Genomic DNA, 72,089 nt, shown 5'->3' on the forward strand with positions numbered 1-72,089 from the left:
GAAGGCGAGGGTGGGAAAAGGTGGTGACTCCTTTTCTCAACTTGAGTGGAATCACAAGAGCTTGAGAGGGTGCAGATGTACCATGGTGAAGAGTTGAGAGAAGATATGAAGCAGAGGAGGATGGAAGGAGGGAGGGAGATGAGGAGGGAGGGAGAGGGAAGGAGAGGGAGGTAGGGGGACTGTGCTAAGCACATAGAGAAAGTGTGAATAATGAGAAATACTCAGACAAATAATGGACAAATGTCCTCTTGGGAAACATCATGTCCAGGCTGACACGGGACATAGTTCTCTGTTCTGTAATTGTTCATTCTGAAACTTTTAATAAGACTCTTAAATACAACAGCTTTGTACTGATGGTCACTTGAAAGCACGGCGAAAGTTTACGTTAGAGTTCTTATTTGGCTTTTGGCTGGAAAAAATGCTTCTGACTAACTTATGCAGCCAGACCAGATGATTTATTACTGGATAAGCTAGTGACACAAAGACGCAGGCTCAGAAGACACTCTCCCTCTGCAGCCACTGTGCTAGACTGCCTCATGTTCTTCCTCTTCAGATGGATGGAGCATGCTCCTGTAGAGATCCTGGACCTCTTCTTTGGCAGGCATCACTAACACATCCTTGGGAAAATCCTGGTGGGCCTCAGAAGCTGCTCCTTGGACCCTTAGGGCTCCTGATCCACCATGATAGGGTAGAGGTGACGTGAGAACCTCACCTCTGCTAAAGGGTCAATGGAAATGCAACACATGGGATTATTACAGTCCTCATCCAAAGCAGTTAGGCATCTTGTGCCCTGGGGATGGAGGAATGTCTGTTACCATTACCTTCAAGGCAGCCACTATGGATCTTGTTGAGCCACTATGGATCATTTAGAGGCTACTTTTTCTCTGTGGGGTGCTGAAGTCTTGCAGAGAAGGGTCACTGACTCCTGGGTGCACCACCAAAGAGTGGCTAACATGGGGCGGGGGTGTCCCACCGAGTGCTGCTTTTCTCCTGATGCTGGCCTCCTTTGTTGAGTCTGAGGCCTCATCCCAGTCTGAGGGCTCTTCTTTGCTTTTGAGGGTCTATTCTCCCAGGTCAGAAAGGCAAATGAGCCCATCCTTTGTTTTCAATCAGGCTAGAGTGGTGGAGAATTATGGGGCTGCCAGACTCAGCCAGGCTGCGTAGAGACACATCAGATATACCTACAGGCAAAGTAGAGCCCAGGGGGTTGTTGCCTTGATCATCCTACTGTGGCATTAGCTAATTTTCTCTTCCTCCATAGTGTTCCTAGTTACAGCTGAACGTCTTTCCCTAGGCTTCTCCTTGGCAACCCCCACAGAGTGCCTTTCTCTCAGAGCAAAAGGGTGGGGGTGGGGTGGGTGGGGAGGGGGAGGAGTAAGAATCATTCAGAATGAGGCCTAGGCTTGGGTTTCTGTCTTGACTCATTCCTTCCTCACAGGGTGAGCGTGGGTAAGTCACAGACTTCCTTGAATTATAAAGGGAGGGTACTACCCCTGCTGGGATTTGGGGAAGATTAGCAACTGTCACCTCTGCTGCTCCTTTTTTTTTTTTTTTAATTTTTAATTTTTGTCAATGTGACCCAAACTGGAGTCATGGCGGTGAGGTGGGGTGAGGCAACTCAACTGAGGGAAGACTTCCATTAGATTGACCTGTGGGTGAATGTGTGAGGCATTCCCTTAATTAATGATTGATGTTCGAAGGCCTAGTCCATTGTGGGTGGTGCCATCTTTGGGTAGGTGGTCAGAGCTGGATATGAGAACAGGCTGAGCGAGCCATAGAAAGCAAGCCGGAAAGCGTGGTTCCTGCCTTAAGTTCCTGCCCTGACTTCCGTTCACGATGGAGGACAGGCTGTAAGCTGACGCCCTTTAGGTCATGGTGTTCCTCACAGCAGCAGAAACAGACCAGTGCAGAACTCTGTTCTCTGAGGGACTGGGGGTGCCAGCCCCTCCCCAGGGGAGGGTGCCTTCCTTGCTCCTCTCCTTGCTGCTGCCTTCTGAGTGGTGCCGAGGTGGAGCGGGGGCGTTAGGCTTTGTGTGTGTTGAAGGGAGACTCCCTACCTGGGGGTGCTTCAACTCGGCCCTCCCTCATCTGTTCCAGAAGGGTAGGCTCCCAACTTTCTTTCAGCAGAACTCAAAACCCATATAAATCAGGATCAGAGCACCTGCAGGCTAAGGAAATGCTGTTCCGAGTGCTTTTATTTGCCAGTGTTCAGGGGCCAGGGATTGGCTTGTAGTCTCTCCTTAGTGCTTCAGGAGGGTTTGCAGCTGAGGGGAAACAGGGTTGCTCTGACCTTCTGGATGACATGGGGTGGGGGCAAGGATTCCCCTCCTGGGCACCTTTGCCCAACCAGTACCCACACCCACGGGAGGCACTCCCTCTTGTTCAGTGTGCAGAGGAGCAGCTGCCGGTGGTGGGCGGGTGGTTGAGGGGCAGTGGGCAACAGCTTTCTCACGTTCTCCGTCGACACCCCAGAAATCACCCTCAGCAGCTGGGAGACTCTGTGTTCCTTCCCCCTCCCCCCACCCCTCTCCCAGCATCTTTTTGGTTCCCTTTCCGAGCTTGCTTCTTGTTGCTTGTGTCAGCACTGAGTGGCAGGTGTGCTAACTCCAGAGACGGAGCTGTGCCTGCTACAGCTCTGGAAAGACAGTGTCTACCAGAAGAGAGTCAGGAGTTAGGTGGGCGCAGAGAGCTGATGCGAAGGATGCTGAGGACAGGTGGGAGGCACAGGGTGCTGTGCAGCCATGCTTGGTGTAACCCAGTGGCTGGCTCCATGCTGTGGTGGGGTGGAGGGGGAAGATCCCTAAAGTCACTGAGAAAGCGGGGGCCTTGCTTCCCTCCTCCCCACTCCTCTTTTGCTTCCTTCCATCTCTCCCTCTCTTTCCTTTTACTCCTCCCTCTTCTCACCATCACAAAGGAGTTAGGAGCTTGTGCAGTCTCCCCGGCTGGAGGTAGCTGCAGGGACTCAGACAAGGACCTGGTTTCTGACAACTGTTCATCAGTTGTCATGTGGATGGAAAGTCTGAGGCTAGTTGAGAGGAAAGTCAGGGCTCCTTGGTTGAGAGCCTGGCTATGCATACACTGGTCAGAAAGCTCTGGAAGTGAAGAGGATTGCCTGGGCCATGGTGGAGAGGGCACCCTGAGTAGGAGGTACAGAGATGGGAGGATTGGAAAGGATTTGGTTGTCTGAAGGGAGAGCACCTTTAGGATGTTCTCATTGCAGCCCTTACCGTGAAGGCATGCTGTATGCGGGACTCCACGGTGACCTGATTTATCAATCAACAGATGCCCCTTAAGCCCTAGTGCTGGGTAGCTATTTCCTCTGTATTCAGCCTTTCCGGAGTTGGGGAGGGGTTCCCAAGACTCAAGAAATAGAGAGATGTTTCCAAGGCGTAGGAAGCTCAGGAAATCACGAGATTCACAGGGCTCCTTGCAGGGATAGAAAAACAGTAAACACCTGCTGGCAGAGGAGACTGGGGTGGGCCCCCCTCCTGCAGGAAAATTGGCAGGGAGCTTAAGGGATGCAGCTTGCGGAGCTGTCACTCATGTGGGGTGGGCTTTCCCATGAGGCTGCTGCCTGAGAGTTACTTATGCTCCTTCTGCAAGCAGCATCAAGCCAGTGAGCTGGACCGGAATTGTTCTTATGCTCTGGCATGGGTACCCTATCTTGAGCGAATCGATGTTTGTTCATCTCTTCCTGGGAAAAAGTTACACAATACCCCACCATATATGCCAATCACTGGGAGTTCAGTGGAGAATAGACAGTCAGGCTGAGATGCAGGCTCCTGATCCAATGGAGAAGGCAGACAGTGAACACTATAAGGGACAAACCTGGGGCCATGTCTCTGCTCCTTGCTGTGTCATATGATCTGTAACTGTCCAGCATTCTTGGCTCCCAGAGTTGATTGTGCTTGGGGGGGGGTACCTGTTTGGGGAACAGAACTGTGAAGTAGCTAGCCTATAGATGTGATCTGGGAAGGGTGGTGTGGAGATGCTGAGCGACTGTCTAAGGTCACAGCCATTAAAGGTGTACAGTGAACCCACAAGTCTAAGGCATAGGCAGTCTGAGCGTTCCATCCACACATTCTGGAAGTCCACACAGGACCTCGGGGTAAGAGAAATGCAGTTACCTCTCCCTAAAAAAATGGGGTTGTACAAATCTGGCCACTCACTTATGGGGTTCAGGGCAGTAGAGAAGTCTTCAGAGAGGTGAGAAGTCATATAGGAGGCTCTTGGGAACTCTTCTAGACTGTCTGGTTAAGGGAGGACAGAAGAGTGAAGAAGAGGGAGGAGGGGCGGAGAGGGAATGGTTGGAAGAAGGAGAAGAAGAGAGAATGAGAGGAAGGGAAGAGGAGAAAGAGGGAGATACATGGGTGGGTGGGAGAGAGAGAAAGGAGGAGGGAGGGGAGGAAGATGGAGGATGGAGGGGAAGAGGAGGGGGAGGAGGAGGAGGAGGGGAAAAGGAAGAAGGGGAGGAGGGAGGAGAAAACAGAGGAGAGGAAGAAGCACGAAGAGGAGAAGTGAAGAGTAGGAGAACTCTCTAACTGCATCCTCCCTGCCAAATCTGGACTCTGGCTCCTTTCCCCCTGAATCCCCAGCACCAAGGCCCCTGGACTCCTGTGTGAACCCCCTGAGCTGCCATCTATGTCATCTTTGGGACTGACCTCTTGAGGTACTTTCTTTCAGGAACTCTTGGTGTTTCGGACCCAAGTCTGAGAAACTCTGCGGGCTCCTTCTCTTGCTTCTTTCTTTCCTTCCACTTTGGCTCAATTCATTAAGATGGTGAACTGTGCTCTTCTGAGGTCTGTGGCGCCTGGGCATAACTTTATTCCCTCCATAAGAATAAGGATCCTAGGAACCAAGAATAGTTTATCAGTGGAGATAGCACCTTCAGTCATCACACAGGCTGGCCACACGATGGCGCCATGGGACCATCAAGCCCATGGCCCGCCTCTCCTAGGTGCCCTGCTTACCCTGGTGGCATTTCTGTCTTGTAAGTGGTCCACTGGAACCAAGCGTGTTCTGCCTTGTTTGGTCACTGTCACCTTCTCATTTCCATCCATGAGTGCACACCCTCATACACAAGCACATATACACACATACACCCACCACACACACAACACACAGATGCAACCACATAGTCACATACCACACGAAGATCACACACTCTAAACAGACTACAATATACACAGTCTACATACAGACCACACACACACACGTAGCCACAAACACATGCACCACACACATCAGACTGCATGCATACAGACGCATACATAACGTACCATACAGACCACACATACACAATTGCACACACTACATAGCATATTATACATACCACCCCAGCACCCCAGAGGGACTTGGGAGAGAATTTAGAGGGCTCCCTATTTTCTCAATCTCCTTCCCTACCTGCTCCACTCACTCCACCTCTCCCCCCTCTTTCCCCTTCCCCCTCATCTCTGCTCTTCCTCTCCTTCCTCATTTAATGTATCTGGGCAGTGACTTGCACCCTGATCTGCCTGGGCAGATAGACCTTGTTTGCCCACATGGGGTCCCATATAGGTCTCTCCTCCTGGAAGCTCTCAGCCAGAGGTGACACAGGAAAAGGTTGCCTCAGGCTCCAGGCCCCTGAGAAGGAACAAGAGCTCAGAGCTCTAGCCAAACATGATGCTGACCACTGACCAGCTGACCAGCGTGCCTAGTGGTGCCCCTTTCAGACATGGTTTGGAAGCTCATGGTGCCACCAGCAGGGCCAGGAAAGAATGACTCCATGTGGCACTGACTGGGAGAAGTGACCAGAGCGAATTTCAGGAGTGCTCAGAGATCTGTGGCGAGTTAGCGTTATAACAACTGTGGCGGATGAATGACACAGGGAAGGGCCATCCTGCCAAGTACTTAATACTTAGGGCCATCCTGCCAAGTACTTAATACCTAGTCGCTGTGCTGGGTCCTCTGCACAGGTTCTGTGTTTTACTTTGATTACCTGGTAGAGCAGGTAGGGGGTGGGGTTCATAAGCCAGGGCTGGAGGCAGACTCTGTTTTAAGGCAACAAAGCCCAGCATACAGGCAAGCTAGGCCCATTTGATTTTTAGGGCTGGAGAGGAAACCCCACCAGTTTACTCCCGGTTACACGGGGGCCATTGTTGCAGTCTTTTTCATTTCTCAGCCATTGTTTTCCTGTTGGGAGGATTGTCCCGCAGCTGACGTCGGAGCCTGATTTAATGAAGCAATAACCAGGGAAATGACTTCCAATTGATTATTAAGCATTTGTTTATTAGTGCGCGGTATCTCTGACCCCAGTAGCTGTTAAGTAGTCATTAAATATCAAGGAAGATGGTTCTGTTTATATATTTTGTTTATTTACCGTCATGAAAACATCATTGCATCAATTAAATGTCGATTAGGGGGCCTGTGATTTGAATTAGATTATATACACAGCGTCAAATCATTTTCATGTTTCCGAGATATAATCTGTTTTTGTTTTGATATTTGGTAAGACTCCCTCTGAGTGTTAGGGGCTGAGGCTGCCTGAGGTGATGCTGGGCTTCAGCGCCCTTCCCCATTGCATGTTCCTTTCTGACTTTGCAGCCTGGGACAGCATGAAGGTGGATCTGTTCAAAGTGGTCATTTGTGGAGGGGTTGGCTAGTTTGCCGCTGTCATTTTTAGTTTAATTATTATTATTATTTTTTGCTCCTTCCTGCCTCCCTTCCTACTTCCCTCTCCTCCCTCTCTTTCTTTCTGTGTTTGTGTGAGCATGCATATGTGACTGCATATTTGTGTGTGTGTGTAAGTAAGCCCCTAGTTGATAATAGGTATCTTTCTTAATTGCTTTCTACTTTATTTATTGAAACAGGGTTTCTGGAGAAACCTGGTGCTAGTTGAGCTATGCAGTTTGCCCCAGGGATCCCACCTCTGCTTTCTAAGGACTGGGATATAGGAGGCTGCCATTGTCAGTCTTAAACATGGGTGATGGAAATCCAAACCCGGGTCCTCACGCTTGCAGGTAAACACTTCAGCCACTGAACTACAGTCTCTTTAGCCCTAAGATTGTTTCTTAAAAACAAACAAACAAACAAACAAACAAACAAACAAACAACAACAGACTCCAGCAGTCATCACAAACCCTTCGGTGTTTCTCTCCAAAGCTGTAGAACTGAGTTGCAGACATGAAACTAAAGTCTAAAGCCAGAGACGTTGACATCGGCAATGTGTCTTCTCCTATCATAGCTGGGAACGGTATTGACACACAAATTCTTCTACCTTAAACAATGGTTCAAAAGAAAGTTCAGAGGGTACCAATTTGAGAAAACAAACAAAAATACTTAGGAGAAACACCTGTACATATTTTAAAACTTAGTTTGGAGCAATGAACACAAATTCTGCATTATTTACCATGTACATGATTTTTTGCCATATGTGTATGTGGTGAGATGTTCAGTGAGCTTCCTGGCCATTTGTGTCTTTTGTGTGAAGCACAGGAGGGCCACACCCAATGCTCTGTCCAGGCAAGGCAAGCTGGGACCTCTGAGCCAAGAGCCCAGCTCTTCCTCTTTGCCCTTCATGGAAGAGGAGAAGGGACCACCATGAGGGATCCTGCCTGAGTTGGGCCCATCAGACTGAGAAGAGAGCATCCTGCCTCCAGGTTCCTCCTCCTGTTGTATATCTGTGGGTGGTGGGTGCAGGGTCTGCCCCGGGAACAGGGAGACCTGGTGTTTTGGGGGTGGGTCTCACGCCCAGGCTATCCCAGAGAGAGGCTGAGGAGGCCCACTGTGGATGCTGGGTGGGATAAGCCCTTTTAAGGATTACACACAGGATAGAGGGGGAATGGGGACAGGGGCAAGCCAGCATCTGGTTCCTTCCGCTCATCAGTCACTTCAGGGTAGGGGCAGTCCTCTGACTCAGGCCAGGGCTTATGCAGAGATAGAGAGAAGACAGAAAGGGTGAACGGAGAAGGTAGTGAAGGGAGCCAGCTGTTAGTTTAGGTCAGTCATTTGTTTGTGGAAACATCTCCGGACATCCATCTCCTCTTACTTGATTGTTTTTTTTTTTTGTTTTGTTTTTTGTTTTGTTTGTTGTTGGAAGAGTAACTGAACTTTTCTGTCCAGTGGCATCTTCATGAATGAATCCAAAGTGGACAAAAGCCAAAGTATTTGGTGGCAAAGACACCATGCTTGTCCCTTGTCCCTTGCTTATCCAGCTGGTGTTGCCATTGCAGGAACCATCTTGCTCCATGTACACACTTGGAACCTACTACGTTAGGATCTGGCCAACCCCACCCTCAAAAAACCAGTCCCCAGCTGGCCAGAGCAGACACTGGGAATAGGACTGTCTCAAAAATCTGAGGCTCGCCGGTGGGTGTTCAGGTTCCACACGCCTGAATTTCATCTAAGAATGAGCTTTAGACAAGACCCCTATGTAATTCTGTGCCACAGGCAAGCCAGGATTAGGTTAGGTTGCTGAGAAGCCCAGGGATTGACAGCTAAGGAAGCGCTCTGGACTGGTTATGTTGGTATTGCTGTGGTACAATGTCCCACACAAAGAACTTAAAGGAGGGATGGTTTTTCTTGGCTCATGGTTTCAGAAGGGTCCATCCATGGCAGCTTGGCTCCATGTTCTTGGGCAGAACATCGTGATGGCAGGGATTTTCTGGGGAAAAGGCTGCTTACCTCATGATGGACATGAAACAGAGAGAGAAAAGAAGATGGCCCAACCACTAGTCACTTTCTTCTATCAATTATGTCTCATGTCCTAAGAGATCAGAACAACGCTATCAGCTGGGGACCAAGTGTTTAACACATGAGCCAGTGTGGATGTTTCTTACTAAAATCCTATCAGCTTGCTCTCAGAGCTGGTCCAGTACCTGGGTGAGATGAAGGAGGATGCTTCCTGGCTCTCACTGACTGTCTTGCCCTCAGCAGCAGCCATTGGCCATGCTTTGGTATGAGTGCATCGTTTAAAGGGACTCAGTGACGCCCATTCATACTGCTCTGCACTCACACCCCACATCTCCAGAACCTTTCATCGTCTAGCAACCATCGTTCTGTTTCCTCTCCCTGTGAAGTTGACCTCTGTAAGCATCTCCTATGAGTGGACTCACATAGTGTTTAGACTGCAGTGTCTCAGCACGATGTTCTAAAGGCTCGTCCGTGTTGTAGTATGTGGCAGAGTTTCCTTTACAGGCTGTGTAGTGTTCAGTGGCATGCACATGTATATTTTGTGGTTTGTCTGTGCATTTGTCTGTTAATGGACATCTAGCTTGCGTCTAGATTTTGACTATTGGGAGTGATGCTATAGTGAATGTACGTGACTCTCTGAGATTCCGCTCCCCATTCTTTTGGGTGCATGCCTAGATGAAGAACTGCTGGATCATATGATGATCCTATTTTTAATTTTTTGAGGAGCTTGTTTTCCACAGGGCTGCACCAACGTCCTTGCCAAGACTTATTTAGTTGTTGATAGTACCCATGAATGTGAGGTGATGTTGATACATTTTAAATAAAGACACTATCAGCTTTGCTGTATAAAAATGATTCCAAAAGCTCTGGGTCAACACAGTCACCATCTGCTTAGCTTCCCGGTTCTCTGGGTTGGCAATGTGGGCTGAGCACAGCTGAGTGGTTTCTTCCGGCCTTGGCCAGGCTCTGGGTGTCTAAGGCTGCCTCTGGGCTGGCTTATCTGGGATTCCTCCAGCCTGGATGGCTTATTGGTATTTTCTGTCACCCATCTCTCATCCCATAGGCTGTCTCAGCTTGTTCCCAGGAGGGCTGGGCGGAGCTCCAGAAGGACGAGCTGAAGCTCGCTCAGAGGCAGAACACCAGGACTTCCTCTAGATGTTGTCTGTCAAAGTGTCCTGGGAGGACAAGCCAGACAATCCAGAGAAAGTGGGGGAATTCTCACCACGTCTTGGGCAGGTCCCCATAGGATTGTGAGTGTGGGATAGTCATTAGCAACAGCAACAGCAACAGCAGCAGCAACAACAACAACAACAACAACAACAACAACAACAACAACAGCAACAACAACAGCAGCAGCAGCAACAACAGCAGCAGCAACAGCAGCAACAACAACAGCAGCAACTACTACTTCTTCTTATGATTATTTTGCAAACTCTCTAGAATATTGTTTCATCAAGTTTTCAAAGAAGACAGCAGTTTGCTCGGCTGGGCTCCTCCCACTCGTGAGTCTCAGAGGTGGCGATTCACACCTGCAAAATGAGCCTATTCTGAGAACTGTAGAATCAAGGCCATCAGCATGACCTCACCTTGAAACTCCCCCCACCCCCTGACATCCATGAATAGTTCCAGAGAAGTGATTCTTTCATGCATGAGCCATAGAAGCTCAGGCTTTAAGTCCCCAGTCATGTGTCACACACGGCAGACTGAAGGCTGGTTCTGTTCATGGATTCTTATCCTGTCATCATGCGTTTGGTTATCTGTACCTTTTAAAAGAGGCCATTACTGACTCTCTCCCAAAGCCACAATGGCCAAGGAGCCCCCCCCCCCCCCCCCAATAGGGCTCCACGGTCTGTTCAGACTCAGAAAGCAAAAGCCAACTGGGAACTAACGGCTTCCACAGCTTAGCACTTTTCTATCTGGAGAGATACAGAGTTTGGTTAGATCTAAACAGACAGAGCTGCTGCTGGAAGTACATGGGAGGAAGATATGCAAGCTGTCTCCCGAGATGGTGAGTCAGCTCTGGTGGCCCAGCTTGGAGAAAGTTTGCTATTTTATTATTTTGATTCTAGTTAAAATAATGCTACATAACAGAGCACATCGAAGCTGTGGTCAGTGGCTAGAAGCATCATGCTTCTTTCCCTCCGTGTCTTGGGGTGGCTGGGGACTCAGCTGACCTTGGCTGGGCCATTGTGTGATTCCAGTAAAATGGACTTGGACTATGCTTTAGTCAGCTTTACCTGACAACTCGACACAATTTAGAGTCACCTGAGAAGGGGATCTCAATTGAGGGTTTGCCTAGATCAGACTGGATTATGAGCATATCTGTAGGGCATTGTCTTGATTGTTAACTGATGTAGGAGGGTCCAGTCCACTTTGGGCGTCACAATCCCTAGGCAAGTGGCCTGTATAGGAAAGTTAGCTGAGCGTGAGCCAGAGAGTGAAACAGGAAGCAGAATTGCTCCATAGTCTCTCCGTCAAGTTCCTGCTTGAATTCTTGGCCTGGCCTTAGTGATGAACTGTGACCTGTGAGCTGGAATAAACTTTTCGCTCCCTTATGTTACCTTTGGTATCAGTGTTTTTTTTCTTTTTTCTTTTTTCTTTTTTTCTTTTTTATCATAGTAACCAAGAAAACTAGAACATCCCAGCTCTGCTCCACAAAACTACAATGCCTGAAGTATTTACCATTGGCTCTTCACTGAAATAAGGTGCTGGTATGTTGTGTATTGTGATCTTAGGACAGAATTAAGAGTAGGGTAAGAGGACCCAGGTTTTACAAGTATGCCTTTGGGGTGCGGTGGAGGAGGCAGTCTCTCACCCAGAACTAGAGGATGAGTCTGAGGAGCGAGGCAGAGGCAAGGGGAGAGATGACTGACAGAAAAACATGAACAGAGATGGCATGGGGCTTCTGACATGTTCTGCCTGGAACCTCGGGTGAGGTGGAAGCTAAGGGAAGAGGCTGTGGGATAGTGCTGGCTGCAGGCTGGGGTTACTGCCTCTCAGGAAGCTGATATTTATAGCAGTGGCATGTGCTATGCCGGCTGCTAAGGGCCTGAAAGCATTTCCTTCTCAATTCCTCTTAGGCCTAGACTCTATCTACATTTTACAGGTTTGAAGCTATATGTAGCTGCAAGGAGCTGACATGAACAGAGGTGGAGATGTTCTAGAAGGAGATTCAAGCATACCTGCCACCCACCGTGGGTACTGGTTAGAACATCGGAGTGTACCAGGACTAACCTTATGCTCTCTATGGTATGTGTTTCGGGCATGTCTCAGTCCCAGATGTTCCTGTGGCCACACTAGCTGTCACCTGCTCTGACAGCTCCAGCTTCTTCCTCTTCACCGCTTGTCTGTCTCCACTTGTAATAAAGCCATCAGTGCGTTCTGAAACGCAACTCTTACAAATCTCCACAAAACACAGTAGGGCAGCTATGCTCACATGCTTATCGTGATGCAAGAACATCATTTATCCCTTTAGCACATGACACAAACTCTCTAAGAGGTCACACAGCCACAGAATCCTGCTCAACACAAGCTCAGCATCCTGTTTCTTTTCTTTCATCCAGGGAAAGAATCCAGCATCTCCACGACTTTCCACACAAACCTAACCACAGTCTTCTGTCGGCCAACATTTTCCCAACTTTGCCTTTAACCTGGACTTCAAGGCAATTCAACAAATGTTCATTGAGAATGCACAGAGTTTCAAAGTGCAGGATGAATCCACAGTCTGGGTGCCCTGAGGAGCTCAGATGGAGATGAGTAAGATTGCTGACTTCAGCATCCCTTGGATAGGCAGTGCAGAGTGGGCAGACTCCAGGTGAACTGGACTAGGTCTTTCCTACCTGAGATGGGGCCACACCCGAGTGTGGCTATGTAGCTAAGACCTTAGCATCTCAGACTATTGGAATGGCTGAAGCTTGAGGCAAGAAATAAAGTCAGGATTTTGTCAAGCTACGATCAGAGAACATGGTTTGAGAAATGGGTATAGTGTCAGGTCTCCGAAGTGTTCTAGAAGGGCAGTGCATTCTTGGACTCTGGCTACCCATGGTCTCTAGGAACAGTTGAGAAAACAAGCTGTCTACCAAAGAATTAAACTCTCAGAGGCTCAGTCCTCAAAGCAAGAATGGATGAGGGAACCTGAGGCAGAAGTTCCTGACTCTGGCAAGATGGTATGGATATATTGGGACTTTTGGGATTCACCAGGTTTTGAAAAGACCACTGTCGGAAACTTGTGGCTGAGTAGTTTCCTTCCTTCCTTCCTTCCTTCCTTCCTTCCTTCCTTCCTTCCTTCCTTCCTTCCTTCCTTCCTTCCTTCCTTCCTTCCTTCCTTCCTTCCAAGATTGATCTATTGTATGTATATGAGTGCTCTATCTGTATGTATACCTGCATGCCAGAAGAGGGCATCAGATCCCATTACAGATGGTTGTGAGCTATCATGTGATTGCTAGAAATTGAACTCAACCCCTGGAAGTACAGACAGTGCTTTTAACCACCCAGCTACCTCTCCAGCCCCATAGCTGAGTTTTCTGGTCTATCTCACACCAACTGGTGCTAGCCAGATTCCTAGTCAGGACTAGGCACAGGAGTCACTTAGTGTGACAGGTTTATTCTCTTGGAAAAGTACCTAGTCCTGCAGCCTAGCTACAGAGCTGTCTCTCTGCAAGGGCTGGCAGTCACACACTGTTCCCAAAAGGGATACCTCGTGCCTGAGAAAGCTTGCCTTTCCATGGAGATTTCTAGAGTTTACTAAATAGATGTGTGTGTGTGTGTGTGTGTGTGTGTGTGTGTGTGTGAGAGAGAGAGAGAGAGAAAACACGTATGCATTCCAGCCCCTACCCTGTGAATAGCACACACATAACACATAACACTGCTTCATCAGGATCAGTTTGCAAACTTATTTCTTTAGGATGAAGAGAGAAGAAAATTATTATTAACATATCAATGGCTCCTCCATGCTGAGAAGGAGATTACCAGGAGCACACACAGGCACCCAGGGAGGGACAGACTGCATCTTAACCATGCCCCGTCCCCATCCGTGTGTCTCTTTCTTCCTCGCCCCACCCCCACTTCCTTTTATTTTATTTTATTTTTTTTTCATTCCTCTAAGCTTATTTCTCTTGAAATTTCCACCTTGTGGCTGTGTACTGCTGACTTCACATTTGCTGCAGTGTGAACTCCACATCTGTGAACGGATGACAGGAAAGATTAATGGCCCTGCTCCCTTCTCCTTGACTGTGGGCCCAGCTAATGAATAAATAAATAAATAAACAAACAGAGCTCCAATCCCCTAAATAGAGACCCAGAGCCGGGGAGAAAACCGCGTTTTGCTGAATCCATTCTTTGAGGAAAAACCCAACCTCTAATGATCTCTGATTTACATAGTCGGCAGTTTTTCACTAAACATTTTTACAAAGACACAAAAGTTTGGGGTGGAGGGATTACCCCCATGCTTGTGCCAGACAGAGGCAGGGGGTTCTGACAAGGCCTGACAGTGACTGGTACAGAGCTGGGCCGGTCGTGAGTGAACAGATTTCCCACCCACACTGTCTTAGGCCAGGGACCCTTGTGCAGTTTGTCGGTGAAAGGGACAGTCCTCTGTGGTCTGAGTGGTCTTTCTTGGGAGCAAGGGTTGCTGATCATCTGCCAGTTTTAAAGGTCTTCAGCTATGAGCAGAGGGAACTAATTCCTTCCTGTAGTCCTTCTCATCCCCAGTTCCTGTGTAAGAGAATCTCAGACTTGAGCATCTTCAAATTGAACGCGTGTACAGACGAGCAGGTCATTTCACTAGGGTCAGGATTCTCTGTCAGGAGGTTCCTGATGGGGCTGTGTTCATCAGTAGCAACAAGTTCCCGGGTGAAGTGAGTGGTTCAGGGTCCATGCTTAGAACCGGGAGCTGGGCCAGCCACTGTAGCTTCAGTGCCAAACCCGCCTCTGGGACTCCTGTGTGAAGCTCCCTACCAGCTCCAGCCAATGACATGGTATGGATCTGCTTGTGCCACGTCCCTCAGCCTAACATGACATGAGCATGCTTTCCAGATCAGGCTCAGAGAGTCTGCACATACTGAATGCGTTTAGAAGTCACCTTTCACCTACTTACCTCACCTTTAACCAAGCCCACTTTTCGGATTGGAAGATGCTTTAGTGGCGTGGCCTGATAGAGGAGCAGAAAATCCAGTCAGCAAAATGTCTTCAGGCCCAAGGTAGGCTGCCAAAGTCTGGGGTTCAAAGAAGTATCTTCCGGAGGCACCTCATAACGTGTGCTTCTCTGTAGAACCAGGACCTTGAAGTCCAGAAGGCATAGATACCACTTGTCAATCTGAGCCTTCCTGCCCCTGGTAGGCAGCTCACTTTACTCTCATTGACAAGGAAACAGGGGTGAGGCCAATCCAGCAGAAACTGGAATAGGGAGTTCTCGGTGCTGGACAGCTCCCTGTGTCGGTGGACCCTCTGGCTCAGGCAGATTTGGCCCAAGGAAGCCAAGCAATGTTCAGGTGGGCAGACTTGAATTTGGCCATTTGGTGGTGAAGGAGTATGTACGTCAGGGACTGAAGCCCTGGCTGTCTGCCCTTTCTCATCACCCAGGCAAGATGGCAGACTCCTTCTTATGTTTGCTTCCTAGGTGTAAGTCAGCCTTTGAAAACCCAGAGCCAAGCTGGCTGATTCGGTACAGCTCACCTTACTCCCTGGGTCATCCTTAAAGCTCCCGAGTATTCTATAGACCCCACTCACTTGCCAGAGCCTCTCGTTACTCACCTATAAAATAGGGACTGACTACAACACCTCCCTTACAGAATGGGGGGTGATGAGCAACAGCATCCAGGCCAGGCTCATCACCATCATAAAGACTTCGTACCCTGACCTGCGGTCGCCTTTGAGTAGCCTCGCCTTCCCTGGGGCCCTGCTATGTTTCATCTGATCATTTGATTTGATTACCTCCTGGTTGTTCCAACACTGGGCTCCCTGGGGCTTTAGTGTCTACTGTCTCTGTACCTTATGTTGACCTTTGTTAAGGAAAGCAAGGCCTTGACCTTGAAGTCACCCAGAGGAGCACCCAGAGGTCCCTGCTTCGTACAGCTCTGGGGGTTGGTGCAGTGATGGAGCCAACTCAGACCATGCTTTCTAAGGCTGATGTTGCTCCTGGCGTGCCATGACCCATAGACATCCATCGCTATGCAAGGAGATAGCAGACATCCCTCTGCAAGCATGTGAGATATTGCCAGAGAGAATTTCTGCTGCTTTTTCTGGGAAGGCAGAAGTACACATCATTTATACCTCAGGGAAAGACCCTTTGCAGTGCTTGGTGAATGTATCAGCATCTGGTGGCTGCTGCAACAAAAGGCCACAGATAAGCTATCTTCTGACTGTTCTGGAAGGTTGAAGTTCAAAGCCAGTGTCACTGGGGCTCCATACAGAGACCTGATGGGACAATCTGTGGGTTGGTTACCTCTCTTTCTGTCCCCTGTTGCTAGCTGCCTGTGTTATTTGAAGTTGCATCTCTCTGACCCTTGCATTCATGACCGTAATGTCTTCCTTCTACTTGTATCAAAATTTCTTCTCACAATGGTATTGGTGAGAGAGAATTTTCAGGTCTATTTAGATATCTCAGGAGGATCCTCACATAGAAAACGTCTTTGATCTTGGCTTCAGTGTCTTTTTATAGAGGATGAGGCTCTGGTGGCCATTTCTGGAGGGAAGCTTTGTCCATCTCAGTATAAAAGTAACTAGAGGATAATCCCCAGGATGGCTGGAGAAGAAACACTCCCAGTTGCCTTGACCCAGTGGGTAAAAAGTTAATGTTCATCTCTGTTGTGTGACTTTTCCTGGGGAGACATTACCCCAGGTAGAGAGGGTGCCCACACCCCAAGGGAAGGATTCTATTACCATACACATATTGGTGAAGTAGTAGTTTATCATGGTTATTTACACTATTATGGGCAACTTGAAGGCAGCCACACCCCTGAATCCCACCTCAGCTAATTGTTTCCCATCTCTATCTCTTATCTATCTATCTATCTATCTATCTATCTATCTATCTATCTATCTATCTATCTATCTATCAATCATCTCTCTCCCTCTCTCTCTCTCCCTCTCCCTCTCCCTCTCTCTCTCTCTCAGAGAGACTTGTGAACCCCTTGAGTCTCCCTCCTTTAAGGAGGGAGTGTTAGTAAGTTCTCAGAGGGTCTCATGTGGGCCATTAACACTATTCTATTCCAAGATGGTGAAGGCCATGCCAAACCCCAAGGAACAGCGCAGTTCTCCTGCATGAACTTCTAAAGGGCCCTCGACAGATCCAGTGTCATTTGTCTATAGCAGCGAACTCTTTAGCAGCCCACTTCACACCAACATTTTCCTATTCTTGCCTGACCTTGCAGTCTAACCACCGATTCCTGGGATCCTCTCCTAAGTTAACTACATGGCTTCTAATTCTTCTCTCAGGGCTTGCTTCTGGGGGCCCCCGTGTGAGAAAGCCACCTAGCACCAACTGTCTTCATCATATCACTATCCTTCAAGTTCTGAACTCTAGGTGTGTGCTCTAGACACCTATGTGGATCTGTGGAGGCAGTGTGTTGTGTCAGCAACCAGACCTTCAGGAGATACACCTTCCCCTGAACCAGTGAGTCCCATAGCCCCTCAAAGCAGATATGTAATATAAATATAGAAATACAACCTGCTGAGTCTATTTAGCCTTGCTCCTATGTGTATGTGTGTAAGGCTGGGATTGGATAACCAACTAGGGGGTCCTTCCTGGGGAAGACCGAGTCTTTTTCTTGAGGCACTCATTAATTTTCTGTAGCTTTTTGTGAGATTCCAACTGGTGTTGTCACCGTGCAAGTCTTGTTTGGGCAGCCATATTGTTGATATGTCACAGGTACAACCTCTTTGTCATATGTAGAAGACATAATCTTGTACCAGTGTCCTGATCCTCTGGCTCTTAGAATCTTCCCTCTTCTGTGATGTTCCTCGAGCTTTATATACGGAGCTTGCATTGTAGCTAAATCACCCCACAGCAAGTTTTTCTCTATATTGTTTTGGGAGTCTCTTGGACTCCTCTGGCCAACAACTTGAAGGGAGATTTAGCATATCTGGGTTTTCTTTGCATGCACTTGGGTTTTTATTAGAGAGCCCATGTCTCTTGAGGGGAGCATTATTATCCCAAGTGGTGTAGCTTTATTTAAACCACACACACACACACACACACACACACACACACACACACACACACACATACACACACACACACACACACCTGTATACATATGATTATGTATTATTTTAGGTAAACATAAACTAGTATAATTCCTTATGGCTTTCATAAACATCCTTAGTATTATTTACTCCTGTTCCTCTATATTGTCCTTCCTCCTCTTCCTCAGTGTAAGCCCTTCTCTCTCTCTTTCTACCCCTCCCCCATCATAGCACCTGTGTCTTACCATTCTCCTATCCAGAGCTTTTTTATTTTATTTATTTTTATTTACATGTTTATTTACATGTGTGTCTGTTCCTGCGTATACATGTCTGTGTGTGCAGGTGAGTAGACTGAGAGGGTATAAGATCCCCTGGAGCTGGAGTTATAAGCAGTTGTATGAGCTGTCTGATGTGAGTGTTGGGAACCAAATTCAGGTCTTCTATCAGAGCAGAAAAAGCCTTTAAAGTGCCAAGCCATTTCTCCAGCTTCCTCTTTTTAGATTATGTATATTAGAGATCCGCCCAAGCCAGACCTCTAAGCAAGCCTGTAAGAGCTCCCTCAGAGCTGTCACTCCTCAGCAAGCAGTAGGTTGTTCTGCCCTGGCCTCCCCTTCCTCCTCTGCTGCTCCACATGGCTTGACTACTTGACTACTTGCTCTCCAACCTTTTGGATCCTCAGCGCAGCACCAACCGACTTTCTCCAATATGTCTGCCCATGATGGTGAGATGCCATTTCCTTTGCCTGGAACAAACAGATTTATGCACATATAAATTTTCAACCATTTGTGGAGGCCCAAGGGCAAAGTTGCTGGCTTTTCCTTGTGTCTCCCATTGAACCTTCTGTCCACCACAGGACAGACAACTATGCAAAGTGTGCATTATCTGTAGACGCCATACATTTATTGGCATCTGTCCTTTGGCTTCTAGAGAAGATCTACTTAGAATTCCCACTTTATATCTAAAGTTTGTCCTAAGCCCTCCCAACCTTTCTGCCCCCTCCTTTTAGGACTTATAGGTTAAGTGACACCCTTGCTTGAACTGTAAGCACTCCAGTGTCTGATGAACTCTTGGGGACTAACATGAAACTCAGCCACTTCTCTAAGCCTCCTGATCATCCCATCATGTGTAAATATGTTGAGAGTAGAATTCAAGAGAGGATCAGGGAAATATCTCCTTCAGTTGCCACCGAGTCTCTCTATCCCCAGGGCTTCATCCTGTATCATTAGCATTCTCTTCCATTTCTCTTTAGCTTTCCCTTTCCTCTCTTCCTCTTCTTCAACTCCATACTCTCCTTCTTCTCAGCACTAAAGACTGTCTTCCAGGTCATATACAGAGAATTCCTGCTATTTCTCCTTTCTGAGCATGTGGCATATGGTGGCATGTCTACCAAGACAATCGCTGAAGTCTGCTCACCTGTCACTTCTGGTTTCTTGTCTATCACCATCAAGGCCCTAGAAATCACTAGAGGACAAGATGGATGGAACGACTCCCTGTCTGTGTTGCGGGGACAGCTATGAGGAAAGTCTCCAGCTTCTTAGTACATGTCACTTGTTCCTTCTCTCTTTTCTTCATATCGACCAGTCACTCATTCTTGCCACTGTAGAGCCCCAGCTGCTGAGGACTAGGGAAGTCTCTAGAACCTGTGGCTGTTCCTCACTGAGAGCTGGCTATCAGGGAGGCAGATCAGAAAACTAAGAGGAAAGGGTGTTTGGGAGCAGAAAGATGTCCATGGCTCACTGTAACATTGGGTTGGGGAAGTCTTGCCAGATGAAGCTCGCCTAGCAGCTACCAGTCCATAACACGTAGGAGCTCATCTTCTCACCTCCTGTCCTAGTCTGAGTCTGTTGCTGTGATAAAATACTGACCCAAAGCAACTTGGGGAGGAAAGGGTTTACATAGCTTTCTGTTGGAGGTTTGGTCTAGTGCTGCTATGTATTCAGTTTCTAAGTGTAGGCTCTCCTAATTTGGTTGCAGTCCCTTTGAGGAAAACATTCTCACATACACTAAATGTATGTCATGTAAACTTTGCTTAACAATCTTCTCATACTGGTTAAATAAAAATGGCTGACAGCCAGTTACTGGGGAGAATAGAAGTAGGCAGGGCTTCTGTTATAGGGCTGGGGGTCACAGGTAGGGACCACGAGGAGGAGAAAGAAGATAGAGAGAGCTGGAGGTTACCATTAGATGGGACGGATCAGAAGCATGTGGCAGAGAGAAGTGTCCCCTGAGGACAGACTGAAGAACAAAAGCAGCCTGGGCCAGACTCCAACAGCAAGTAACTTGGGGAGTGCAGTTCGGAAACAGCTAGTATAGCGGAGACAATAGTTTTCAGGGGCAATTTCAGCCTAGTAATTGTGCTAAAGCTGATTAAATAAACAGATAGGCCTCTGTCTTGATTATTGGGGGTTGGTTGGGTTATATTAAGAACTAATAGAGTTATTAAAAACCTTACAACTACAGCTTTCATCTTCCAATCACAGACACCACCAAGGGAAGCCCAGGCAGGAATTCGGGCAGGAGCAGAGGGAAGAGCACTGCTTTCTGGCTTCCTTTCTCCCTGCCTTGCTCAGCTACTTTTCTTAGACACATCCAAAGCTCACCTGCTCAGGTGTGGTACTGCCCACAGTGGACTGGGCCCTCCCACATCAACTGTCAATCAGGATAACGTCTCACGGGCCAATCTGATGGAGACCATTCACAACTGAGATTCTCTCTTCTCAGATATGTATAGGTTTGTGTCAAGTCGACGAAAACCAACCAGCACATCCCCTCCACTTGTCACATGTGACTTTTCCCCATGGTCACACTTTTAATCTTCCTCTCCAGCATCTTTGTCCTAGGTCAGGTGGCCAGTGCTTATGTTTCTGTTTTGGAGATGGGGATACTGAAGTGTAATGATCTCAAGGCAGAGGGATATAAACGCCAACAGCTCTACACCATATGTTTTAGAAAAGCTGCAGTAAGGTACAAGGCAGTGGCTGGCCCGGGTACCTGAGAGAAGGATGGTGCACCATGCTGACCATTGCTGTGTGAGTGCATCAAAACCTGTGTATTCCAGGTATCATTACAACAGAGGACAGAGCCCAGCTCTTTCCACTCCTGTGGTCTTTCCAGCACACCACACAGCTCACTTGATGTCTAGCCATATCAGAGGAAGGTTGAGGGAGTTGCCTCAGGTGAGATTAGGAGACTATCTGTTTTCTTACCTAAAACTCCCCCATCACAAAGAGGTCCTCCCCCATTACTTTTGAAGACTATACCTCGTGTATCCCAGACTGCCTTGCGCTCATCAGGTAGTTGAGGCTGGCCTCAAACTCCTGCTCCTGTGTCTACCTCCTGAGGGCCAAGATTCCATGTTTGCTGTACTTCACTGTTTGCTTTAACATCTTCCTCTCCTTCTGTTTCATCTGTGACGGGCTGGGAGAAGACATATTTCATTCCCCCTAGTTGCCGTGATGGTGGGTGATACATATCTACAGAGTTTGTTTTCTGTGTGGCAGGGAAGTAGTGTAGGTCTAATTTGGGGGCCTGCGGAGAATGTCAATGTGGACATGGGCAGAGGTCGAATGATTCTATCGATTCACTTGTTCTTTGTGCCATCTTAAAAGTGTGTCATCAAGTGACAGGCAAGCTGATTGTGTCTGTTAAGATCCACCTGCTGGAGTTCCTGCCCCAGCTTCTCTCAGTAGTGACTGGGACTGGAACAGGAAAGCTTCATTCTCTACCTTAACAGATATGCACACACCCACGCCCTCACACCTACACACTAATACTCATTTCTAGGTGCCAAATGCACATAGGCTTTGGGGACAGATCAACCCCTTAGTTCTAGGCCTTTATGCAGAATCTGGGGGTTTTGGGGGCAGGTGGGTGGGTGGAGTGAGGATCTGAGCTGTCACTTTGCATTGCAAAGCCTCTATCCATAATGCATAAAGGGGCCTCTGCGAGTGGCCACAGCCTCCTGTCGTCCTGAGGCTCAGGGAAATTAGACAGCTTCAGAGCCCCTTATGAAAATGCAATGTATTACCGCTGCTTTTTTGACTAGTGAATTATGCATTCGAGAGCGACAAATTCCTCGATGCGGCCTTTATTAGGCGCCCAGAGTCAGGTGGGTGACAGTGAGGCCTGCCAAGCTCTGACAGCATGCTTGATAACTTTTTCTGACTGTGCTTCCCGGAGGTGGTGTTGATATTATGTATTTTCCCCCTCTCTCATTTTATCAAAACATTGATGCTGGAGATTATTGCTCTATTTATGCATTTGGAACCTCTTCCTGGGTCAAAGGGCAACATCATTTGAAATGACAAAGGCAACCGTGGGGAGCTCTCTCTCTCTCTCTCTCTCTCTCTCTCTAAAGCCTATCTATCTGTCTCATGTGTCTGCAACTCTGGCATTCTCTGTTTTTTAAAGACCTATCTATTTGGAGTAGCCTGCTTCTTCCTGAACTTCAGGCCTTTAGGTGCAAAGCAATGTGGGCCATCTCCTGCCACTCTGTCTGCAAGGAGGGACCTGTGACAAAGCCCAGGATATAAAAACTCATCTTCCCTGGGGTGGGAGTTGGGGACTCATGGAAGACTCTTTCCTGAGCACCTCACTTCTTAGGTAGGCAAAGAGCACAGGCTATGGTCTAATTCTGGCAGGGCTGGGTAAGCCTTCTTTGACCACTTCTAAGGATTGACAGCCCCCCACCCCCCCACCCCTTGTAGGGGGCATGGACTTTCTTTCCCAAGATGTTTCTTGCGCAGCTACCTGGGGGACCTTTCTAATGAGACCTCTGACCACATCACTTTCCTGCTTAAAAACCTTCCATGGCTCCCCATTGCTTACTGGCAGAATTTACATTTCTGAACCTGACCCAGAAGGCGCTTGAGGATCTTGACCTAATGATCTTTCTAGCATCCCCATCAGATACCCGTAGCTGCACTCCCTCTGGTCTACTCACACTTTGGAGGAGTAATTTTGTAACTCCCAGAGCATGCTGGGAATTTCTGGTTTTGCCACCCCTTTTGCATGCAAGCCTTCTGCTGGTCTCCTTCACAGACTCCTGTCTGTCTTTCAATGGCTCAGCTTCCCTGTGTACGTTAAGCTCTTCCTTGATTCCTCAGGCAGATTTATGCCAGTGTGTGTTAGTATTCTACAATACTGTAATAAAGCAACAGAGAGAAACGCATCAGAAGGAGGAAAGGTAGATTTTTGGCTCATGGTTTTGGTTCACAACTGCTTGGCCTGTGGCTCTAGGTTTGAGTGGAGGCCAAGTAGTCTAACAGGGAATATTCAGTACATCAAGACTGCTCACTTATGGGGGTCAGGAAGCAGAGAGTGAGAGACCGGAAGGGGCCAGGGACGTGGCCCTTCAAAGTGTTTTAACTTTCTTCAACTAGGCCCCATCTCCTAATCGTTGATTAAGCTGTGAATTCTTTAATGCATGGATAGAGTTATCAGCTGATGTGCTGAGCATCTCCCAGTAACACCACCAGCGAGGGCCCAAGCCTTCATTACACATATGTATGTGCCTTTGTGCAAATGGGACGTTTCACATTCAAATCGATGCCCAAATCCATTGCGCTTGTGGATTTAAAAGGTTAAAAATTGCAGTTCATTTGCATGGGTGCACCCGTGCATCAGGCGTGCGTGGGTCACAGTGCTTATGGAAGGTCAGGGGACAGCTCTCTGGAGTTGGTTCTCTCCTGCTATTTTGTGGGGTCCAGGGATTAAACTCAGGTCATCAGACTCGCACACAAGCGCCTCTCCCCACCGAGCCATCCTGCTGGCCCATCAATGTGGCCTTATTGTCCTTGCCACTATCTGTTTTAACATACTACCTAGCTCACTGTTGGCGACAAGGGAGTGAGTGTTGGTTGTGTACGATGCTTCGTTACCTAATGTTGGATTATCAAGTACTGATTTTCTGTTCTAGCCAGACACTGATGGAGCCTGACACTTGTTAGCAGTGTCCCTTTGGACAAGCTAACCTCATGGCTCTCAGCTTTTCATTTGTAAAGTGTGCATAATGGTAACACTGACTTTATGGAAAGTTAATGACAACTAAATGGGATGATACGTGTTCAGTGTGTCAGGGACTGCTCCTATGACCAGAGGATGGAACACAGAAAGCATGTCGCAAGCAATGGCTATGGTGGTGGTGGTGATGATGATGATAGTAGCATGTGACACTCTTGGTTACAATGCATTATCATATGCTAATATTATGTAAATGTACTTATAATAATATAAGTATTGCTAGGATTTTTCACATTACTTGCTCTCCTTGAACTGCCTGGGCCTCTAACTTTCCCTGGCTGCTCTGCCCTACACTTGGCAGATGGGATGTGGATCATTTTAATTAGGTTTTATTGGGCTGTTATATGGGTCATAATTGTGGCCATTATTCATTTTCATGGGGGCTGCTGACATAGCCTTGATTTAGACATGCTGATATCTTGATGAGATGAGTCCCCATGTCAAAGAGGTTTCTGTTAGGGGCTGTGACAGTAGGGTCCTTCTGAGACACCCCCCCCCCACATGTCCTAGAGAAATGATGCCAGGGTGTCCATCGAGAAAGGTACATCAGTGGCTCTTCTGTGTAGGCACATTCCTATGAAGGTAGAACCATCTATCCCAGTTGGCCATGTGCTCAATTCTTGCCCTGAAATTCTCATCATCCCAGACAGTGTCCTTCACATAGCAGGCACTGAAAAAATATTGTCTGGATGAAGCCACCCTTCCATGTGTTCAAGAAGCCCTTGAAAATAAGTATGGCTGAGCACACAGGGTGGATACTGGCTCATGGGCCCAGCTAATAATTCATAAGGTAGGGCCTTTAGGAGTGATTGATGTCTTCTTCCCTGAGAGATTGGCTTACTTCTCTAGGAATACATTAGTTACTAAGATGGTGGGTGCCGAGAGTTGGGGAGGTGGCTCACTTCATAAGGTGCTTGGAATGCAAGCACGAAGACTTCAGTCTAAGTCCCTAGCTCCCACATTAAAGCTGGGCCCGGTTGCATGCATCTGTAACTATGGTGCTTTTGGGGGGGAGAGAGAAGCTTGTTGGAGATTGTTGGCCAGCCAGTAGCTCATTAGAGAACCAGCAAGCTCCAGGTTCAACGAGAGACCTTGTCTCAAAAGATAAGGTAGGATAGGGAGATGACCCAGTGGGTGAAGTTCTTGCTGTGCAAAGTGCGAGGACTTACGTTTGGATACCCAGGACCCATGTGAGGCTGGGCATAGTTGTATCTATAATTCCAGCTCACCTACAATCTGGCAAGAGGAGAAGCAGAGACAGGAGAATCCATGGATGCTCATGGTCCATCTAGCATGGTGTCCACAACGGGGAACAAGTGACGGCCTCAAACAAAGTAGAAGGCAAAGATGGACAGCTGAGCTTGACCTTTGACCTCCACACATGTGCCCTGGCATGAGTACACTCATATGTTCAAACACTCATGCATGTTCAGGCACTTACACATGCACAGGCACAAACACACAGGTGCACAAACACACAGGCACACACACTCACATACAAGCACACTCACATACAAGCACACACACATGTACAGGCACACACACAGGCACACACACACACACACTCACACACAGGTACACACACAGGCACACACACATGCACAGGCACAAACATGCCAGGGTGTCCATTGAGAAAGGTACATCACACACATCGAGAAAAGTACAAGCACACACATACTCACACACAGGCACACACACAGGCATGCAAAAATACAAAAAATGAAAAGGTAGAAAGTTGTAGTGGAAGACATTCAGCATAAAACTCTGGTCTTTGCATATGTGCATGCATGTTCACATGCATCTACACTCCATATGCACACACACAACACACAGAGAGAGGAGTTGTTATAAAGACAGTGTATACCTTCCCCATGTCTTCCTGGCCCAAACACTTCTCATCTTGCCTGTTACCACCTTTCCACTTCTCTGAATAGAAATAAGACTCTCACCTGGAAGCTGAGCAGATGCTGGTGTCCTTCAAAACCAAACCTCTTTATAAGATAAACCAGTCTCAGGTATTCTGTTATAGCAACAGGAAGTAGACTCAAAGCTCCCCTTTTCCCAGCTATCTGAATCAGCATGCTCTTAGGGTCAGCCCGGATATATTAATGCTTAGTAGCAGCATACACACACACACACACACACACACACACACACACACACACACACATACACACACCTTTGGCAGGGAGAGGTATTTCTCCAACCTCTTGATTGAGGCTTGATCCCATGACTCTCCCTGGACAATAGACATTAGCCAACTTCCATTGAGAAGCAGCTCCTGTGTGATCTGCCTCACACTTCCCTTCATGTTCACTGGTGACTCGCTTTCAGGCAGAGCTGGTCCACAGGGACCTCAGCGAGTAGGCAAGGAGAAGACTTGAACCCAACTGATGGCTGAAGCCACATTCATCAACCTTTCAATTTGAAGCAGAAGCCCCCCCCACTCCTCTGGATCCCAGCCTCATTGAGCTGAGCCTGGTCTACCTGCAGACCAGGAGCATGAGACCCAGGGCTTGTGACTGGGAGTCTTCAAGTAGGTGTGTCATGCTGTATCCATGGAGCATAGCTGACAGACAGAGCTAGGGGCAGCTCCACCATTGTGGGTTTCATACACTGCGGCATCTGCATGGAATGGTTGGGATAAAGATGTCATCATTGCAAAGAGATTGAAAAAAAGTTGGGGGCTTTTGAGTAGAGGTGAGAAACCTCCAGATTGGTGCCTCTCCATCGGAGGCGATTTTGATTCCAGAGGGGGTCTTTGGAGACATTGTTTTGGTTGTCATAACTAGAGGGGAGGGTGCTGACATGTACGGAGAAGAGGCCAGGGATTCTGCTCAGCACATTAGCACGAACTAGACAGTCCCTACAAAGATGTGGTCCAGAATTTTAGTCTTGCTGTGGTTGCAAACCCTGTCCTGGACTACATGCATCTCTGTCATCCCTTCATTTCTCCTCTTCCTCTCCCCTTCCTACCCTTTCTCCTTCTTTTCTTTCCTCCTAAACAAGATGGATATATGGCTAGCCCTCAAGGAATTTATATTGAGTAGTGGAATCTCTGGCAGGCTAGGTGTAACCAGTGAGATAATGATGATAAATGCTTGTAGCCTGCAGCAGGGGAGAGCATCAGAGGGGCCACCTTTAGGTGGGGAAGAGCCTGAGGCAGGAGAATCCAGCCGACTGTCAGTGGAAGAGAGTTTCTGACTTTCAGGAGTCACAGGTGCAGAGGCACCAGGGTGGGGGAACAGACTAATGTGTTCTAAGAAGCAGAGGGGGGGCCTGTCTGATGAGGTAAAGATGGGGTACAAGGTACTGGGAGGTTTCTGTCATGTAGAAGGTACTGGGAGATTTCTGTCATGCCCAGTTGGCTGGGGAGGTCCTTGACAATACCTGAGCCCAGGTCTTAGGGTCATGAGACTGAACTTAAAGCCAAGAAGTCACCTTCAAAGCGACAGACTTTGGGAGGTGTTCATTTAGATGCATGAATTCATGGAAGATTTCAGTTAGAATGTCCCCTAGGAAAAGTGGAGTGTGACCTCATCATATCACATGCCCCTGCTCAGGTGGCCATAGTGAAGCAAAGTGGTCTACCCTCTACCTTCAACCCTATTGCTTCCACACCAGCATCCTGCGCAAGTCCTTGGTAGCACTGAACCCACACTGGGGCCATTCTCATTATGTGGCCACCTGACTATTGCTGTGTTTACTTGACCACCTTGGAGGGGTCTGCTGCATAGAAGGTGCTTAGTAAAGCCATGCTCAATGAGCAACCTAGTGAAGGAGTGGAACACAGTAAAACGATGTCCCATAATGTCTTGGTGAGCAATGCATTAGCCCTTGCTTGAAGCTTAATTCTTGTGAATTGTAAACTTGTAAGTACCTTGTAAACCTGACAGTATCATAGGATGAATTGTCTTTCTTCCACAAATTCATTGTTGATGTTCTCACCTTAGGGGCTCTAATGGTAATCTTATTTTTGGAGATAGAGTCTTTGTGAGTTGGAAGGGGGTCTTTTAGGTGGGTCCTAATCCAGATGGCTCGTGGTCTCATAGAAAATGTTAAATTTAATCCCATGTGCATATTTGCAAATATATACTGTCTCTCTCTCTCTCTCTCTCTCTCTCTCTTACACACACACACACACACACACACACACACACACAGAGAGAGAGAGAGAGAGAGAGAGAGAGAGAGAGAGAGCACAAGAATACCATGAAACAATTAGGGTAGAGATTGGGGTGATGCCTCTATGACAAAGCATGTTGCCCATTGTTGGAAACACCTGATGCTCAGGGAGTGATGCTTCCTAGCATCCTTAGTAGAAACTATGCTGGCTAGTTTTATGTCCACTGGACACAAGCTAGAGTCATTGGTCAGGAAGGAGCCTCAATTGAGAAAATACCTCCATAAGATCCAGCTGTAAGTCATTTCCTTAATTAGTGATTGATGGCTGAGGGCCCAGCCCATTGAGTATAGCCCATCACTGGGCCCTGGGTTCTATAAGAAAGCAGGTTGAACAAATCAGGAGGAGCAAACCAGTAAGCAGTACTCCTCAATGACTTCAGCTCCTACTTTTAGATTCCTGCCATGTTTGGGTTTCTGTCCTGACTTCCTTCCTTGGGTTCCTGTCCTGATGATATAAAATGTGGCAGTGTAAGCCAGCTAAGCCCTCTTTTCCTCAACTTACTTTTTGGTCATAGTATTTTATCATAGAAATAGGACCCCTAACTAAGACAAGTTGGTACCAGGAGTGGGGTATTGCCGTGGCAGACCCGATCATGTTGTTTTTGGGAGAACTGTAAAAGGATTTTGGAACTTTGGCTAGAAAAGCCATTGAGTGTTGAGAGCTCAGTGGGCTGTTCTGTAGGAGCTTGGAAGATATGAATGTTGAGAGCAGTACAGTCTATGGAGGCCTGGCTTGTGAAGCTTTGGAGGGAAGCAAAAACTCTACCAGGCCTTTCATGTGAAGAATCTGCAGCTCTGGTCAGCTAGGGCTGAGGAATGGGCTGAGATTTAGAAGAGACTGAAGTTTTCTGGGAAATGTTTCCTCAGGGTCAACACAAAGAAACTGTGTTCCAAGGTTGTACCTCCTATTGGCAGTCAAACTTGGAAAGAGTCATCTTGGTGGTACTGGTTTTAAAGTTATGAAGTAGGCCATGGAGAGAAGCTGAGGCTCGGCACTGTGTGGCAGGGCTTGAGTCCCTGAAGAGAGGTCAGGAGAGGCTATTGGTGAAAGTGCAGCCCATCTGCAGCAAAAGGCCCTAGCATTTGGAGATGACAGTATCATGAGAAAACTACCAAGGATGGCATCAGGTATAAAGTGGAGCCAGACTGAGCCTGGAGCCAGAGAAGTGACCCATGACTTTGGAGGAGAGCCCAGAAGACTGTGAGTGAATCTCAGATAATTGGACATTGGGTTATTTCTACTTTTGGAGTTTGGTTTTTTATTTGATCAGATCGTGACTGTGCACTGGTTCTTCCCTCTTTAAGTGAAAAATGTATTGAATTTATTTTTGATTTGTATAGGATTCCACAGTTAAGAGACTTCGGATTTTAAAGGGACTGAGTTTTTAGTCTGTAGAACTTTAAATATTTGAAATATTTTATTATGTGAGATCTTGGGGGATGAATAAGAAAGGAAATACTGCAGCTTAATAGTGATTTGTTTGTGTGTCAAGCTGACAGGGAATCCATTGTGCTGGCTAGTTTTATGTCAACTTGACACAAGCAAAAGTCACTGAAAGGAGGGAGCCTCAGTTGAGAAAATGCTCTCATAATACCCAGCTATAAGCCATTTTCTTAATTAGTGATTGATGGGGGAGGGCCCAGCTCACTGTGAATGGTGCCATCTTTGGAATGGTTGTTCTGGGGTCTATAAGAGAGCAGGCTGAAGCCATGAAGAGCAAGCCAGTAAGCAGCACTCCTCCATGGCTTCTGCATCAGCTCCTGGCCCCAGGTTCCTTCTCTCCTTGAGTTCCTGTCCTGACTTTCTTCAGTGATGACCTAAGATGTAGAACTGTAAGCAAAATAAACCCTTTCCTCCCCATCTTGCTTTTTGGTCATGTGTTTCATCACAACAGTAGAAACCCAAACTAAGACAGAAACTACTCTTGCAGACACCTTGATTGTGACCTGGGATGGAGGGAGGTGAGTTTCTATTATTTGAGCCATGTTATTTGCCAGCATTAAGGCAATCCAGACAGGTGGAGACAATGAGCCTGTTTTGGGGGCTTGTGAAGGAAGTTGTCCAGGGCCTGCATTTGATAGGTAGTAGACTAAAGGGGCCTGAGCTGGGTCTGGGGGAGGGAGGGTTGGACTAAAGCCCATATGCTAATTCTCATTCCCCTTCCCCCTCTAGCAAGGCTATAGCAGCAATTGCCAACCAGTGCTGTGTTGGCCTAGGGCCCTTACCTCCATCCTTTCATGGTGTGTGTGTGTGTGTGTGTGTGTGTGTGTGTGTGTGTAAAATGAGGCTATGAAGCAGCAGAGTCTGGGAGCCATCAAGACCTACTCCCTTGGAAGAGACAGGAAAGTAGCAGGTTGGCTACACTTCTTCAGCTGAGCCTCCATCCCTAATTACTGCCCAGACCAAGCCCCTGGGCAGTTTTGGCCCAGCCCATCTGCAGCTTCTGAGAGGCCCAGGATCCAAGCCAAGTGTTGGCATGCAGGTCCTGTGGCCAGTGAGCAGAAAGAGGACTTTAATTAAAGCACTAATTATGCTGGCTCTCTACTGGAACGTTCATAGCCTAGCCTGGTATGGAGCAGGATTCCCTCTTCATGTGGATCGTTAGACCATTCTGTGTCCCCAGGGTGTGTACTGTGTGTCCATGGGCTTGTAGGTATGGATTGTATGAATGTGGGTGAGTTTCTACATGTATGCCTTGCCTTTCTTTCTATGTGCAGGTCGGTTATGTGGTAGGACCACAGTCACGATTATATGAGAAGAAGTGAATAAATAAAGTGTTTATGTTTGTGTGCAAGCTTTTCGCCTATGCCTGGAGCCCTGGCGGTTATACAGGTGTACGTGTTGTGTGTATCCTGGCCATGGTGCAAGTGTGTGTGAGCAGTGTGTATCGACAGCATTGGGCTTCTGGAAGATCTTATCAAATCGTGGAAGACTGTGGAGGCTTTTGGGGGAGGATGGAGAGAGGCCAGTCTCTGGGGAGAGGATGCTGTCAGCGAAGGGTGTGGCCCTGCCCCCAAGTCTCACTTCCTTATGTTGGATTAATGAGGGAGCCTCCTGTAGTAAGGCAGTTCAGCGATGGAGCAGGCTGTTCAGTTGGTGCACAGGGAGATGGTTCCACAGGGATGGATGCATCGCCTACAGAGAAGCACGATGCTCCCTGCTGTGCACTAGGCTTCTTTGAGGATGCAGAGTTAGAGGTGAGAGCTGGGTGGGGAGGAGTGTGTATCTTTACATTTATGCAGGAAGAGGAACTCCAAGCAGTGTTTCTTGGGGGAGTTGAGCAAGATTGTATGGGGATGGGGCAGGACAAAAATAAAATAAGTTTTCTTTTAGCTGCAAAACAGAATTCTTAGGTTATAAATTCCAGGTGAGTTCAGGGCTCTGGGCTGACAAACAGGGACTGTGTGATGTTTGTTCTCAGAGGCACGGTGGTCTGTTGGGATGCTGGAGTGATGAATACAGGGAGTTTTGAGAAGGCTCAGTATGGACAGATTGAAGGGCCTGGGATGTGTCCCTGGGGCTGTAGAGAAAGGATTGTGAGCTCTTCATGTGTAAGGAGAGGAAAGAGACTGCATTGGTCTGGGGAGTCCTCAGAAAGTGCATACGGACAGACAGCCCTCTGAGTGGCTAGTTGGAACAGGACAGAGTGACACAGGAAACATCAATAATCCGTGTCATCACTCAGAACACCAATAGAAGTAACTTAGAAGATGGAGGATTTGCTTTGGAGTACGACTTTTGTGAGTATATCATGGCAGGCATTGTAGTTTGGCCTGTGGTGGAAGAAGTTTGTGGCTTGTTCTCATCTGCAGGCAACATTCAGAGGGAAGGAGGGAGGGAGGGAAGGAGAGAGAGAGAGAGAGGGAGGGAGAGAGAGCACAAGTGAGAGAGACAGAGAGACTGGGTCTGTCATGGGCTTTGAAACATCCAAACCCACACCCAGTGACACATTTCCTCCACAGGGCCACACCCCTGAATCCTTCCCAAGCAGTTCCACTAACCGGGGAATCAAGCATTCAAACATGAACCTATAGGAGACATTCTCGTCAAACCACCACAATAAGCTTAAACTTGCATTGTCCTTTCTCTTACCATTATTTAGACAATTTCTTAAGGCACAGGAGCCAGAAAGAGCAGTGTTTCCTGAGTACTCTTGTCTAAGATCCTTTCTTGAGAGTTCCTGAAAAATCCCCTTCCCCCCTTTTTGGAGGGGGGAGGGATTATCCAACAGGCAGTGGTAGGAACTGTGGCTAATAAACAGCTTGCATCCCCCAAATACTCCTGGAGACCCTATCCCTCAGCTGCTTTGATTGTGAAGCAGGTGAGGTGTTTCATGATTTTTGCCACGTGGAGGACAAGAGGTCTTTGGCCAAAATGGCTTCTTGAGTTACCTTGACCTACCGGAGAAACTCCTGGTCAGGAGCTTGAAATGTGTGTTGACATTTTCTCCTCTTTAAAGAGCACCTTCCATGAATTCATTAGTTTCTAAAAACACAAAGAATTCTAATGATGATAATAATATTCTGGGATAGCAGTATCCCAGATGGCAATGTCTGAAAACTAAAACCAGAGAGCATCTCAAGGTGAATAGGTGATGAAAGATGGTTCCCTTTGGTGGTCCGAGACTGCAAGGCATTCCTCAGTGCTCTTATAGCTCCAGCATGGTGCATGTTCAAGGATGGGGTGTGTACCTAGTATAGCTGTGTATCAGAATTTGTGCTCATTATAGTTTGATTTCTGTTGTTGCAATAAAACATTGACCAAAAAGCAACTTTGGGATGAAGGGGTTTGTCTTAGAGTTTTGTTGCTGTGAAGAGACACCATGACCAAGGCAACTCTTACAAAGGAAAACATTTAACTGGGGCTGACTTACAGTTTCAGAGATTTAGCCCATTATCTTATGGCAGGAAGCATGGCAACATCCATGCAGACATGCTGGAGAAGAAGCTGAGAGTTCTACATCTTGATCCAAAGCCAGCTAGGAGGAAACTCTGATTCCACACTGAGCAGAGTTTAGGAATATGAGACCTCAAAGCCTACCCTCACAGTGACATACTTCCTACAGCAAGGCCACACCTACTTGAACAAGGCGATGCCTTCTAATAGGTCCTATGGACTGAACATTCAAACATGCATCTATGGGGGCCAAACCTATTCAAACCATTACAGGGTTTAATTGGCTTATGTATTAGTCAGGGCTCTCTAGAGTCTCAGAACTTGTGGAATGTCTCTATATTTTAATGGAATTTATTATAATGACTTACAGTCTGTAGTCCAACTAACTCAACAATGGGTGACTGTGAATGGAAGCCCAAAAATCTAGTAGTTTCTCAGTCTCATGAGACTAGTTGTTTCAGCTGGTCTTCTGTATAAGCTGGAGTCCTGAAGAAGCAGGTTCCAACACATGTGCTGGCAAGAAAATGCAAGCAGTCAAAGAAGAGTGAGTCTTCCTTCTTCCAATGTCCTTATATAAGCCTCCAGCAGAAGATGTGGCCTAGATTAAAGGTGTGTGCCACTACTCCTGTATTTGGAACTTGCTTTGTCCCAGGTTGGCCTTGAACTCAGAGATCTCCTTGCCTCAGTCTCCTGGGATTAAAGGTGTGTAATGCCTTGCCTGGGACTAAGCTTTTCAAGGCCACTGTGCTTCAAGAGCTCCATGTCAAGATCCAGGTTAGAAGTCTTAGTCTTCCAGCCTCAAGATCTGGGCCACAGGTGTGCCCTCCATTTCTAGATTGTAGTTCATTCCAGATGTAGTCAAGTTGACAACCAGGACTAGCCACCACAGTTTACATTTCCAGGTAACAGCCCGTTACTGAGAGAAGTCAGGACCTGTAGCAGAAACTGTGGAGCAAGGCTTCGTACTGGCTTGCTGGCTCATTCCCCACCTTCTTCTCAGCTACCTTTCTTATACATCCTCAGGTCCCCTGATCATATCAGGGAACTGCTTACAGTGGACTAGACCATCCCACATCAATTAACAACCAAGGTGATGCCACAGGCCTATCTGATCTTGGCAACCCCTCAGTTGAGACACACTCTTCTCAGGTGACAGTTGTGTTAACAATAAAAACTAACCAGAGCACCTATCACCCCACCCAGCTTTTGGGACAAGTGGGTGGCTGGGAGGGTACTTCCAGTTTGAAGAGAAGACAACCATAGCCTCAGGTGTCCCACAGGCTGAGGGAGACCACACAGATTTTAAGTGCCACATTAGCACCTAAGCAGCTCTGGCCACATGACCAAGAGCTCAGCCATGAGGTCAAAGAAGAATGTGGGGTAGAGGAGAGGGGGATGGAGACCTTTCAGGGCACTCCAGGTCAGTGGGGATGGGAGGGAGACAGAAGCCCAGTTGGTGCTCTAATGCCCCAGCCACATGGCCTCCCTGCATTCTGATTCTCACTGATGGAGTTTCACCCTCAATCCATTTGAGGCTTCCTCTCAGGTTGCATAGGGCAGGCTGGAAGTGCTACAGGTTAGTGTCCTGGGAGACAATGACCCAGAGTTGGAGATAAGTTCCCTAGAGACTCAGCACCTTGCTCCTCCAGTGTGATAACCTAAGGTTTGTTAAGCTGTCTCCTAGAGGTTACCAGTGGAGGGAGCCCTATTGCCTACAAGAGTCCATGGCTCATGGAAACTTCCTGCACTGGCACTCTTCCTTGTCCCCCCTGCCCAGCAATTGTGCTCTTTCTGAAAACACCCTCCAGATAAGCTACTTGCTTTGAGATCTTGATCTTAGGACCTACCCTGTGTGGCTTCTGGCCCAGGACAGGCATTCCATGGCTATCTTCCAATTATAGGAATCAGCTGATAGAGCTTATACAAGGAAGTAGTTATGGGAAGCCCGTGGCTGGAACAGTGTGGTGATGCTTACAGTGGATCACTTCAGTGGAGGTTTTGGGGGTGCAGCCCCTGAAGTGTACACATACAGACACACACACACACACACACACACACACACACACACACACACACACATGTACACCAAGTACACATACTGTGCACACACACACATATACACCCTCACACCCCATATGAACACACATACACACCACACACAGAGATACATATCACATACAGATATATACACACATATGCATACATACTATAAACATGCACATCATATATACACCTATAACACATACTGTACACCATGCACACACACACACACCATGCACATACATACACATTATACATATAGACAGATACAAACCACATACAGACATGAACACACATGCATATGCACACACACATATTTACCACACACATCATGTGACACATATCATGCACACACCTATCACATGTGCACACCCATTCATATGCACACCATGCATGCACACATACCATGCATACACATACACTCATAGAGACAAACACACACCATATGCACACATGTGTACACACATGCATATGCATGCACACACACATACCACACACAGAGACAGATACATATTACTCACACAGTACATACACATGCACATGATCACACAAAATCATATACACACCATATATAGACCAATCACATAAGCATACATATACATACATACAAACACACATACACACACATATACATATACATACACAATGCATATAACCTATACAGTTTCTGGGCACTGAGCCATGTGCAGGCTCCATAAGTCCTTCCCAGGCCCGGGAATAGGTGGCTCCCCAGGTGTAAGTCTGGAATCCAGGTGGATAGTAGGAGTGTCAGGTGACTAAGAACACAGCAGGTAGAGCTCATATAAAACAGTGTACCAGGGTCAGGTACACCTGTGTCTGAATCATAGCTCTGCCCCAAGTACTGTGTGATTTTGAGGAAGTCGCTGCTCTTCTCTGAACCTCCTCAGCCTCTGAGACTCTGGTTTCTTTGGGATCTGTGTCTGATCCGTGGCCTCTGTGATGGGTGAGATGAGTTCAAGTTACTGAAGTTTTAGGTGCTGGGGGAGAGTGTCACGTCTCTCATCCTTGGAGCATGAACTAGCTTTCTTCTTTCCCTCTATCAGGTGCGGATATACTGGACCACAGAGCAGACTTTAGCTGCCTCTGGAGAAAGCACCAGCTTCACTTCCAGCTGGTTCCAGGAAGGCATCATCGTTGCATCGGATTATCTGTTCATCCCTCACACCATCAGCCCCACCACTGATCTTGGGTTTGTGAAGCTACACAGGGCTGCCTGTGACTTACTGTCTTCGTTAGAGTTTTACTGCTGTCAACACACACCATGACTAAGGCAACTCTTATAAGGACAACATTTAATTGGCACTGACTTACAGGTTCAGAGGTTCAGTCCAGTATCATTAAGGTGGGAGTATGGCAGCATCCAGGCAGGCGTAGTGCAGGAGCAGCTGAGAGTTCTACATCTTCATCTGTAGGCCTCTAGGAGAAGACAGGCTTCTAGGCAGCTAGGATGAAGGTCTTAAAGCTCACACCCACAGTGACACACCTACTCCAACAATCGTGCCACTCCCTGAGTCAAGCATATACAAACCATCACACTTACCTTCCCTAGAAACCTGCTAGGCTAAGAGACTGTTGTCATGGTCCACATGGGACACAGGGCTTTGATTAAGCACAGAGGGTTTGATATCTCCAAATGGTATGAGAAACACTGGAAAAACAAAACAAAACAAAACAAAGCAAAACAACACAACACAACACAACACAACAACAACATTCAGCGCAGAATATCAAGAAGCAGTTGGAGGAATTGCTTGTTTTGGGCTGTGTGGACAGCTCCTTACACGCAGGCTCATTCTGTCCTCGTGGAAATTTGCCTATTTTGATTGCCCCATTAGTTACATCTTCTCTGAAAACCGATGTTCCCATTTCACAGCTGAAAAACAGGACCACACAGATGTTACATGTCTGCCTTCTAGATGAGTTAGAATGCCTTTGCTGCAGATAATGAAAGTTCTCATTAAAACTGCCTTAATCAATGAGGTAATTTATTAGCTTGGATACTGAGATGTCTGGACACGAAGGTGGTTCTGGGCCCAGTTGATTCAGGGCCGTTCTATCTTCTGCCCAACATCCACCCGTGTATCAAGGCTGCTCTGTCGCCTTTGAGTTCTTCCCACTTCTAGAAGCTGTTCTTGGGAGGTTATTTGTCACCTGTGTGGCAGACACTGCCATGTGCTCTTACAAACTCATGGACAGTGGTTGAGACCCAGGGAGTGGGCCAGGTCTTCTCAGTTTGGCTCCACTCCCTCCTTTATGCTCCTGACCACAGTATAGGCTTTAGCTGCCTCTTGGGGGGAGCTTAAATTCCAGCTGATTCCAGGAAGATGTCTTTGTCTTATGCTGGGTCCCACTTGTGATGTTTAATCTTGGCTGTCACCTCGACTGGACTGACAGATGCCTGGGTGAGAAAAGTACACTTCTGGCTGTATTTGTGGCCCTGGAGAAGGCTGACATGTGGAAGAACCACTGAGAAAGTTCTGCTCTGCATATGAATAGCACTATCCAGTAGGCTGGGGCACTCGATGGAACAAAAGAAGAAGCAGAGAAAGTTCCAGGACACATATGAGTGCCCCTCTAAGTGGCTGTCATGGCTGTCACCAGCTGTTCAGCTTAAACTCTAGCCTCTTCAGCCTTTTGCTATGGATTTATATCGAGGGCTCTGGGGGGCATTCCAGGACTCTTTTTTGGTTTGTCTGGTTTTGATTTTCTGCTACAGTCCCTCTATGCAGCTGTAGATGTCCTGGAACTCACTATCTAGGTTAGGCTGGCCTTGAACTCACCGATTCCTGTTTGCCTCTGCTGAGAGTAAAGGCCATGACAGTCAACTTTCAGATCTCCAGTCTCCACGTGGGCTCTGTTGTTGGCCTTCCTTGTTCTGAGATTATATCTTCTAGGGTTGAGAATTCACTGCCTCTCCAGTGAGTGGACAGCCACTGTTTGAATAGCTAGCTTCCAATGGTGTAATATAAGAAAAAAAAAAAACCCTACGTTCATAATCCTCTGTGAGTTTTTCTACTGTTTTTGTTTATCTAGAAAAGCCTGAACTAATACACCACCCTCTCTCCTAGTCCAGGGAGCGCCCATCTTGGTTCTGTGAGAAGACTAGGATTTTGGGACACTTTAGGACTGATTCCCAGTGACCTTGTGCTTGATTGAAAAGGGTCTGGGTAGGATGTTGGGCATCTTTGCCATTCATTCATAATTGTACCCACTGCAGAAATGTTTTGGGGAGTACAAGAGAAAGATTCTGAGATTTCCTAAATTAAATTAGTAAGAGGTGGAGGTTGGAGGTAGGCTTGGTGGATGGATGGTGACAGGTAGGAACATATTGAAAGCCTGACTCTGACCTCAGCTCCTTGGATACCAGGTGCCCGTGCAGTCACTGTATGAAAAAGCCTTCTCAGTTGTCCAGCCTAGCCATCTCTTGAGTGCCACGAGCGCCCGCTCAGTGGGCAGAGTCCCAGTTGCTTTCCAGCTTTGCTGGTGGCCACAGGGAAACCAAGACTCAAGCCCTGGTCCTTCCTTTTTCCTATTCTAAGTCTCACAATGATTCAATAAGCCTTTTCATTTCAACTCTCGGTTTACTGGGATTCACCAAGGCTTTCTAAGGGGGTAACAGATAAAATATGGGTTTGGAGCAGACCTATATGTAATGTTTTAATTTGTCTTTCTGCTACTGTGATACAATATACTGACAAAAGCAAGGGAGGAGAGGTTTATTCCAGCTCACAGTTCAAGGGTACTGTCCATCATGGTGGGGAAGCCAAGGAGGCAGGAGCCTGAAGCAACTGGTCATAGTGTATCCACAATTAGGAAACACACACACACACACACACACACACACACACACACACACACACACACAGATAGAGAGACACAGACAGACAGACACACAGAGACACACAGAGAGTCAGAGAGACACAGAGAGACACAGAGACACAGAGAAACAAAGAGAGTCACACAGAGAGACAGAGAGACACACAGAGAGACAGAGAAAGACAGAGAGAGAGACACAGACAGACACACAGAGAGAGACACAGAGAGACAGAGAGACAGAGAGAGACAGAGAGAGATACAGAGAGACACACAGAGAGACAGAGAGAGACAGAGAGACAAAGAGAGACAGAGACACACCGAGAGACAAAGAGAGACAGTCACACAGAGAGAGACAGAGAGAGAGACAGAGAGAGGCAGAGAGAGACAAAGAGAGACAGAGAGATACACAGAGAGACAGAGAGAGGCAGAGAGAGAGACAGAGAGAGGCAGAGAGAGACAGAGAGAGAGACAGAGAGAGGTGATCATGCTCAGCCCACTTCCTCCTTTTTATACAGTCCAGGCTCCCAGCCCAGAAGACAGTACAGTAGGCTCGTCTTTCCACATCATTGAACCTAGTTAAGATACTCTCCTCCCAGCCCCAGGATTGCCCTGAAACCATTTCTCAGGTCATTCTAGATCCCATGAAGTTGGCAACTGAGATTTTTCCATCACATCTAATGTTGCTGCTGTAACAGGTAAACACTGTTGTCTCAGAAACTCGGCATGCTGAAGTTTATTTTCTGTTCACACAAGTTCAGTTGGTTGCTGAGTCAGGGGAGGTTCTTCTTCACAAAACCATTCAGGGATCTAGGATGACAAATCCACTGTGCCTCTCAAGATCCCCTGGATGTCATAAGCCAGAGCTTTAAGGGCACGGCTTGGAAAGGCTAGTGGGGAACTCCTGTGGGTGTGGTCTACCTCCTTCTCTTCTCCACTAAGCGAAGCGTGCACAGCTGCATGGCTATGTATAACCTCAAAGGGGAGTAGAAACTGGGCAGGAAGAAGAAATGGGATTTTAAAGGCACAATGGTTTCTTCCATGCTTTATTTTTGAGTCTGGAATCTGCTACACAATTTATAAAATGTAAAATCCCTTATTATGACTGGACCTCCATCTCCTAGTTAGAGATGAGGCTGCTGACAATCTCTAGGTCAGTAATTAGCGGTCCTGGATAGTTTTATGCTAACTTGACAGAAGGTAAGGACATATGAGAGGATGGAACTCCATTCCTCCATAAGATTGTAATTAGTGATAGTTGGGGAGGGCTGGGTCCAGGGTTCTATAAAAAAGCAGGCTGAGCAAACCATGAGGAGCAAGCCGGTAAACAGCATCCATCCATGGCCTCTGCATCAGCTCTTGCCTCTAGGTTCCCACCAGGTTTGAGTTCAATGGGCTATGACTCAGTTATATTTAAGCCAAATAAACCCTTTCCTCCCCAAGTTGCTTTTGGTCATAGTATTATGTCACAGCAATAGTTACCCTGAACTCTTTTTTTTCTTGGGTATTTATTTCATTTACATTTTCAATGCTATCCCAAAAGTCCCCCCCACCCTCCCCCCACTCCCCCTCCCACTCCCACTTCTTGGCCCTGGCGTTCCCCTGTACTGAGGCATATAAAGTTTGCACGACCAATGGGCCTCTCTTTCCACTGATGGCCGACTAGGCCATCTTCTGATTCATATGCAGCTAGAGACACGAGCTCCGGGGAGGGGGGGGTACTGGTTAGTTCATATTGTTGTTCCACCTATAGGATTGCAGATCCCTTCAGCTCCTTGGGTACTTTCTCTAGCTCCTCCATTGGGGGCCCTGTGATCCATAATGGAGTACTACTCAGCTATTAAAAAGAATGAATTTATGAAATTCCTAGGCAAATGGATGGACCTGGAGGGCATCATCCTGAGTGAGGTAACCCAATCACAAAAGAACTCGCACAATATGCACTCACTGATAAGTGGATATTAGCCCAGAAACTTAGAATACTCAAGATATAAGATACAATTTGCTAAACACATGAAACTCAAGAAGAACGAAAACCAAAGTGTGGACACTTTGCCCCTTCTTAGAATTGGGAACAAAACACCCATGGAAGGAGGTACAGAGACAAAGTTTGGAGCTGAGACGAAAGGATGGACCATCTAGAGAATGCCATATCCGGGGATCCATCCTATAATCAGCTTCCAAATGCTGACACCATTGCATACACTAGCAAGGACCCAGATATGGCTGTCTCTTGTGAGACTATGCTGGGGCCTGGAAAACACAGAAGTGGATGCTCACAGTCAGCAATTGGATGGATCACAGGGCCCTGAACTCTTTGTAAGGAGGATGTTTGATTCTTTCTTCATTGGGGCACTGGCCTCTACTGACAGTTGTCTACCTTCTGGTCATGTCCTTTGGGAAGGGCATCCTTGAGAACAAACTCCATCAGAACAGGGCTGTGCAGCTATTAGCTGGTGGGTATCTGTAGGTATCTGGTACCCAGCCTGGAGCCAGTGCTCAGCAGGCTTTCAGTGAATATAGGTAACGAAGGCGCTGTGAGTTTATTTCAATGCCTATGTGCTGAGAGTTACTCCTTTAAAAGATTTTGCTCAATAAATATCCCTACCTCCATGTTCCATCAGGATGTGGTGGGGGAGGGGAGAGAGAGGAAGGCACAGGAGGGAGGGAGGGCATCTTCCTCCCAGCCCTCCTAAGCCTGGACTATAAATAGTTCCATTTGGAAACTGACTGCAGATTCCTCCAGCAAAGTCAGCATCCCCAGGACCTCTTCTCCTAGATGGGGACCAGGAGTTCTTCCTCATTAATCACAGCTCTTTAATTAACAGCTCTGAGCCGGGAACAAAAGGTGCTCACTGGGACAACGCCAGTGGGCCCTGAACTCTGGCCACCTGCTTTTATTTGGTGGACCCTCTGCCTTAGGGAGCATGCCTTGTTGTGAGGGTGGGGGGGGGGAGTAGGTTTGGGGGGCAAGCAGCTGGCAGGCTGGCTGCCTGTCTCAGCTTTGGACATCACCTCATGGCGCTGACTGGACTCAGAGCAATGTTTTTGGCAGTTCTGACGTCCTCAGGCCAAAGCTGACTAATTGGTCTGAGGCCAGGCGGCCGTCATAACTCCCCAGGTGTCTCTGTGGGCAGTTTCTAACCGTCAGTCTAGGGAGGGAAGGCTCAGTGGAAGGCACCTGGGCTTGAGCAAAAGCCTGGAGAGGGACCCAGAGATGAACATGGACCATACCCGAGGCTCAGGGATTCTCAGAGCCCTTATCTTCTTGAAGCAGTATCTGTATTGGGAAAGAATCCTACAGTTTTTGACCCTTCTTGGGGCTTCTGATGCTACTCAAGGAATGCTGGGTCAAAAGAGCAGGACCCCATCCAGGGGCTGGGGAGACAGCCTGACAAACAGGGGCTGAGGCAAAGCCTGACTCCGGGCACTAGGCCTCTGGATCCTGCTAAGTTCCTAGAATAGCAATTACCTCTGATTTTCTCTAGCCCTGCTTCTTTCCCCTTCCCTTCTGTTCTTTTGTTCCAAGCACAGACGAAGGACTTGAAACAGCAGACTTGGTCTTTGCAGAGTCTCATTAGCGTGGTGTTCTTGTAGTTTGAGTCACTCCTCTTCTGACAGAGGGACACTGCATAGTTACCCATAAACCCCCAAATTCAGATTTGGGATAGCCTAGTTTTTCTCTACAAGCTATTCTTACCTGTTTGGAGTCAGCCTCTTGAAAAGACCAAACTTGGGATCAGCAGGAAGGATGCTGGGATTGATTAGTGATGTCTGTCAAGAGTTCAGGAGTGGTAAATAAAACAGATTTGATTAATTTGATGAAGTAGAAAACTGTCATTTAAAATGCTACCCTTGTGTCCCCAGTTTAGGAAGAATCTGGTATACATTAAATGCTCAAATTCTGCCTTTTTTTTTTTCTGGTTATAATTGTATTACCTTTGTCTAGCTCACTATTCACTGGCCCCTTTTCTCCTTAGAGGTATTTTGTTGATGGATATTTTTGTCTCCTTTTTAGGAGTGATGATGTCAGACTCTAAGTTTTCTGAGGGAAGTATCACTAGGACCCAGGAAGTGATGAGCCTTGGTCAAATGGATGGCAGCAAATGCCTGTTTTCTGGGCACCACTGTGTCCTGACAGTATGGTGGCTGGCGGACTCTCCTTTCTGAGCCTTGGTCAAATTTTATAGAGCACAGTAATAATTCTAATTCTCTCCTGTAGAGTCCCGAGGATCACATGAGCAAATGGACTTAAGAAGCTTAGAAAATGTAAGCACTGAGATGGTTCTGAGTTTCAAGGCTTATGTTTTATCTTCCCCTTTTTCAGCCAACCCTGTTGGGGCCAGAGCATACTCTCTCACACCCTCCTTCCTTGGCCCTACTCCTTCTCGCTGAAGTTTTATATTTCTTCCAGCCCCAAATCTCTAATTTCCCAACTTTGCCACCCACCACCCATCAATCACTAGATTCTTAGCACCTTCTGAACCCAACCAAGGTGCATGTACTTCCAAAACGAGATGTGATGACCCTCAGCTGCCTCTGTCCGTGGTGCTGATCCACCTCCCTCTTATACACAGGTTGCAGGATCAGAGGTCATTCCTAGGAGTCATCTGGATAATGAGCACTTGATCCCCAAACAATGTTTTTCTCAATCTGTTTGAACACTTACACTTATCTGTGATGATCCCTAGGGCATCTAGACATGGGGATTAAATACCCTGGGTATAGAACCTGGGACTGTGAGAGCACAGAGCTAGAGACAGCCATTACTGCCTGGGATGAAAGATGGCCTGCCCGTGGGCCCAGGGAGATGCCTCGCAATGCTTCCTAGCAATCGGTGCCAGCAAGTGTTCCAGGGCCACTGCTAAATGCTGGCTGTAAATCTCGCTTAAAGGGCCATGAGGAGCAGCTTCTGGCTGTGAGCATCCCTGCCATTATTCTTTACTAGGCCCTTTTAACCGAGTTGGGAACAGGGCAATATTTTGTTCAACTGTAGCCATCTAAAAGGATCTCAGCACAGTTTAATGGCCGGGGTATGGGCAGCATGCCCCTTCTGGGGGATAGAGGGCCATCTGAGGCCAGATCACGGGCCATTTGGGTGCATGGAGTCTGGGGTATTTCCAGTAGGGTCTCAACCCAAGTCCATCATATCCTTGCCTGGGTTGTCTACCAATAACCTCACTGACACACACCTACACATGTACTACGTACATTTTTTAAAGGAACAAAAGTTAAAGTAAGATTGAGCACACTGGCCTTAAATAAAATGTATTATTCAAGTTAATCTTACCCTTTAAAAAACCTTTTAAAACACAACTACTAGAATATTCTAGAAGAACTGACTGACTCATATTTGCACTACTGAAGATCTGGTGATGAGCTCCATGCAACCATGAGAAAGCCAACGGTCTGGTCCCTGACAGATATGCTGGGCTCCAGGCAGAGAAACTGAGGCAGAGCACCTCAGTCAGTTTGTACAGACATGTCTGTCTGGGGCAGCATGGAAAAGGGAACGGGATGTTGCATGATGCTCACACAGGGACAATGAGTGTCTGGTCGCAAGCTTGTACAAGGTGCTAGCTGAAGGCTTTCTTCCTACCTTCTTAATTTACATCCTGACTTTGTCCTAGCCTATGAGTTGTGGGGTTATTTTAATGGGGAACTTCTCCAACTCTGTCCAGCTAGGCCCTATGGGTGTGGCTTACCTTCCCCACCTCTCAGAAAGAACACTTTTGCTTACTGACTAGACAGCTAACTTTGCAGCCATCAGCAGGCCGAGGACTTACTATAAGCCTGACCCTGACTTGTATTTCATTTACATTCTTATTTAACCTTCATGTTCTTATTTCAATCTGTTGCTGTGACAAATCCTATAACCAAAGGCAACTTAGGGGAGGAAAGAGTTTATTTGGCTTACACTTCAGGTCACAGTTCATCACTGAGGGAAGTTAAGGCAGGAACCTGAGCAGGAACCATGAGGAGACTGCTGCTTGCTGTATTTACTTCTGACTTGGTTTCAGACCAATTGGTAGCTAGCGTTGTAAAGTAGCTCAAGCCCGTTTGACGAGGGAACAGTGGCACCCACAGTGGGCTGGGTTCTCCTCATCAAGAAACAATCAAAACACTCTTGCACAGGCAAATCTGGTCTGAGCAATTCCCCATCTGAGACCCTCTTCTCAGATGACTCTAGGCTGTGTCACATTGATAGTTAAAGCTAACAAGGACACACCAGAAAAAGCCTAGTAGATATCTGGTGGCTGTTCACACCATAGAAACACGTTTTCTCCATTAGGCACTTGGGTTTCTGCTTCTATTAATCACTTCCCATATCTAAGGTACACCTAGCACAGAATAGTCAATAGGTTGTTTCATCTGACATCACTAACAGACTGGTAGTGAGGGCCTAAAGCATTGTTAAGAAGGATTCAGAATTGTAGCAGGAATGGGCAGTCATATCGATTAATAATAATGTCTGCTGTGGACATTATTACATGTAGATGCTTGGTGTTTGCTAGTCTTGATCTAAGTTTAGTTCAGATACTGCTATCAGTGGCAAGACCAAGTACAAAGCACATCTTTGTTCTAGACCTCATTTTATGTTATATATACAGTAGCCCATGTGCTCATATGTAGAAGTTTTGTCTCATAGGAAGAAGGCAGTGTTACCACATCTGTGTTCCCAATCTGTGATTTGGGGTTTTAGGCTGTACTAAGAAAGGTTGTATGTAGAATGCTGTTGGTCTGTGCAGTCATACCTCATCTGAGCTTCACACTTTAAAGGGTCAGTGCTAGCAGAAGGCATCCAGAAGGAAGAGAGGTCACAGCTATGCATTAGGTAGAAGTTAATAGAGTGCAGTGGGGCTGAACTTGCCCATGAACTTGCAACGTCACGTTCTTCTTGATAATCAATCGGATCTCAGTAACTTGGGAAATGTTAAATCAGTACCTACAAATCCTGGGCACATAACAGTGAATGTGCGCATCTCTTGGCGAACCCTTCATATCCTTATTGGGCTCTCTCTAGCCTGCTCTGTATTTCAAGAGGATGAGCCTGCTAGAACATACATACCTGTGGTTTCCCTGGCCCTCCTGCTCCTGGCCAGCAGTAGAAAGGCTGAGGGAAGCTATGGTATTCACTGCCACCAAGAGCTCGCCTTGTAGATAGAAGCTGAGCCATTTTCATACAAGTATATAATAGATCTTGATTATATTTCCCTCATTGGCACTAATCCTCTTTGTTTCTTCCTTTATTTTTTTTTTGGTGGACCCATCAGTCAAATTTAGGTTTCTTACAGAACATGTTTGAGGGATTATTTGCAAGAGCATAGGTGACTAACCAGTGGCTACACCACTGAAGACAATGTCTGTCTTCATCAGCAACCATCAGTTGTCTTCGATCCTTAGGAAGGGATGAGGCTTTGTGAACACCTCCTCTTTCCTTTGATAGATCCAATCTCTCTCTCTGTCTTCCTCTCCCTCCCCCTCTCCCTCTCCCCCCCCCCTCTCTAGGTTTACTTTTATTTTTTAAAACTATTATGTTTATGAAATATTTCCCCATTTTTTAAAATGTTGTATTGGTTCTTTGTGAATTTCACACCATGCACCCCAAACCCACTTTTCTCCCTCTCCTCTCATAATCACCCTCCACCCTTGCAACCTCTCGCACAACAGAGAAAAAAAATCTTGTAGAAGTTGTAGGGTGTCAGAGTGTGTCCCACAGTCAGTTTTTGTCCACACTTTCTTGCTTTGTAAATGTTCCATGCAAAGACTTGTTGGTCTGGTACGAGGCCTCTGACTTCTGCTACTCTATCAATACTGAGGCCTCACTGGGACTCCTCTTGGATATCCTGTTGTAGCCCTGTGTCACGGAGACCATGTAAAAACGAGGCAGGACTGGCAATCCCACACTTATGCTCTCTGGGCCAGCTTGCCTGTACCTGTGCTCCCAAAATCAGCTCTACTGTGCTGCCCAGGTGAGGTACAGGGCCCCGTTCTTGGGAGTGCTGCAGCTGGTGAGGGGCAAGACCAGCTCTACTGCCTTGAGAGGTCATAGCATGGAAACATCTCTCCCTTAAGCATGTCACCACAGGGCAGGCAAGTGATGGGGCCAGCTCTCCCATGCTCATGCCTTCAGGGCAAGCTCATCCAGGCCCCTGCCACCAGGGTCACCTCTACTGTGCTCCAGGTCTCAGTTAATCACTAAGGCTGCATTTCCCCACCCACTGCGCAGTGTATCCGTGTTTTCTTGGAGCCCAGCACCCAACAGTGGCACAGGGTAAATGCAGTCTAGCTCCTATGTGTTCTGCCTGCCCCAGCGGCGTTTTCCACACCACAGCGGTGGGGTGGGATGCAAAGGCACAGTAGCCATGCCTAGGAAACAGTGCTCTGCAATGCTCCACCCATCTGTCTGAACCTTGGAGAGAATGATAGTGATGTCCATTTAGGGATGAGTATTCAATAATACTTGTTCTCAGAACCTTGACCAGCTGTGAATCTCTGCAGTAACCCAGACCCACTATGGGACGTTCCCCGTGCATCTCTTTGTTATGTATTGTAGAGAAAGAAACAATATCATGGTCATGGTAAGGAGAATACATGAAAAAAATCTGTCCATAGTGAAGAAGTGTTATCCCTAACCTATATAAATCTTCTTTAAATTAATAAGAAAAGGCCAAACACTCTAATATAAAAATGTCTAAAGACTGAGGAAAGATTTAAAAAAACCAGTCTGAATGTCCTACAGACGAAAAATGAATTTCACAAACAATCTAAGAAATGCAAATAAAATAAATCATTTGTTAGGGTGGATAGTGATTAAAAATTTTAAAAAACTGATTAATTTGAGGTAGGAAGGATGAAAGCTTTCATGACACGAGAGCTACATGGACATTTGTGAGCCTTTTCACAGTGTGAGAGAGCTTATTTATGTTTGAAATTCACATGTCAGTTAAATTGGTGCCTCCTGGCTTCCCTGCCTTTCTCAAGCATAAATTGAGGCTTCTACCTCTAGCATCCATCCGAGGTCCTAACTAGACAAATGCACACAGACACAAGCACAGGACTATTTACCACAGTAGTGTGGGAAAAAAACAAAACAAAACCAGAAATAAATGTCCTTGTCTCTGTGGTACACTGGTGTCTCAGAAAGAGCTCCTCAGATGATATGAGAAACAAGTCAGGCTATGGCAATGCCCTCTATGCTCAACATAGTCCTGTGGTACAGTGGGGACTACAAAATGTTGGGTAGCTGTCTTGGCCTGATGTGACATTGAGGGGTTCTTGTTTCTATAAGAAGCGTGCTTCATCTTGGTCAGACTAAAGAGTCAAGACTGCCTAGCCTAATAGCAGCCTGCTTGGTGTGGTTTGTTCAGCTTGCAACGTAGAGTAAGGAAGTACTCAAGACAAGTAGATTCTGGAGTCTTTCCCTTTGTCCACTGTGGAACCACCTGCTAAGTTCCCAAGGTTTCCATCTACCAATGTATTGAAAGAGGTCCTTGGTGGATCCTGGGAGACTGAGATAGCCATTCACCATTTCAAGATTGAGACTTTTGTCATCTCAGAGAAAGCAATTGCATTTTTATCTTTCTTTGCTTTGGATGGTCTTTTTTTACTCCTGACGTTACACCAACAGGTCTTTGAATTCAATGAACTCAACTTAACGTTCTATTAGCAAACAATACTCGTGTATTTCATGGATGAAACTGTCCATCATTTAAGTCCTTGGGGGAGGAGCTAAAGTGCAGGGAATGGCAGTCCTGCATGCAAAGTTTTTTTCTCAGGCAGACTCTGGTTCTGAGTTAGACATCATTGCGTAGCATGAGACCAAAGGAGAGAAGATGCTGGAAGGATTGGAAGGACAGACCTGAGAGCACAGGGATATGGCCATTAAGGAAGACTGGTGCACTGTTCTTGTTAACCCCTTCATGCCCTTGCTGTCTCCCCTAGCATTACATCATCAGTATTGACTAGGCTGATAAAGTTCTTTATCTACATTAACCACGACCAGTACCATTTTTAAGCATTATATTTCATTAACAGACACCTGTCCTGGTTTGGGACATGTGACCCCTGCACCTTTGAATGCTTCATCCCCCCTGGGCCACTGTGTCAGAAGAGAGAGAAAGTTGGTATTCAGGTGTGAGTGTGGGAGAGGAAGGGTGAGAGGGTGGGGTGGATGTTGGGGGACCCCGAGATATTTTCTTTCTTGTCTGTTTTTTCCACCCTATTCCTTTTCCCTCCATGTCAACACCAAACAAGACAGGACTAAAATTAATGGGGAAAGCAGCAATTAGCAAATTAGGTTAGCGGCGTGTTGCCGAGTGGCGCGGCTGCCAGGTGCGGGGTCTCTGGCAGGATATTTATTAGGGCCTGTCAGAGAAGTGACACTTTGATAAATGGAGTTGGGTAATCAGCCCTCTCCGACAGCAAGCATTGTGAGGCCTCAGCATGCGTCACTGAAGAAGCGAGCCTTTGTTAGAATTAAAAAAAAATTCACATGTAGAAAATGGCACAACAACAGCCTACTGTCACAGAGAGTAGCCTCGAACTTAAATCCTGGTGTCCAGGGTATGTCCTGAGGGGACAACCCCTTGGTTGGGGTTTCCTTTTGAATGTGCAGTTGGGAAAGCATGGTCAAAGGCAACCAGTGTGGAAAAGTCTCCCTGAGCTTTAGAAATGCCCTAGAGTTGAAATGGAAAAATAGGAGTAGATTTTAAAGAATAATCGGGTGGGTGGAGGGCAGCCTCCTCTGGGCTACGTAGTGATGGTGACCACGTGCTGAGGAGCCAGAGTGACTGGACTGGGATGGGGGATGGAGGTAGAGAAGCTCTGTAGGTTGCGATTCCTCACCTTTGGAATGGCATTTATCATAGGAATCCTCCCCATGGCAAACACATGTAGTGTGTCTCCTCTCAAGTGACTGGCTTCTCAGGTGGATGCAGTTTAATCTTGACTGTCAACCTGACAAGCTCTGAAATCATCTGGGAGGCAAACCTCTAGGCACATCCTGAGGGAGTTTCTAAATTGAGCTAATTGAGGTGGGAAACTCAAATTGTGGATGGCGTCATCCCATGGGCTGGGGGTGGGGGGTGGGGTCCCAAACCGAATAAAGAGAACTAAGCTGAGCGCTTAAGTTTTTCTCTCTTTGGTTCCAGGTGGTGGGCTAGACAGCCCACATCTAGAATGGATTAGACACCTAACAGCCATGCCTTCCCATCACAATGGACTACTACTGTGATGGACCATCTCCAACGGTGAGCCTGCCACCATGTATTCTCTATCACGATAAACTGCGTCTCCTTAGACCACAAGTTTCTTTCTGTCAAGTGTTTGGCCACAGCAATAAGATAAGCAACTAGGACAGAATGTAGTGTCAATCCTATCAACAATGTTATAACCTTGCACCTTACCGCTGTTCAGCCAAACCTAGTTCTTGTGGGAATAGTCCCTGTTGTGGTGAGGATCAGAAGTACAGGAATCTGTCATAAAAGGAACCTCATTATACTTACAGTGGTTGTTGCTGATGGAACTTTGACAAGGAAGTGATGGAGAATGGGCAAGATTCTTCAGGCGGCCATAGGTTCAGCTCTTGCCATCTTCTCATAAATATATATTTGGGTGGGGCGTCCTTCTTTATCAGAGGGTAAACAGTAACACATATGAAACAGTCAAGTTGACCTCAGTGAAGTTGAATTTCTGGTGATGATACTGGCACACTGGAGGGTTCAGGGACAATATAGTATGACAGTATTCTCCTGCTTAGGAAGGACTTCAGAGTCCTGTTGACCCTCTGGTAAAATGCAGATTATTTTCTACAAAAATGGAAACATGAGTTATGCTGAGTTACTGTTCTTTAGTCACTTGCACTACGGACTGTACGTGCAACCATGTTTACTTCAGGAACATGTCTTGACTTGCCCCAAATCAATGTAACTCTATTTAGTGTAAGATTTCCAAGATGGTATGACGTTCACTTCATATGAAATCTCCTACTACCTTGGCATTTACCAGCATGGATTCATCTTGTCCATTTTTAAACTTTTTGAAAGGGTGGCCATACACTATAAAGTTCTTGTTTCTGCCTTCTTTTCATTCATTATTTGTGAGGGCCATGCATACAGGGCAAGTATCATTCATCTTCTTTGTGGCCAAATATTTCACTCTGTGGGCACATTACCATTTCTTTAACTACTCTTCTGTGGGTGGGCTCGTTGGAAGTTGTGAGCAGCACTATTTGATAAAGGCTCTTCTTGCACTGTCTCCTCCTTCCTCGCCTCCTACTGCATCTTCTTCCCCCTCACTCTCTCTCCATCAACCACAAGGACCTCTGTCCCTTCCATAGCCACCAGGCAGGTACACACCTTAGCTCTGAATATGAATCACTTTCTTAGCCTGGTAGTCTCTACTCTAGTGATATGGTGGGATCCGATGGTTGTCTCTATAAATCTATGCAGCCTTTTTCAAGATTTCCCCCTCTGGATACTTTATCTCCAGCTAGCTGTTTAGTATTCAAATTTGTCAGTTTGTTCTCTTCCACCACCATCTCTTTTTTTCTCAGTGCAGTTACCACTGTGGATCATAACAGACATGTCACTTAGCCGTGGGCCATCCCTGATGCACACATCACCCAGTAACCCCAGGGATATGCCAATTGCCCTTGTCACATCTACTGTGCAAGCACAGAGCCTGCAGAAGGTGACCCATCTAGAAATATCTACAGAAGGAACACTTGTCTAAAATAGAGATATTATCAGTTTTGAGCATAGGGACCTCACCAAAAAGGAACTTAGCATAAATTCACCTGATATCTTCTGGGGACATGCACTAGATCTTGCTAAGGGCCTCATTCTTTTACAATTAGTTGCCAACTGACCAGTTAATAAGATCTGGAACTTTTCTTGGGATTGAATTTGAGCCTTTCCTTTTCTTAGAAAATCAATACATTATTTATCTTCTGTTCTCCCTAACATTCTCCTTGATTTATCAAAGATCTTTCCCGTGACTTTGAGATGAAATCAGTTGGATTCTGCTGGGTCCCGCCCACCTTGCTTGTGATAAAACTTCCAAGTGAGTTTTGCATGGTCATCAGCCTTTTCTGTGCACCTGCCAGGTGCAGAGCGCTGTCCTATGCCCAAGGACATGGGGCACAGTGGACACTTTCTTTGCTTTGGAGCTCAGGAGTTAGGTGTGAGGGGTGTGATCATAAAGTGTCAGTGGCCTGGTAAGACTGTGTGGGATGGGACCAGGGGGGTTCAGTGGACAGTGGACATGGTCAGGCGAGGCTAGGTGGGGTGGGTATGGAGAGCTTGCAGGCCTCTTTTTTAAATATTAATTTTTTGTTTTGTTTTGTTTTTTCGAGACAGGGTTTCTCTGTTTAGCCCTGGCTGTTCTGGAACTCACTCTGTAGACCAGGCTGGCCTCAAACTCAGAAATCCACCTGCCTCTGCCTCCCAAGTGCTGGGATTAAAGGTGTGCACCAACACTGCCCAGCTTAATGTTAATTTTTTTTATTAGATATTTTCTTCATTTACATTTCAAATGCTATCCCCTTTCCTAGTTTCCTCTCCGAAAGTCCCCTATACCCTCCCCCTATCCTGCTCCCCAACCCACCCACTCCCGTTTCCTGGCCCTGGCATTCCCCTGTACTGGGACATATAATCTTCGCAAGACCAAGGGTCTCTCCTGCCATTGATGGCCAACTAGGCCATCCTCTGCTACATATGCAACTAGAGATATAAGCTCTGGGGCTACTGATTAGTTCATATTGTTGTTCCTCCTGTAGGGTTGCAGACCTCTTTAGCTCCTTGGGTACTTTCTCTAGCTCCTTCATTGGGGGCCCTGTGTTCCATCCAATAGATGACTGTGAGCATCCACTTCTGTGTTTTCCAGGCACTGGCATAGCCTCACAAGAGATAGCTATATCAGGGTCCTGTCAGCAAAAACTTGCTGGCATATGCAATAGTGTCTGGCTTTGGTGGTTGTTTATGGGATGGATCTCCAGGTGGGGCAGTCTCTGGGTGGTCCTTCCTTCTGTCTCAGCTCCAAACTTTGTCTCTGTAACTCCTTCCATGGGTATTTTGTTCCCCATTCTAAGAAGGAACGAAGTATCCACACTTTGGTCTTCCTTATTCTTGAGTTTCATGTGTTTTGCAAATTATATGCTGGGTATTCTAAGTTTCTGGGCTAATATCCACTTATCAGTGAGTGTATATAAAGTGTGTTCTTTTGTGATTGGGTTACCTCACTCAGGATGATATCCTCCAGATACATCCATTTGCCTAAGAATTTCATAAATTCATTGTTTTTAATTGCTGAGTAGTACTCCATTGTGTAAATGTACCACATTCTCTGTATCCATTCCTCTGTTGAGGGGCATCTGGGTTCTTTCCAGCTTCTGGCTATTATAAATAAGGCTGCTACGAACATAGTGTAGCATGTGTCCTTATTACAAGTTGGAACATCTGGGTATATGCCCAGGAGAGGAATTGCTGGATCTTCTAGTAGTACTATGTTTAATTTTCTGAGGAACCGCCAGATTGATTTCCAGAGTGGTTGTACAAGCTTGCAATCCCACCAACAATGGAGGAGTGTTCCTCTTTCTCTACATCCTCGCCAGCATCTGCTGCCACCTGAATTTTTGATCTTAGCCATTCTGACTGGTGTGAGGTGGAATCTCAGGGTTGTTTTGATTTGCATTTTCCTGATGATTAAGGATGCTGAACACTTTTTCAGGTGCTTCTCAGCCATTCGGTATTCCTCAGGTGAGAATTCTTTGTTTAGCTCTGAGCCCCATTTTTAATGGGGTTATTTGATTTTCTGGAGTACAGCTTCTTGAGTTCTTTGTAAATATTGGATATTAGTCTGAGCTTGCAGACCTTGTTGGAAGGTTTCTTTGCTGTGGTTTAGGAAGCCAACAAATATTCACTGAGCTTCTGTTATGTGGGAGGTGCTGTGCTGAGCTTGTTAGCCACAGACAATATCTTCATGTCCTCTTAAACTCATAGATTTAAGGCTTGGTCCTCAATACAACTGTATCCAGAGATGGAGCCCTGTTGCATTGGGAGGGGTCTGACAGCACTAGTAGATTAATGCATGGGGTGTCTAGAGAGGTGGACTACTTGTCAGGAGTAGTTGCTCTGAGGAATGTCCTGGAAGGACTTGTTGGTTGCAGATCCCCACTCTCTGCTGCTGGCACTGTGCTGCAAGGAGCATTGCTCACCATGCACCCCACACTCCCCACTTTATGGAGACAGTCATGGAGAGCAAGAAAGGCCATTGTAGGCACCAACAGAAGTTCCAAGGTGATTTCCACTTTATCTGATTCTCTCTCTCTCTCTCTCTCTCTCTCTCTCTCTCTCTCTCTCTCTCTCTCTCTCTCCTCCCTTCCTCCTTCCTTCCTCTCTTTTTCCCCCCTCTCCTATCCCAGGCTAGCCTTACACTTCTTACACTTGTTGCAACCCTCCTGCCTTTACCTATCAACCTACCAAGTGCTACTTGGGTATACCCCACCATACCCAACTTTTTGAGATTTCTTAATTACTGATTTGAAGTCTATTTTTTCAAAGACAGGATCTCACTCTGTAGTTCTGTCTGACTTGGAGCTCACTCTGTTGACCAGGCTGGCCTTGAAATCACAGAGATTCACCTGCCTCTGCCTCCCAAGTGCCGGGACTAAAGGTATGCACCACCATGTCTGCCCTCAATTCCAAGTGCTTATCTATCCGTCATCTATTCTGGCTTCTGCTTCTTTATGATTTAAGCATGGTATAGTGTGCTACATTCCAGTTTCTTTGGCATTATCTTATTTGCTGGCAGTCAACTATCCAGAGTAGTCTTTATATACTTTTCTGTGTGTGCCGTTGGATGACAACACTTGTTCTTTTACTAACAATTTTATTTGAGTCTTAGTTGCATTTCCTCTTTTTTTTTATTACTCTAGTTATGTTCTCAATTTCACTTGCCTTTAAAAATAATTCTTAGTTTGATGCTTTTTTCCATTCACTTTTCTGTTGTTTTACTTATTTATGCTCAAATTATAAAGGCCACATATGACAAAATCATAATTCACATCACTCATGCAAGAACTGAAGCATTTCTCTGTAAGCTCCGAGATGAGAGCTAGGGGACCATTTCCAACAGCTCCCAAGACACTCCTAGAGTCGGTGGCCAGCACACTGGACAAGAGAAACAGAGAGAAAGCATGGGAGTCAGAAAGAGAGGAGTCAAATGATCTGTGTTTAAAGATGACATGACTTTCTGTGGGGGAAACCAGAAGGTTGCTCCAGAAGCCTATAAAATCCAATTACCAAGCCCATTACAAGTCAGGATACAAAACAAACAACACAGAAATCAATCCCATCTCTATGTACTAACAACTAACTCTGTAAAAAGGAAAATTAAGAATATAACACCACTTATGATGATACATCACAAAGAATCAAATACTATGGTATAAACTTAACCAAACAGGTAATCGAAGCAGCAAAGAAAGAATTGAGAGGAGACACAAAGATCCAGGAGGACTTGCCACGTTCACAGACTGCCAGCTTCATCACTGCTTAAATGCAATCTGTAGGTTCCATGTCATACTTATCAAAATCCCCAAGCATTAAAATAATGTGTAACGGTGAGACTGTCCATCCTCCCTGGGGCAGGATTTCTGACTGCATACTTGCTGGGTGGTTCTTGTGAGAAGATGGTGTGATGGGACTGGCAAACACTCTGACTCTGGACTCCCTGGATTCTAATGCTGGAACACTACTCACTAAGCTATAGCTGCATGCAAGTTTCTCATCCCGGTGAGCTTCAGTTTCCTCATCTGGGAAGATGCAACCCTTGGTTCACACAGTTATCAGATTGGACAGGATCACGTCTGGCACATAAGAGGCCTCCAATAAATAAATATCATGTGCGAATTCCTACAGAGTTCCAAGACTCTTGGAACTCTAGCTTCACATGCACACCATTCTCACCAAGGTCTCCATGGGACCCACACTCAGATGAGCAAGGCAGCTCTAAGCTGTATGAGGGTGAAGGGTATAAATATCACCTCTGCTACCACAAGCCAGTCCACCATGACCATCTCCACCTCTGCTCTGCAACCACCCCTACCTCACCTCTACCACTGCCTAACCTCTGCTTTTATTACCACCTCCCTCTCAACTTCCTCTCTACCCCCGCATCCTGCTTAATCCTCACTTCCACCACCTCCTCCTCCCCTATGACCTTATCCCCTTCTAAACTGCAGTTCACAGTGATTTAGTTCCCTGTATAATCGCCAATGTCTACAACAATGCCTGATGTACATATTTTGTAATTATATACAATTGCTGTCATCCCTTTAAACAGTGGCAGCGAATGCTTAAAATATGCTTGTGTGTATCATCTCAGTTTCTTCCTACAGAAGTTTATGATTTTACAGGAGGGGCTGAGAAATCCTGTGGACTACTTGTGAAGTCTGTGAGCTAACTGTTTTCTCACCCATCCCCCCCCCCCTTTCTGTTTTTCTTTCTCTTCCTGGGATCAACCCCTGTGCATGCTATACATGTTATGCTCTACCAATGAGCTATAATCCAAGGCCCCCTTTGTCCTATTTTTAAAAAAGATTTATTTTATTTATATAAGTACACTATAGCTGTCTTCAGACACACCAGAAGAGAGCATGAGATCCCATTACAGATGATTGTGAGCAACCATGTAGTTGCTGAGAATTGAACTCAGGACCTCTGGAAAAGCAGTCAGTGCTCTTAAACTGAGCCATCTCTCCACTCCCCCCCCTTCCCATTTTAAGGGTTGTTAATGAAACAAAGAAGAATATGAGAACATCTGGCTTGTAAGGCCTAGAATAGTAACCTCTTCTATAAAGTGTTAGTCAGGTTAGGCTAAGTTGTGCTGCAGCGACAACCTTCCTCCTCCATGGCTCAGCCTAGCAAAGGTTCATCTCTTGGTGAATTAACAGCCGCTGTGGGTCTGAGCCATCCTATGGCATCTGTCTTCTGGGTACTTAACCAACAAGACTCTTTGCATTCTGCAGTTCTTCTACCAGAACACTGGGTCTCTTGGCAGTGTGTCAGAGAAAGAGAGAGGGTAGAGAATGCCAAGGAAGACTTTTTCCATCCATAGGCAGAGGGGAAATTTAGTATGTGCCCATGTGATCCATTAAGCAGACCTTCCCACAAGGCTCTGCCTATCTGCAAAGGGCTGAAGAAGGAGAGGGTGGGATATGTGGGAAGAGAGGGAATGGAGATGCTTAGAGATCAATACCATATTTGACCTTTGACGTTAAGGAAGAGCCAAACAGAAGTCTTCTTGGGCTAGTATAAGTTTTCCAAAGCCTATAAGCTTATCTACAACAGCTTTCTTTTCTCCTAAGTTCCTTGTCCCAGCAACAACCTTATTAAACATCTCGTTACTTTGAAGTGGCTCAGACAGAATGTACCCGTGGTTGTTGGCGTGTCTCCCAGAAAAGTCTGTTTAGCTCTCCCTGCCTCCCCAGCCTCTGGCTCTGGCCCCAGTGGGAGCGGGAGGTGCCACAGTCTGAGTAACTCATGGCTCCTTTGCCTCCCCACAGTGATGAATGACACCCATCCATCCTGGACCCTGCTGATGGCCCAGCTCGTCCATCATGGCTCAGAGCTCCCAGCTGATGTATTAGTGGCTGAAGAATGGATTGCTCAGAGCTCAATCTACTTGGGAAAGAAACTGAGCCAAATAGTGGATTCAATCGAATTACTTGTTCACTCTGGCCAGAGCTGAGAGCCACTCTGGCAGCCCCTCTTGGGCTTCTGCAGAAATATGACTTGCACTCCCTGAGCCACTGGGTCATTCCCAACTAACTGGGAAGGGCATAACTTTAAAGAAAAAGAAAAGATTCATGGAGGAGATATGGGCCAATTGGCTTCAGAATGGGAAACTAGACAAGCCAGGTGAGCCCCCTAGTGGGTCAAGACAAGGGTGGATCAAGCCATACTTGGGGCATGTGACTAGGCTTGGCTTTGTGTCTTATTTATTTATTTATTTATTTATTTATTTATTATTCACTTTACATCCTGCTCACTGCCCCTCCTCCTGGTTACTCTCTCCTACAATCCTTCCTCTATCCCCCCTCTCTTTCTCCTCTGAGTAGGTGGGGGCCCCCTGGGTACCCCTTTGTGTCCTATTTCTGATGCTCATTGTGAGTTCTTGGGCAAGCCACTTAAGCTCTAGATACCTCAGCTTCAGCTTTACTCAAGTGACTGTTGTTAGGATTAAATGAGATATTAGATGCCCTTTTTTGGTAGGTTGTAGGCTCTGTTGGGGCTGGCATATAGCTGGGAGCAAGAGGTCATGAGGGGAGGGGCGAGCCTTTGGAAATTACCATACCCAACCCATGGTTCTTGATGTTCTCTCTGTTTCCATTTTCACCACAATGCCAGCAGCCTCTGTCCTATGCCCTTGGGTGCCACGAGCTATTTTGCTATGTTTTCCTCCTGGTGGTCATCAAAACCCTCTGAAGCCATGACCCAAAGTAAGTATTTCCTCCTGTAAGCTGTTTCTTTCAGATGCTGTGGGCACAATGATGCACCAGATTGCATGTTTATTCAACCAACATTTAGTGACGACCACTGAATGTTAAGAAGCATCCTTGGAAGATGAGTGTGAGGGCCCAGATCTTGAGCCACAGCCTGGTTCTTCTCAGACCTTAAGGTTCCAAATGAAGGCTTCAGAGAGTACTTTAAATAAATCACACACGTTTTTCAGCCTTGGAGAGTGAGTGGTGTACCAGTTTGGGGGGGGGTTATAGAGCCCTATAACCACACATTTATCTATTTTTGTTTCCTTCCTTGCCCTTAAGTAACTAACTATAAACTTATTTTTATATTGACTATGTCGTAAATTAGGTTTCTACAAGACAGTGTTTCTCCAGCCATTGATGTGAAAGGACCAGTTTTCCTCTTTGTGTGCATGTGTCATGGCTAGCTTTTGTGAACTTGATACAAAGCTTGACATGCCTGAGGAAAAAGGAATCTCAGCTAAGGAATTGTCTCCAGATTAAACTCTAGGAGAGTCTGGAAGGCATTTGCTTGATTGCTGATTGATGTAGAAGGTCTCAGACTACTGTGGGCAAAGGAGGGCCTGGGTTATCTAAGAAAGGCAGGGTAGCTGAAGCCAGAGGAAGCAACATGGCAAACGGTGTTCCTCTGTGGCTTCCACTTCAGTTCCTGCCTGGAGTTCCTGCCCTGGCTTCTCTTGATGATGGAGTATCAAGTAGAAGCTAAAATGAATCCTCTCTTCTCCAGGTTGGTTTTATTTTATCACAGCAACAGAAAACAAGCTAGGACAGTATGTGTTTTCATTTTTCAGTTTATCATAGACTGATACTTTGATAAACTAGAGTAAAAAATCAATGACTAGAAATGTTAATTATGCTGGTTAAATCATTATACATTGTATACATGTATCAAATTGTCTCACTATACCCTCTCCACATGCATAACTATTTCATGTCTACTAATTGATATACAAAATGCAGGCCTGCTTTCTATTGTTAGAGCCAGTGGCTGTACTGTCAGTCCATCAAAATGTTATTAAGGCTTCTAACTGATTTGTTCTCAGTTTCTGCCATTAGATGTCATAGATCATAATGAGTCTATGGTCATACCTGTCTGTCAACTGCATTTTGAGTAGTATTACAATAGGACACACTCAGATTCCCAAGGATCACAGATAGGAAGAGAGAAGAGCCAGAGAAAGATATTTTGTTTGTTTGTTTGAGAAGAAAGATACTTGAGTCATTTTGTGTGTGGGGGGGTGTGGGGGGGTGTGGGTGTGCGTGCATGCGCACGCATATGTCTGTGTCTGTGAGTGTATTGAGCAGAAGGAGTGGGGACTGTGGGAGGGGTAGAAATCCAGGAAATGAGTGAACTGATGGAACATGCTGGAGAAGCCACCATAGACAGAATTTCAGGGATGAGAATTGAGGTTGACGTCAGTCAGGGGGAACCAATGAGAGAGACTTATGTTAGCCAGAAGAGCACTGCTTTCCCCAGGAAGTCACCAGACTTCTTTTCATCTCAGTTCTACAACTCCAAGAAACACCTAGGAATAAACTTAACCAAAGGGATGGGTGTGAGTCCTGTTTCGGCTCTTCCTGTATCTTTTCTTTCATGAATCCAGCCACCCCTCATCTATGAGCATCTTGTTCAGTCCATGTAGATTTGGAGAAGGGACATTACCCTCAACTCCCAAACGTGAGCAGGTTACCCTGACTGGAAAGTCAGAGTGCTTCCTGGGACTTTTGTAAGATATATCCTGATAAATGACACTGGTATCATTGCAATATGACCTCTAATGTCAAAGTAGAGTAGGGTGGCCATGTACAACCTTCGTCACTATGATGAGTAATATTGTTTATCAACTTGATTGTATCTGGAATCAAATCAAAGCCATTACCTAGTCTTACAGTAACTTGTTAAGCTGGGTTCAGTGGATATCCCTGGGAGGCCTGCTCCATTCTGAAGGGAAGCAGAAGACATGCTTCTGGGTGGGTTTGCCTGCTTTCTATTTTTGCCTGTGAGTGCATCTACCCTGTTGCTGTTCCCATGGCTGCCTCTATCCTTCACTGATATTGGAATCCAAATTCCGCTGCCTTACAGTATGAACTGGAGACCCATGGCTTTTCAGGAGTCTTAATGCCCTTCAGAGTCAGTTTGGGAGTGTGTAGCCATCCAGCCTTGAGACAATGCCATGTTCGTGTTCATAACCTCTCCAGCATGCAGCCAGGCATCACTGGGCTTCCCAGTCTGACTCATATAAGTCAATCTAATATGGCGGCCACCTTGTCACACATCTTCATTCTATTTAGGAGCCTATGGGAGCCATTATCATTTAAACCATCTGAGTGAAATATCTTCATTCTATTCTGTTCCTCCAGAAAACCCTGACTAATAGTCCCCTTTAAGGAAAGGTAGCTTACCTAGTGACACCACTGAGGTATGACAGGCAAGTTGAAAGCCAGAGAGACAGACGAGGCTCTGATGACAGTGTTAGTCCAGTTCAGCTGTGAGTCTCCTACTCTACCCTTTTCGTCTCCCAGTTATAGGAGCCAACATGCTATTTGACTTTAGTTTTTTGAATTATGTTTCTGTCTTTGGCAACCACAGCAGTAAGATGGAAACTCCCATAGTTTAGGAATGGCTAACCATGTGGCGGGAGCCACCAGTTTCCTTCTTCAGTATCCTATATGGATATGCATGTCAGTAAGTCACACTCTTCCCCAGTAAGATGAAACTTGGCTTCAGAATCCCTATAACCCTGCAGTGGCCTTCTGCATACATGGAGGTCAGTTAGCCTCTTACTACCACTTTCAGGGCCTTCCATAGGCAGATACCCATCATACTCTATGGTCTCATGCTAAAAATGCTACCATTTCATTGTCCCTTAAGCATCTGAGCCTCTCCAGCTGCTGGGATGCTTCCTCCTGCCACAGGGCTTTTGCACATGCTCATAGTGCCTCTTTTCCTTCCTCTCTTCAATCCTCACTTATCTTCCATTCTCAACCCAGCTGCCATTTTCCTTTGAAGACCTTATTAGTTTCTCTGTGGAACTGATCATGGTAAAAGAGCCAGTAACACAGAGCACGCACATTGCCTAATCCCTACAATGAGTCTTCTCCCACATCGCCTCTTTTAAATCCTCTCCTCAGCCACACGAGGTTGGTGCTATTGGTCTGCTTTATACGAGGTATAATTTCCAGCACCAGGTTTCTGTCTTCTGTAGAGTTTCTTAGTCCTGGAATCGGGTCTATTAGTGTTTTTATGTTGCTTTTTCGAGTCAAAGCCTCACATTGTAGCCTAACTTGCCCTCTAATTAGCGGTGATGCCCATTCTTCAGTCTCCTGGGCCCTGAGGTGGTTCGCATAAGCCACACTCCCAACTTTTCTGTGGGTTTCTAATTACCTTCCTTGACTCTTCGTATTACTCATCTTTAACACAGTATTGCCTTCTAATTGTTGTTGTTGTAGTAGATAGTCTCTTTCTCTCTGCTTCCCACCCCCATTTCTCTCCTCCTTTCACCCTACTCAGTCACAGCATCTTTTTCTCTGTAGCCCAGGCTGGATTTGAACTTATGATTCTTCTTCTTGGCCTCTTCTGTACCAAGATTGCAGGCATGCATCACCCTGCCCCACTTTTAAAACAAGTTTGTTCTCCCCATAGTACGTGAGACTGACTCACCTGCTATATACGTGTCTGTTCCTTGCTATCTCTATACCAGTTCGAGGCCTGATGCAGTGTTAGGGTTTGAATTCTCTATGAAATCCATATAGAAATTTTTGTTGTAAGAGGTGGAAGCTTTGAGAGATGAGGCTGTGAGGTCTTCGCTTACTACAGTGACAAGTGCCCTTACCATGGGACGGGGTAGTTGCCTTGGGGGTGAGCTCCCGAGCCAGCCTGATTCATTCTTGCTCTCTAGTTTCCATGTGCCTGTTTGCCCTCTGCTGTGTTAGGACCTAGCACAAGGCCACTGGCACCGTGCCACGAAACTCCTAGAACTGTAAGGAATGACTTTCCTTTGTTAATAAATTATCCAGTTTCAGGTGTTCCAACACAGCAGCAAGAGTTGGACCAAGACACTTAGAGTTATTGTTCAAGAAATATTTCCAAGGACAGCTTGGCCACTTTGTTTTGGGATGACCTTCACTATCAGTGATGGTTCCCTGACATTCCTAGACCCCTGAAAGTATCTTCAGTTTGTGTGGAGTTCTAGGATAGAACTGGATTTCAGCCCAGGGCATGGTACCCAGGCAGCCTTTCCATTGGTGATCAGAAGGACTGGTATGCAGAAGGATGAGGATGGCGAGAGGGAGTGAGGCTAAGTAGAAGTCACAGGGGTGGGGGCAGATGATCAGCACAGCTTGCTAGAGTGAAGCTAGGGCCATAGAGGCTAAGCCCTAGTGGCCGATTTCTTGGATGGTTAGAGCTCAGTTTTAATAGTAGCCTTGGCTGTGACAGAGATTGAATTTACTTCCTTAGAGCCTGTGACCTGGGTCAGGGTTGGGTGAGGAACGAGGAACAGTTGAATGCATTATTCCACATGCTTAAATACTGCCTGCCTGTATGTATGTGTGTGTAAAAGTATGTGTGTATCTTTGTGTGTGCATGCAAGTGCATGTATATTTGTGTGTGTGTGTGCGCGCGCGCATGCGTGCTATCATGGAATAATTTTATGTAGTCCAAGCATTAGTGTGAACCAAGTGATATTGCTGCAAGACGAGCTACTTCACGGGGCTTAACAAACTAGGAAGCTACATGTGGCTCCAGTTCCTCTCAATGGTTAAGTGCCCATGGGTGCTAGCGAATCAATGCTGCATCTGGCACAGACTTTGCACACATGTTTGTGACATGTGTCCAAGTCCCCAAGTGACTGTGTGTGTGTGTGCATGGTGTGTGTATATGATGCAGAGGATTGCCTGGGGCATGTCAGGACTCATCTATTACACTTGAATAGTGACTCAGAGCTGCCAACACTTGATTAGGTGGCCTTGAGTCTTCTAAGTGAGTAGACGGGCATGAACTCACTAGGCAAGGCCTGATCTTTACTTTAGCCCAGGTACCAGTATGTCTGCAGATGACACTGTGTACCCACCCTACCCTTCAGTTCTGTGAACTCAGGAGACAACTGCTTCAGGCTCTTTCCAGGGCTACCTTTGATCAGGTCTGGAATGATTCTCATACAACCCTTGCACCTGCCAGTGCAAGGACAGCCTAAAATGCTTGTGCATAGAAGCCAACAGGCAGTGTTATTTACTTCTGGGAGACAGGGAGAAGTAGACTGCTGGAATCTCAGCAGCCTTGGAATGGTCCATCAGGTACAGGCAGACAGACAAGATTCACCCATGGTTATAAACCTGACTAGCTGTGTGGCCTTGCTAAAACTCACTTATTTTTCTCTTTGTAAATTTACCTAGACTAATGTCTGATCCATGCTAGAGACCACTCTGCTATGGAGTAAATAAGGGGCATTTCCTCTTCATTACAAATGTCAACTCCAGAAGTTACTTTGTTGTTTAACAGTATTTGAACACTTACACATGAAGTGTGGTTTTTCTTGTTCTTTGAATTTGTGTATTTGTCCTTTGAAAATGTGGCTTGTTTTCGATTTAGCAAAATAAACTCATGCAGTGGGGGCAAGCCCCCCCCCCCCCCCAGTTTGGGACCCTTCATGAGGTAGTAAGTGCCCAAGCTGACTAGTTACATTGTATCAAGAAATAGGACTTGCTTTAACTCAGGGTAAAGTTTGTTACTGTATGACTTCTTTGATCATCCTGCCTGATATGTTCTTAAATGCTGATGCATTCCACTGATTGCTTCTTATCCATCTATGAAGAATGGACCTGTTCCCATTTCCCAAATGACAAAGTAGTGTGGGGACGTGTGGGTTTATTCATAGTCAGTGTGATCAGCCTTTTGATCAGAAAAGTGATATGTGACACTGCTGCAGTGACAATTGGGGTTCCCTCTTAAGGTTTCTAGTCTTGCGGACAAAATAATTTAAGAAAGGACTCAAAGGAAAGCCAAGGGTAGTTTTGTTAGAGTTTTAAAAGACTCAAAAGCAGGCAGCTGTAAATCTTGGCAGCTGCCCAGAGAAGGTGGACAGAGCAGAAGGAGAGAGAGAGAGAGGGGAGAGAGAGGGAGAGAGAGAGAGAATACTTTGGTTTGCATTAGGACCACATGGAGGTTGACCACATGACAACCACTTAGAAAAGCAGCCATTTAGTGGGAAGAAAGAGAAAGGCCAGGGAAAGTATGCTTAGAAAACAAACAGAAGTAAGAAAGTAAACGTTGGGCTTTTTGAGCAGTTTGGAGAGGCTGTCTGACTGAGGAGGCAGTATGGCTGGGATACTCTGTAAGCCACTGAGTTGGGGGTGGAAATTCTGGGAAGGGAAAGTACATTATCTCATTAAAGGATAATTATTCCTTCTATCTCTGTAGCATGGCTGAAGGCAAACCCACCTTCCTGAGGGGTCTCTTGGCCAGGAGATTGACCTGCCCAGATAGATGACCTCTTAAGAGGAGAGACAATGACTTGTCTCCACCAAGACAGCATCCAATCTTTTAGCTCAGAAGCAGCAGCTTTCTCTGAATGGGCTGTTGATGCCTACATACCAGGACTTTTTCTAGGAGGATGATTTGTGAGAATCACAGCTTACTCTCAGGGACACTTTTTGCCAAGTGTTTGAGTGCTTCTTCAGTGAGGAAGAGCAAGTAGAATCTACTATATGGAGAAAAATCCCTGTGTTCTGACTTCATCCAGATAACAAAACCCTGAAGTCAGTGAAGGAGATATAAGATATAACCCCACCCCCAACCAGGGACATTCTCCTAAAAGGTTATTTTCATGAAGTTAGAAAAAGAACTACTTGGGGAAAGAGGATCCAGGTGGGGGTTGAGGGAGTAGGGAGGAAGGAGTCAGGAAGGATCAGACTAAAAGCACATATGAAATAGATACCATAGGAATCTATTACTCGTATGCTAATTAAAAAGAAACCGGGCAAAAACTTAGAGAAATCAGAGAGACGAAAGATGAAAATAATTAAACGGCTCTTCTGCCACCCAAGGATAGTCAACATTTGTATTCAGGCTTCTAAATATTCTCTCTCTGTATTCTTTAAAAGCGATGATCACACACTTGAACTGTTTTCATAATCTTTAGGGCCACTTCACACAGCATAAACGTTCTTCCCTTGGAACTGAATTATGGGTCCCATCATTGTTTTAAATGGCCTAAGAGTGTTCCCTCCTATGATGCCTCTATTTGCTTATGAATATTTCTTAGTAATAATGAGCCCAGTATCTGTGGACCTCTAGGCTGTTTGCAAGCTTTTGCTGCTACCGTGCAGTGAAGACATTCGGGGGAAGATGCATCTTCTGGCACTTGCCTAATTACTTCCTCAGAATAATTCTTTGAAGTGGAATTGCTCGTCAGAAGAAATGTACTTTTCAAAGGCCTTTGTTACATATTGCCAAATTGCTGTCCAGAAGCGCTGCATTAATTTGCAGCTCTAGAGGTAATGCATAGGAACGTCCTCTGCTTGAATTCCACGTCAATACAGGGTATTGTCAATCTCCTAAATCTTTGCTAATTCTAGCAGTGAAAAATGGCCCTTCCTCGTTTCAGTGTACATTTTTTTTTATTCCTCTGAATGTAGAAACTTTTTAAAAAATATATTTTTTAAAAAGTATATTGTTAAATTTTTTTCTTGGTGACCTTGTTGTTATTTCTGGAATGCAGAGAATGCAATCCTTCCTTCCTTCCTTCCTTCCTTCCTTCCTTCCTTCCTTCCTTCCTTCCTCCCTTCCTTCCTTCCTTCCTTTCTTATTTTCTTTCTTTCTTTCTTTCTTTCTTTCTTTCTTCACTCATACATGCATACATGTAACAAATGAGCCTACTATGTGTAGAAGTGACAGCAGAGAACAAGACTAACAATCTCTTCCAGAGCTTGCAGGCTGATGTGTGTGTTTGTGGGGGACTTGGAGCCTCACCTTAGCAGCTACGTGAATAAGAATTTGAGTCAGTGACCCAGTTGAAGTCAGTATAGGCCAAGCTATATGGCAGTGTAAGGCAAGGAGGGGAAATCATTAATGCTAATTCTCTTTATGCAAATTTTGATATTTTGTTCACTATGGATTTTTGCATTCATTATGACACTAAGATATTGCACCATAATATTCGCTCTGATTGTTGAGTCTTCTTGATAGACCTTGAAGTTCCACCACCGAGATGTAGGCCTGCTTGTTTCTTGCTCATAATTTTCTCTCTTGATGTGTTTCTGGTTCCTAAGATTTCTGTGAACACACAGCTGAGACCCCACAACCTGCTCTCAGGGTCTGCAGATTTATAAATAAATACTGTTCTGGCCTCACAACCAGAAAGATTTCAAGTCATTCCATTGACCATTATTTTGAGAAATTGCTTTGTGTCAGGCAGTGGGTCAGACACCAGGGCTATGAATAAGTACTCAGACACTGTTCTGGGGCTGAGACTCAGAGGCCGATGAAAAAAAATACCCTGTAATTACCCATCAGCCGGCTCTGTCTGTACAAGCATGTGGCAAGCCATTGTACCTCCTTGTGTACCCATCTTGGTCACCATTTTGAGGAGAATAATTACTACATTTTTAACAGTCTTGATTTGATGTTGGAAATCTCAACATAACTATAATAATTACACACTCTGTAAGTTTCCCCCATAAGCCAAGCATGGCACTAGGTTCATGTAAATGTTGGGGCCAATATGGAGGTCACTTTACATATTTACATCAGAAAGAAGCTATTTACAGAGGTGATAGAAGAGTGAAGAAGCTAATTAGAAAAGCTGCAGCAATCCAGGGTTTGGGTCACAATGGGAAGAGACTACATACAGTCTCCAGGGTTGGACAGTGACTACAATCCTCAGAGCTGGACAGCAACTACTAGGGCTGGACAGACTCAGGGGAGGGGTGGAGCTTTTCTAATCTGGAGTAGATGATGGAATTTCATATGGCCTGGTGCATGGGAGGTACCGCCCTGGTGGAGGGTAAGCTATTGCTAGAAATATTGCTCAGGTAGAGAGGAAGGGTGTGATACCAAAATCATTTAGAGTTTTCCCTCCTGTTGTTTCCAATCTCCCACCAGAGCCTCCCATTGTTCTACCCTTGTTAGATGCTAGTTGACCTTGGAGTCGAATCAGAGGTCAGCTCTCTGTATCTTAAATAGCAGAGTTGGGGAGAGAAAAGAAGAGATTTGTGTGAGGCACAAGGAATCTAGCAGAGGTGGGAGTTTTGTTTCCAGGAGACATAGCAAGTTACCCACTGAACTGGATTTGATGTCAAATTTGTTTGGTACCAAGTTAATACTTCTCTCATATCACAGGCTTCCTCTCTCTCTCCTGAATCCCACTGCCTCCGTGGGCTCCTCACTGCTCATGTGCATCATGTGCATCATGTGCATCACTCTCCCTTCCTTCCTATGCCCTAGGCTTCCAGCTGCAGCAGGTCAGTGGTTCTTACCCTTCCTTAGCCCCAGAGAGGCCATGCTGCTCACTACTGAATTCTTATGAGTAGCATTTCTGGAGGTAGGCAGTGCTGACAGCTACCCAAGTCCATGGTCATAGTCTGACCGTGACTTCTCATCTGAACGCTTGGAATTTGAGTTTTAGGTTCTAAGAGCTCCTGTTTTACTCGCCCTCCTTCTCATCTCCATCGCTGTCACTGGCTTGCCCTTTAAGCTCCATTCTGACCTCCTTCATAGCTACACACTTATCTTCAGTCGAGTAGCTCTTCCTGGACCTCCTCCTTCCTTGGCTAATCCAGCCATCAAGGTCATACATGATTCTTAGTACTTCTCAACAACATGTCCTGGTCAGCCCTCCTCATCTGTGAGGTCAGAAGCAATGTACATTGATGACTTCTATGTTGGTCCCCTGAATTCAGTCGAAAACGTCTCTAGTGGCTATAGCTAAGTTCACAATGTTCACTTGCACCCAGAGTGCTGTGGGAGAAAAAGGTCTTGGTGCCTGCAATCAGATGAGTTCAGTTTTAGACTGATGTTAATTAGCTTATAGGTGGACTACCCAGAGACAGAGTGAAAATATAAGGGTGAGAAGATAAGGGTCAAGGGTTGGGGTGACTTCATAGAGGTGGTGATGGTAATGGATGTCTGGAAGGAGTGAGACCTGAACTTGTCCTTTTCATAGTGTATGTGACACCTTTATGAGCTTTGCAGTCTTTTGAGGACTCTAGCTCAGTGGCTTCTCAAGGGTTGGCCCAGTGGCTTCATAAGGGTTAACACACTCTCTGTCCTAGGTCCACTGTTAGTTACTCAGTCGCAGCAGATATTGCATGGAGCTGGATCCTGGTTGCTCCAGCTTCAGAGTATGTTTACTGCCAGCTGTGCATTATGAAGGACTAATTGTGAGCCCCTTGCACCTGCTGGTTCCCCTTGTGGCTGGAGCTCAGGAAGGAAGGCAGAGTTATTAATAAGCTTGTTGCTCATTAAAACCAAATAGTGAGGACACTGGCAAAGGGGCTCGGGGTCCAGGTGTGGTGGCAAAGAAGGCTGGCTAGCATTTCTGGAAGCATTAGTTACCATTTTAGCACCTGCCTCCCTTCCTGACTTGTGCTATGACATTCCGTGGTACAAGAGCTATCACCCTGAGGAACACACACAAGTCCCTGTGAGCTCATGACCAGGCAGAGTCACCTCAATGGAGGCATTTCTGAATCCACACTGGGTTCTGACTGGGATGAGCTGAAATACTGGCTGGTTATATATGGCTATTAGGCCTAGAAAAGAGGGGACAAGCCCGGTTGGACCCCAGGCTACCTGGACTTAGCAGATATATCTGGGAGATGGAATGGAAGTCACTGGAAGATCACAGAATGACAGACCACTGCAGCTTGAAGAGCTCTGGGTAGTGCCCCACTTTGAGTTCAGGTGCAGTGCTGGGAGTATGGCAAGAAACTGAGGCACCTGGAACACACGCTTTTTAAATATTTATTTGTTTTTGTGTTTTGAGATACAGTCTCAGGTAGTCCCGGCTGGCCTCAAACTCACTGTGAAGCCAAATACAACCTTGAACTTCTTACCCTCCTGCCTCTGCTTTCCATGTGCTAGGATGGCTGGCATATGCCACTACACCCAGACTTGGCGTATAGGGCTTTAGGTGACCTTCACTCTCAAACTTGTGCAAGTTCAGGAATAGCATATAAGTGGGGGCCTCACCCTGGTGCAGGACAGCAGGGTGGTGGTTGTTCTTAAAGGGCCGCATGGGAACCTCTTGATAGCTTTTCTCAGAGTCTAGGGCAGGTCACTGGACTGCGCCCCCCATCTTTGCTCTTCAGGACTTGACCTAGAGGCCCATCTTCCAAGGTCACTTGGGAAAGGACAGTGATGACAGCTGCCATCAACGTGGCAGTTTGTTATTCTCACTTAATTGTCAAAACACACATTGAAGAGAGATGACAGGAACCACCCTTGTGGTGGTACGTGTGGAAAATGTTGGGCTGGGACATCTGCTTTGTGTCCAGGTGCTTTTTGTTCTCTGGCACAGTGACCTCAGTCTAGCTGATCAGTGCCACACAGCTTGGTTTCCTTGTCTGGAAATAGCTTAGGTTCTCTGATTTGTTCTCACCTTCAAAATTCTTCTAGATTTTTGCAGGACACCTTCTTATCATCTAAGTGTCAGGTCAAATTTCAACTCCTTAGAGAGGTTTTCTTCCCAGGCAAGCTTACTTATAGGAGCCTCTTATTTTCTTACCATTGTAATATTCAGCTCCTGACTTCATAGCTCTCATAATGCTCTTTGCCTATCTTAACTTCCTTAGCATCTGTCTACATCATCGGAGGATAAATTCCACATAAGCAAGGATATTGCCTATCTTGTTCATTACTGAATCCACAATGCCTAGAATAGGTAATTGCTGAAAGAAAGCCCCAGTGAATGGGTGATTAAATAGTGGTATTAGGAAGCTAGTGAGACAGCTCAGCAGGTAAACGTACTTGCTGCCAAGACTGATGAGCTAGGTTTGATCCCTGGGACCCACATGGTAGAAGGAGAGAGGAGGTGACTCTTACAAGTTGTCCTCTAAATTTTACACACACACACACACACACACACACACACACACACACTATGGTATGCTTGCACTCAGCTCTGTAAATAAAAGTGAAATAGAGTAAAGTAATTTTATTATACTCAACTTACTGTATTGTTAGGACTATAAATTAAGAAAGCAGTCCACAAAGAGGAATTGGCACATCTTAAAACACTCGCTTCTTGAGTCCAGTGGGGAGAGACTTGTCCATGTCCACCAGCTGGAAAACAGTAGCCCCAGCTCCTGGCCCTATTCTGTTACCTTGGATGCATTAGAGCCTCCCACGTACATTTATTATAGGACAAAAATGATGAACTAAAAACTTCAGCTTCTCTGGAAAAGAAGGTGTCCTGGAGCAGGAGAGAAGGTACATTATGAGCACTGGTCCTTTCTATAACTGTAGTTAGTGACATCAAGTTGCTAGGAACAGGAGAGATAACGAGCCCATCTGGAATGCTGGAGGCTACATTCTGGAGCTAAAATAAGTGCATCATAGACCTATGCAATTGTGTGACTTTTTCTGGGGAGAAAGGAACAAATATATATCCCCCCCCCCAGATAGAGGATAGAGTACCAATGACAGACCAGGAAAATTATTCAACTCAAGCAATGTGTTGGGGTTCCTTACAGGAGTATGGGTGATGGATCCCTAGTGCCCCTGACTCAGCTCCACTGAGAGCCTCTTCCTTCTGATATTTAAACCTTGGGAGGAACTTGTGAGTCTTCTAAGTTTCCTGAACTTCCTGAGCCCCTTAAGTTGTCTGAGCCTTCTGAGTTGTATAAGCATCCCTGTTCCTTCTAGAAAAGAATCTTTAAATGCAGAGGAAACAACTACATAGTACACAGATTACCTCTACCTTCTGAAACTACTAAAAACCCATCACAGATCTATGGTATTTAGTGACATTTTTATAGGAGACATGACCAAATGTCTATTCCCTCAGATAAAGCACCAGATAGACTAAAAGGATAATTTGACTCAAGGGTAATGTGGTGGACCAATGAATGTCTCCAGGTCTTGTGAATGTTCACTTTTTTGGATAAAGGAATTTTGCAAATTTGGTTAAGAATGTTGAGATGAGGTAAAATTTTAGGGTCACTTGGGTGAACCTAAAACCAAACCATTTTCCCATAAGAGATGGAGGGAGATTGGAGATAGAGGAGGGAGAGAGATGATATGGAAGTAGAAGGAGAGGTTGCAGTCATTTGTCCACAAAGTCCCAGGTAATAGGGCTGTGTATGTAGCAGGTCTTGGATCCTCAGGGAAGTCACACTGGATCATAGATTTGAACCATAGAAACAGGGAGACAATGAACCACGTGGATAGCTGCAGGAAGACTTTCTGAATAAAGTAAGTGGCATGTACAAGGGTCCCAAATTGAGACTATGTGGTGCATTTCAGGCAAAGTTCCTGGAAGTTAGAGGTCAGAGAGAAGGCAAGAAAATAAACTCAGGAGGAGAGGACTGAGGCCAAATCATACTGGGCCTTGCAGGTCACAGGAAAGACAGATTTTATTTCAAATATATTGTAAAGCCAATGAGTAGATGTAAATGAGAGAAGCAATGTACTCTATTTTATATCTTAAAAAAGAGTATATGCTTGCTGTAGAGAAAATAGAAAGGGCCAAGAAAAGACCATTGTGAACACAG

The 72,089-nt window shown here is 46.2% G+C and overlaps 1 long non-coding RNA gene across 1 annotated transcript; it reads left to right on the forward strand.

Annotated features, from left to right (window-relative positions):
- The first annotated feature begins 1,394 nt into the window (after positions 1-1,394).
- Gm38630 lies at positions 1,395-57,648 on the forward strand. Its single transcript, XR_866914.1, has 4 exons — positions 1,395-1,449; positions 36,061-36,206; positions 49,984-50,082; positions 57,399-57,648. It is a non-coding gene; the product is annotated as a predicted gene, 38630 (long non-coding RNA).
- Positions 57,649-72,089: the final 14,441 nt, after the last annotated feature.

Source organism: Mus musculus, chromosome 2, assembly GCF_000001635.26.
Source record: "Mus musculus strain C57BL/6J chromosome 2, GRCm38.p6 C57BL/6J".
Classification (NCBI taxonomy): Eukaryota; Metazoa; Chordata; class Mammalia; order Rodentia; family Muridae; genus Mus; species Mus musculus.